This window comes from Henckelia pumila, unplaced genomic scaffold, assembly GCF_033568475.1.
Source record: "Henckelia pumila isolate YLH828 unplaced genomic scaffold, ASM3356847v2 CTG_416, whole genome shotgun sequence".
In the NCBI taxonomy this organism is placed as follows: Eukaryota; Viridiplantae; Streptophyta; class Magnoliopsida; order Lamiales; family Gesneriaceae; genus Henckelia; species Henckelia pumila.
This window is the reverse complement of record NW_027331821.1, coordinates 33,254-105,342: the sequence shown is the minus strand read 5'-3', so window position 1 is coordinate 105,342 and position 72,089 is coordinate 33,254. Positions and strand designations below refer to the sequence as shown.

Below are 72,089 nucleotides of genomic sequence, written 5' to 3'. Positions count from 1 at the left end.
CAATGAGTAGGATGTCATCAACATAAAGTACTAAGAATGTCACAGCATCCTTAACTACTTTCTTATACACGCATGGTTCCTCCGGGTTTTTGATGAAACCAAAATCCTTTATTGTTTCAACAAATTTCTGGTTCCAAATTCTTGATGTTTGTTTTAGACCATAAATTGATCTCTGAAGCTTGCATACCTTATGCTCGCTTCCCATGGATGTGAATCCCTCAGGCTGCATCATGTAGATTTCTTTCTTAATGTTACCATTAAGAAATGCAGTCTTCACATCTATTTGCCATATCTCATAGTCATACCAAGCAGCTATGGCAATAAGGATTCTTATGGACTTGAACATTGCGACTGGTAAAAAGGTTTCATCATAGTCAACTCCTTGTCTTTGAGTATAACCTTTTGCCACCAATCGAGCCTTGTAGGTCAATACCTTACCATCAGGCCCAAGCTTTCTTTTGTAGATCCATTTACACCCTAATGGAACAATTCCATCGGGAGGATCTACTAAAGACCACACTTGGTTTGTATGCATCGAATCTATTTCCGAATGCATAGCTTCAAGCCATAAATTCGAATCCGCATCAGAAATTGCTTCCTTGAAGTTTCTTGGATCACATCCAATGTCGGGATCACTTTGATCCCCTTCAAGAAGAAGACCATATCTAATAGGAGGTCTAGAAGTCCTCTCGGATCTTCTAGGTATAAGCGTGTCATCTATAGATGCTTGAGGTATGGGATCGTTATTTTGTATTTCGGGTTCTTCTCGAATTTCTTCGAGTTCCATCATCTTGCCTTTCTTATCCAATAAGAACTCCTTCTCCAAGAAGGTGGCATTCCTTGAAACAAACACTTTTGTTTCAGTAGGATGATAGAAATAATATCCGATTGAATTCTTCGGATATCCCACAAAATAACATAAGGTGGATCGACTATCCAACTTATCTCCCACTATCTGCTTCACGTAAGCAGGACATCCCCAAATCCTCAAGTACGAATACTTAGGAGTCTTGCCATTCCATAACTCGTATGGAGTTTTATCTACTGCTTTTGTGTGAACATTGTTCAACAACAATACCGTCGTTTCAAGCGCATAGCCCCAAAACGAAGGTGGGAGCTCAGTGAAGCTCATCATAGATCGAACCATGTCCAACAAGGTTCGATTGCGACGCTCCGATACACCATTCAGCTGAGGTGTCATAGGAGGAGTCCACTGAGAGAGAATCCCATTCTCTTTTAGATAGCTCAAGAACTCGGTACTTAAGTATTCTCCACCTCGATCCGATCGAAGTGCTTTAATACTTCTACCTTGTTTGTTTTCTACTTCAGCCTTGAATTCTTTGAACTTTTCAAATGATTCAGACTTATATTTCATTAAATATAAATACCCATACCTTGAATAATCATCAGTAAAGGTAATGAAGTAGGTGTGACCAAATTTAGTACCAATACTAAATGGTCCGCAAACATCCGTATGGATCAAATCCAATAGATTTTGACTACGCTCAGGCTTCCCCTTGAAAGGAGATTTAGTCATTTTTCCTTTTAGGCAGGACTCACAAGTAGGTAGAGAGTTAATATCAGACATATCAAACATGCCCTCTCCCACTAGCTTGTTCATCCTACTTGAGGAAATATGACCTAGTCTAGCATGCCAAATGTTTGCCAGGTTTTGACTATCGATTTTCCTTTTGTTCGTTGTTACCGGTTTATCAACATAATTCATTGGAACGTGTTTTAATTTTAAGTTATATAGATCGTTTTCAAGTTGTCCATTCCTAATCAAACATTTATTCTTGTAAATATTGCAAATCCCATTCACAAAATTACAAGAAAAACCATCTCTATCAAGCATAGAAATAGAAATAATATTTTTAACTAAGTCTGGCACGAATAAAACATCTCTCAAAAATAACTTAAAATCGTTCTGCAAAATTAAATAAACGTCTCCTATAGCTTTGGCTTCAACTCTGGAACCATTCCCGAGCCTCAGCTGGGTCTCACCCATCCTAAGCTTGCGACTTCTTGTCATCACCTGCAAATCATTGCAAATGTGAGATCCACATCCGGTATCCAATACCCAAGAAGTAGTATTAAGTGAAACATTTATTTCAATGTAGAACATACCCTTTGCAGTTCGCAACTGCTCGAGGTATTCCTTGCAGTTACGTTTCCAATGACCGGGTTTCTTGCAGTAATGGCAAGCATCATCATTCTTGTTCCCATTGGAAGCCTTAGTCTTGTTCTTCTTCTTTCGTACTGTTTTCTTTGGTGGGGCAGAACGCTTCTTACCCTTTCCACTTGGCCCATTCTTAGAGTTAGAAGATGAGCCAACTAAGAGTATTGGTTTATCCTTCTTCAATGTAGCTTCAAAATTCACAAGCATATTGACCATCTCTTCAAGGGTGGCCTCTATCTTGTTAATGTTGAAGTTCACTACAAATGCGTCAAACGACGAAGGAAGTGAAAGAAGCAACAAGTCCACATTGAGTTCATGCTCTAACGTCAGTTCGAGTTTTAGCAACTTTTCAATGAGCTCAATCATGTGTACCCCATGCTCACGGACCGAAGTCCCATCTCGCATGCGGCATGTCATGAGCTCTTTGACAGTCGCAAATCTCTCAGATCTTGACTGAGCTCCAAAAAGCTCCTTGAGTGCGTTGTGAATGTCAGTAGCATTCACCGCATCCTCAAATCGCCTCTGAAGTTCATCAGACATTGATGCTAGCATGTAACTCTTTGCCTTGATATCATGGTCCCACCATTTATCAAGCTTATTCAACTCTTCCGGACTCACATCAGCCGGGGCTTCCTTCGGAGGACGCTTCTCTAACACGTAGAAAGCCTTCTCCGAAATTAGAACAATTTTTAACTTACGGAACCATTCCGTATAGTTAGCGCCAGTCAACTTGTTTTGATCGAGAATTGAGAGTAGTGGATTACGCGGATTCATAATTATGATATACTGAAAAGAAACAGACAAATATCAGTGATTGCTTAAAAATTTACTAAGACATAAAATATGGCGAAATTTTATTTTATGAATCTCACTCCCACTATTTTAACGATTTCACTACCCTCTAGTGAAAACGGGAAACTATTTTCCTTAGTAGGAACATGGAGTCCAATTGACAAACTATAGTCCCGAATAATATCAGCCAACCATAATTTTCAAAAGGTAGAGCCCAATTGCTTCCAAAGCAACCCCCATGTATTCACCTCATGTCCAATAAGGGCCCAATAATATGACGCCGATTATTGTGACATGTCAAGATAACCCATCAATATTAAGTTATGATGGACGGTCGCCATGTGGATCCCCAATAATATGAGCCAATCCCATGGGAGTTCCATCCAACTTACAACATGTGTCAATCCAATGTACAGCTTTCCGACGGATGGGCCCCCCCAATAATATGAGCCGGACCGTATCCGCGGGTAGCATCACATACATTGATCGTTGATGGAAGGTAGGAATATTTAAACAATATTTAAATTCCCTTTTATTCTTGATATCAATTTTAAATCATATTTAAAATGAGGGATTTTAATTTTGAAAATTTGTCTCATCATTTAATTTATGTATGCTTGCGGGATTCATACAATTTAGTTCTAAACATGCATACATCAATAATATCATATATTATTTAGGATGATCGATTCCATTACTAATCGACCCGTGGTTGCCAATCACGAGTCTAAGTCCAATCCTAGGTAATATGCAAGTATGCAATGCAATCCTATTACATTGAGCTTCCAATTTACATTTCTTCTGTCTTTATTGTCTGCTGGACCCACCTTGTCTTCAAATTGCTATCTCCCACTAAGTCTAATGTATTTACAATAAATAACGATGACAAATATGGGATACATATTTAAGGGGTGGGAACGGGCCATAAACCAGGCCCACTTTTATTACATATGACAATTCATATTGGGCCATAAACCAAGCTCATTAATAAATCCAAAAACAATAAAACAAATGTAAATTTCCTAACATACACCTACAAAATTGGTCATGGCAATCGATCATCCTTATCCAATAATATTTAATTCAAAATTAATTTATTGGATAACATGCAGTGGCAATAAATTTAAATAGATAAAATCATATTTTATATATAAAATCTTATTTTACATATAGAATCATATTTTATCTAGTATATCAATAAAATCATATTTTATTTAATATTTCCATAAGATCATATCTTATCATCAACTGTACAAAATAATTAATTTTATAAAATTTAATTTAACGGATAAAATTTATAAATTTTCCAAAAATTCAAATTTATCCAAAAATCAATTTTAAAAATTTCGGACTCAAACAATTCGATCCGATGCCTCGTGGACCAATCAAAAACAATTTTCGATCGGACCAAAAATAGAATTTTAAAAAATCAAAATTTTAATTATGAAAATATTTTAATTTTTATCGGGCCGCCCGGGACAATCCCGGGCCGGGCGGCCCGTCGCTGCCCTAGGGCAGCGACGATCGCTGCCCTGGGCAGCGCACAGGCGTCGCCTCGGGCAGCGCCGTGCGCCGCCCCTGTGGGCAGCGATGCTCGCTGCCCGATATGCCCAATCAAATTTTAATTTTAAATTTCTGTTTTGTTTCAAAAACCGAGGCCAAAAATTTTGTACAATCGATTAATTTAATCGTATGATCTGAGCGACAACCTGGCTCTGATACCACTGTTGCAAAACCGTGTTCAGATCAATCAGAATTGATACCCGGTGCAGCGGAAGTTTAAAAATTTTATATGGAACGATTCCATATCATGGGTATCAAAACTTTTCGATTAAATTGTGTGTGTAAAAATTAAATAACAATTAAATTTTTACCTTGAATCTTGAAACGAGATTATGGACACCAACAGATAACTCTGCTCTTGTTGTATATCCCAGGAACTGATGGACGAACAATTCTTCAATCAGGTCCACGAACAGAATTCGAATCCCTCTGATAGATTGCACTAGAAAATCTATCAGAAGTTTGTACGAAGGGAATTAACGAATTTGATCCGTTAAACCAGACTGCAAAAATCGAAATTTGCAGACTGGATTTGAGAGAAAACAGTGAGAGGGGGCGGCAGCCACTACTGGCTCTCAACCCTCGTGTTCGAAATTCTGAGTGTGTTGTGTGTAATTTCTGTACTGTAATAACTTATTTATACTATGGGCTGCTAACAGCTTAGGGCCCATTAGTCATAAGTTCAAGTCTGACAAGCAAAGCCCGCATGTTCAGAAATTAATATAAAATTCATCATGACTCCGATTGATAAACTGATTTCACCAATGTGCACAGAAACCATTTCTGCACCTTTTAAAGTCAAGATAAATTTTCTGAATCCGAATTCAGTGATTTCCAAAAATGTCCATCCCTATGTCATTTTAGGAAATCCTACTCCTCTTCTCTCAAATAAGAAGTCCCACTTCCTTTTTCATTAAATTTAACTCTTTAAATTTAACTATCTCAACGGGGATTAGAAATCCATTACTTGTGTGACCCTCAATGGTTCAGGGATACACCTAGCCGTGGGCTCACAACTCCTTGTGACTCGGAACAACAATTTCCGACTTACCCATCGAATCATGGTAAGAGAGTCTAGCAACATCGCCCCATGATTCCCTAGGTATCACTGATAGTGCCTACAAGAACCAGTAGATTTTGGTTAGCGTACAGTACGGTCCCTTCATCCAAATATCCCGATCGAATCAACAACCATTGGTACATCGAGAGTTGTTCGAGATTCGATAACTATGCTTTTCATCTTGAAGATCAAATAGTGACATCGCATGTGTTACTAGGAAAACCCATTTTCCTAAAACACATCATGTACTCTGGCCAGAGATTTGTCACACTAATATCTCCTCAAATCGCATAGGATATCCATGGTCGCAAGCACGCGGTGAATCCTTGACAACAAAGCATCGACTCCTATATGTGTCGTAACTGCACCCAATCCCGACACCTGATGACCCCATGAGAGTCGGTAAACGAGTCAAAGTACAGTACTAGCATATAGAGTCTCTATGATGTTTCAAGTAATAAGGACTAATGGTGTACAACCAAAATCGCAGACTTTATCCACTCGATAAGTGATAACCACTTGAAAAGTCCGGATAGGGTAGTTCGATCATTCATCATATGAATATCCATTTGCATGCTTCGAACATCTCCATGTTCCATACCAATGAAACGTGGTACTCGGCATCGCAAATGCTAGTCTCAATCTCGAGCGATCCTTATCCTTATCCGCGGACGGCTCAATTGACTAGGAACAGTTTAGAATATACAGTGACTATAAGATGTGTTTCATGATAGCTATCCCCATGTGCTACCTCATCTTACATACACTATAATATATTCAAGGTCTTTATCAAAACAACAATAGTATATCACAATATAACAATATGAAGAAAGATAAAGTCAATACCATGATTAAAGTGTAAATTACATTAAACAAAGATTGTTTTACAAAGAGTCAACAAAGCCCTTAGCCACAAGTTGGCTAACTGGGCACCCACTCTTTCAATATTTTGGGGCGATCTTGGGGGCATATAAGAGGGTTTTTTTTAGCATAGAACGAGGATCTTTTTGCTCCAAGGATGATTCGGAAGATGACAAGTATGACTCCGCCGTTCGTCATGGTGGTGTAGATACGATCGTACAACTGGTTATACAGCGCGGAGGATGAACTAACAAATTATGACTCAAACTTATTGTGGATTTCAAGGATTTTGGCTGCTGAAAAGAGTTGGAGTGAATAGTTATGAGTACGCTATATTTATAGAAATAAATGCTCTTATTATACCAAGTTTAAACTTCAAACTTGTGAAATTTACATTCTATTTATAGATCGTTTGTTGTTTAATGATTATTTTCACTTTACAGTAGCCCGACAAAAACAAAAATAATTACGACAATAATAAGAAACAAATTACATATTTAAAATTTCTTTAGTTTAAATGTATTTTTAATTATAATATGTTATTTCTTTTTATTCGTGGGATATTTTGATATCGATTATAGCAGTGACAGAAAAATTTAAATATAATCGTAGTTTAAATATAATGGTAGTTTAATCAAGCGTGTATAGTTGTATTAGTTATTTTTTCATCTGAAATTTTTTAGTAATCAAGTGTTAGCTATAATAATTAAATTCAACTATTAGTTATAATAAGAAAATTACCTACGTAGTAATATTTATCTTTTATGTAATAAGTTTTATTTGGAGAAAAATGAAATATAACAAAATAATGCATAAAAAATAAAACATCGTGTTAAAATGCAACAAAATTAAAAGGAAAAATATTATAACAAGGTTTTATAATAATGCACATCATATACATATAATATACGTTTTCTTAACAACAAAATATCATTTTTTTTTTATAAAAAAATTTTACTCTGTAAAAGATTGGTTTATGTAAGATTTTTAGCATAGCCTTACTTTGAAAGAGTTGAAATAAAGTTGTTTATTATAAATTTTTTTTAATAACATGTATCAGTTAGAATTTTCTTTATTTTGAGTTGGTGTTTATTATAAATCATTATAAATAAATTGAAATTAAATTTTTTATATCAGTATTCAGTAATATTCTATCACATCTTAGTGTGTTGCTATAAGTCCAATGATAGTTGTGTTTTTGTTGCATTTGTTAGTATCATTATAGTGTCGTTTAGCATGCATTTATATGTTTTATTTTAGCATTTTGTTCATTTTTCATTTTCAGTGTTTGCATGATGGGATTCTTGTTTTTATGGTTAGGTCACTTATTTTGCGGACTAAGAAGGAACCCCGGATGAATGAAGATTTGAAGCAAAGGAAAGGCCGGGAATTTTCTGGGAAGCATCTCTCGCTCGATCTGCAGAATTATGCGGATCGAGCGAGCGCATACGTTATGAAGGCAGTAGGATGATGAATTTGGTCTCGCTCGATCCGCAGGAGTTTACCGATCGAGCGAGACCCGTTTTTTGGAAGACAGTAGCACTTGATTTTTGGTCTCGCTCGATCCGCATAATGTTGCAGATCGAGCGAGAGCCTTGTTTCGGGAAAAAAAATATTTTTGGAAACTTTGTTAATTTAGTTCCTAGCCTTTATTAGACTTTTATTCCGTTTTTATTGATGATTATCAGACGTTTTTGGAGAGATTGGAGGCTAGGTTTTCTTCTTCTCTGGGGAATTCTAGTTTTCTTCTTTTTCTTTGAATTTTATGAATTTTGCTATGAATCGTTGTAGCTAAACTCTTTTACTTGGTTGAGGGAGAAGAAAGCTTGTTATATTTCATTCATGATATTTGATTCGTAGTGTTCAATCTTTATTAAGTATCAATTTTTGACCCGTTTTAATTTAAGTTTTTATGCGAGATTTTAGGATTGGCCGTCTTAGGATTTTGTATTGCAAGCGATAGCTAAATTAGAGTTCAAATCCGTAATTGTTTGAATAAACTAATTTGCGAAGCAACTACGTATGATAATTTCTGTTGTTGAACTTATTATTTCGTAGGGTCAATTATTGGATAGGCTAAATGCAATAGATGGTATTGTGCTGTCTAGCTTCGTCAGTTTTACTAGTTTGAATGTTACCGTGAATTTAAATCTAGATTGCTGTTATCGGTTTGGTTCATTGGTAAGGGTTAGTTAAGAATGCTGTTTTCTAATTAACTAAAAATATGGTGAAACAAGAATTGAATTTTCAATGACGAATATTTAATAAGATTGATTATTTTTAGATAGTCGATGAATGAATGAATGAACAACAACGGTGTAGTCGACCGATACCAAGTCTCGTCTCTTATTGAATTTTTCCAGTATTTTATTTAACTTTGCATGCTAGTGAATTTTAATTGCTTAAAGTTTTTAGTAGTTAATCCAAACTCAAAAACCCCCCTTATTTTATTTATTTAGAATACTTTAAATTTACCTTTTCTCGTGGGAACGATCCCTACTCACACTACTGCATTAATTGTTTATCTGATTGAGTCGGGTAATTTGGGTGTACACGATAAGCGCGACCAAATTTTGGCGCCGCTGCCGGGGAAGCAGTGTTAATTTATTGTGTTCTTTTTATTTTTGTTTTTATTTGTTTAAACTCACTCTCTTGTTCTTTCTTTGTTTCTAGTTTTTCTTGTTCATGCTTTCAGGTGATCTTGCTGAAGAAGGTTTTCTATACGATCCGAAGATCAAAAGAACTCTGCATAGGCGAAGGCGAGAAATCCGAAGGCAACAACAAGAAGCCGCTGCTCGAGCTGCTTTTCCTGAGAACGAAGAAATGGATGCGAATGCGAACCAGAGTCTTAGACAATTGGGCACTCCTGATGCCAATCAACAACCCTTATGCATTACTTTCCCTACTTTGGAAAATAATGCTACTTTTGAACTTAAATCTAGTTTAATTCACTTATTGCCTGCTTTTCATGGTCTTGCAGGTGAGGATCCCAATAAACACTTGATGGAGTTTCACGTGGTCGGCACGAGTATGAAACCCCATGGAGTAACAGAGGAACAGATTCAGCTGAGATCCTTTCCTTTCTCTTTGAAGAGTGCTGCTAAGGATTGGTTATACTACTTACCATCTGGCTCTATCACTACTTGGACAGAGATGAAAAGAACCTTCCTGGAGAAATATTTTCCAGCCTCTAGAGCTGCAAATATCCGGAAGGAAATCTATGGGATCAAACAATATTCAGGAGAATCACTGCATGAATATTGGGAGCGGTTCAAGAAGCTTTGTGCTAGCTGTCCGCAACACCAGATAAGTGAGAACCAATTAATTCAATTATGCTATGAAGGTTTGTTGCCTCATGACAGGAGCATGCTGGATGCGGCTAGTGGAGGAGTGTTCATGGACAAAACACCGGTGCAAGCGAGGAACTTACTTGAGAATATGGCTGCCAATTCTCAACAATTTGGCACCATCAGGAACGAGCATCCACCAAGGAAAAACAACGAGGTAAATGTCTCTTCCCTTGAACAACAATTGATTGAATTGACGACTATTGTGCGTCAGATGGCTGTAGGGAATGGACAGACTGCGAAGGCATGTGGTATTTGCGCTGCAATAGGACACACCACTGATATGTGTCCTACACTTCAAGATGATTCAGTTGAACAGGTAAACGCTACTGGCGGATTTCCTGGACAACCACAGAGGAAGTATGATCCGTATTCCAACACATTCAATACTGGTTGGAAGGATCATCCAAATTTTAGATACGGGAATCAGCAGGCAAATCAACATGGACCTCAGGCTCTACCGCCAAATCAAGATTTTAGGCCACCTTTTCAACAACAACAGCAGGGACCTCAAATTCCTGCACCAGGTGAGTTTCTTGAAAATATAGTTAAGGAACTTGCAACTAAAACTGCATCTTTTCAACAGGATACCATGGTGAGTATTAAAAACTTGAGCACCCAGATGGGACAACTAGCCACTGCCATCAACAAGTTAGAAGCACAGTACTCAAACGCTCTGCCATCTCAAACTGTGGTGAACCCAAGGGAGAACGCAAGTGCAATAACTTTGAGGAATGGGAAGGAGTTGAAAATGAAGGAAAAAAGAAGTTGAGGTTGAGCCCAAAGAAAAGATGAAGGACGAAAAAGAGCAAAAGGTAAGTGAAAAGCAATCATCCAAGGATGATTCGCCAAGAGGTAAAATTCCCTCCTTTATCTGAATATAAGCATGTTGCCCCTTTCCCCTTAGCACTTAAGGATTCTAGAAAAGGTGAGGGGATTAAGGAGCTATATGAAACTTTTCGTAGATGTGAGGTTAACATTCCATTGCTAGATGCGATTAAGCAGGTACCTCGATACGCAAAGTTTTTAAAGGAGTTGTGCACAGCAAAGAGGAAGCAAACATTGAAGGGCTGTCAGAAGGTGGAACTTGGCGAGAATGTATCTGCTGTGATCCAACGGAAACTACCTGCAAAATGTAAGGATCCAAGTATGTTTTCTATCCCATGCACCATAGGGAACATTCGACTTGAGAAGGCCATGCTAGATCTAGGAGCATCCATTAATGTTATGTCTTATTCTATATATGCATCCTTGAAACTTGGCCCATTGAGCAAACTGGCATTGTTATTCAGTTAGCGGATAGGTCTAATGCATATCCTAGGGGAGTCGTAGAAGATGTGTTGGTGCAAGTGAATGAATTAGTGTTCCCCGCAGATTTTTATGTGCTAGACATGGAAAACGGTGATCATAATAGTCCTATTTTGTTAGGCATGCCGTTTTTAAAAACTTCCATGACAAAAATTAATGTTCACAGTGGCACACTTACTATGGAATTCGATGGCGAGGTTGTAAAATTTAATATTTATGAAGCCATGAAATTTCCTGACAGTGATGATTGTGTGTTTTCTATTGATATTGTGGATTTCTTGGCACAAAATTATTGTGAGCATGCAGGGAAAGATGATCTAGAGGTGGCTATTACAGCACCCATTATGCAGACGAAAGATGGAATTCAATGCAATCAAGAAGTTGAAGAGATTGAGAAACTTCTGAATAGTTTGCCTGAGCTACCTCAGTCAGGTAATGTCTCTTACTTAGCTTTGCCAGTTTCTAATACTAGGCGTCTTCCATCTGTTTTGCAGGCACCCGAGGTCAAATTGAAGACACTTCCAAACCATCTAAAGTATGTTTTTCTTGGTAAAGGGGAAACACTACCGGTTATCATTTCTAACAGTTTGGAAGTCGATCAAGAGGAGCAATTAATCAAGGTGTTGCAAGAGCACAAGACTGCTATTGGGTGGACCATAGGAGACATTAAAGGAATAAGCCCCTCCACATGCATGCATCGAATTTTGATGGAGGAAGGAGCGAATCCCTCACGTCAGCCGCAACGCAAACTGAATCCACCGATGATGGAAGTGGTAAAAGCGGAAATTCTGAAGTTACTTGAAGTTGGGGTGATCTACCCAATTTCTGACAGTCAGTGGGTCAGTCCGGTACAGGTGGTACCTAAGAAAACCAGAATCACCGTTGTGAAGAATAAGGATGACGGGATGGTTCCCACCCGCATTCAAAATGGGTGGAGGGTTTGTATTGACTATAGGAAGCTGAACGCCGCTGAAAGGACCACTTTCCTTTACCCTTTATTGATCAAATGATTGAAAGGTTAGCGTGTCATCCTTACTATTGTTTTCTTGATGGATATTCGGGTTATTTTCATATTGCTATCGCGCCAGAAGATCAGGAGAAGACGACGTTCACATGCCCGTTTGGCACTTTTGCTTATCGACGGATGCCTTTTGGACTTTGCAATGCACCGGCCACTTTCCAACGGTGTATGGTTAGTATCTTTTCAGATTTTATTGAGAATATCTTAGAAGTTTTTATGGATGACTTCACTGTCTATGGTGATTCCTTTGAAAACTGTCTATCTAACCTTGCACTTGTCCTTAAGAGGTGTGTCGAAACCAACCTCGTTTTGAATTTTGAAAAATGTCATTTTATGGTTGGGCAAGGTGTGGTCTTGGGTCATGTTGTGTCATCAAAAGGAATAGAGGTAGATAGAGCTAAAATTGATATCATTCAATCTCTACCTTACCCCACATGTGTGTGGGAAGTGCGTTCTTTTCTTGGCCATGCAGGTTTTTACAGGAGGTACATTCAAGATTTCGCCAAGATCACATCCCCCATGTGCAAGCTATTGAAAAAGGATGTGTCATTTGAGTTTGATGAGTCTTGCAAATCATCCTTTGACAAATTGAAGAACTCCCTGACATCTGCACCAATAATCCAACCACCGGATTGGAGCAAGCCTTTTGAGATTATGTGTGACGCCAGTGACTATGTCGTTGGCGCTGTTTTAGGCCAGAAAGTTGGGATAACATCGCATGCTATCTACTACGCTTCGCGTATATCGAACGATGCCCAACAAAACTACTCCACAACTGAAAAGGAGCTTTTAGCAGTAGTTTTTGCTTTAGATAAATTTCGTTCATATTTACTTGGTGCTAATGTTATTGTTTATTCTGATCATGCAGCTCTTCGTTTCCTGATGGCGAAGAAAGAGGCAAAACCAAGGCTGATCCAATGGATACTACTGCTGAGTGAGTTCGATATAGAAATCAAAGACAAAAGAGGGGCCGAGAATCAAGTTGCTGATCATTTGAGTCGTCTAGTTCATATTGATGAGGAGCTGAATTTGCGTGACGAATTTCTTGATGAACAGCTGTTCTCGACAACCACCGAGTTACCATGGTACGCAAACATCGTGAATTATTTAGTTACTAATGGTTTCCCCTCTGAATTTTCTAAGGCGCAAAAGGACAAAGTGAGAAGTGATGCGAAGTATTATGTGTGGGATGATCCATACTTGTGGAAGCACTGCGCTGATCAAGTTATACGATGATGCGTTCCCGCGAGCGAGGTAATCCCTATCCTCACATTTTGTCATTCTTATGCATGTGGTGGCCACTTTGGACCGAGAAGGACATCGAGAAAGGTGCTGGACTGCGGATTCTTCTGGACCTCCTTATTTCGAGACGCCTACCTGTTCTGTAAGTCGTGCGCTCAATGTCAGAAGACATGTAACATCTCCCAACGAAAGGAGATGCCCCAACAACCTATTCTAGTTTGTGAAATATTTGATGTTTAGGGTATCGACTTCATGGGACCCTTTCCAAATTCACATGGTTATATTTATATATTACTTGTTGTGGATTATGTCTCGAAGTTGGTGGAAGCTAAGGCCACCCGGACTGAAGATTCTCAAGTTGTTGCAGAGTTTATCAAGCATAACATTTTCTCTAGGTTTGGTATTCCTAGAGCCCTTATCAGTGATAGAGGCACACACTTCTGCAACCGTACCGTGGCGAGCCTACTGAAGAAATACCATGTGACGCACAGGATTTCCACGGCATATCATCCACAATCCAACGGTCAAGCTGAGGTATCCAACAGGGAAATCAAATCTATTCTAGAGAAGACCGTGATTCCTTCGAGAAAGGATTGGATCTTGCGCTTGGATGATGCCTTGTGGGCATACAGAACCGCATTCAAGACACCGATTGGAATGTTTCCATATCGGTTGATTTTTGGGAAAGCATGCCATTTACCAGTGGAGTTGGAGCATCGACCTTATTGGGCTATAAAAACTTTTAACATGCAGATAGATGAGAGCGGCGAGCACAGGAAGCTACAGTTGCAAGAATTAGAAGAGATTCGGAATGATGCCTATGCCAGCTCAAAAATTTACAAGGACAAAACAAAGGCTTTCCATGACAAGATGATCTCTCGACGGTACTTCGAAGTCGGTCAGAAAGTTCTGCTCTATCATTCACGACTTCGGTTGTTTCCAGGTAAGTTACGTTCGCGTTGGAATGAACCTTTTGTTGTCACTAATGTCTTTCCTCATGGTGCAGTCGAAATTCAAAGTTTGGACACATCCAAAACATTTAAGGTGAATGGTCATCGGCTCAAGCACTACTATGAGGGAATCCAAGCGAACGTCGAAGCGGAAGAGCATGATATCGCTCTCGATGCCCCGCCAAATGTCGAATGAATCACGGCATGCAGTCGAGCTATAGACTGACTGCAAATTTAGCGCTGACTGGGAGGCAACCCAGTGTTCTTTCCTTTTTACTTATACTCGTTTTTTTTATTTTATTCTGCTTTATTTAGTCTTAATTTTATTTTTGTTGCTTCTTGTTTTTTCGGAATTTTGAAAATAAAAAAAAAATTTTACTTTTTGTTTCTCGCTCGATCTGCAAAATTATGCGGATCGAGCGAGCGTTTTTTCATCGGGGCAGTAGGGTGTGTTTTTTGGTCTCGCTCGATCTGAAACATTTTGCGGATCGAGCGAGCGCACTTTAAGTCGGGACAGTGTAGTTGTTTTTTTTGTCTCGCTCGATCCGCAACATCTTGCGGATCGAGGGAGAGCCTTTTTTTTGCCTTAATTATCGCAGTCCCTTCTTTTCTTTTCTTTCTGTCCTTTTTTCTTTTCTCCCTCTCTCGTTCTTCATCCCAACCCCCCAAATTCGTGCCTCCATATTTCCCTATAATTTACTTCTTGATTCAATTTCTCTTACAGGGATCTCTCGGAAGCACCGCTCTATATCATCGGAACAATCTTATCCGGTCACCTTCTCCGACATCTCTATCGTCGGAACTTTGCTCAATCGCCGGTCCCCGTTCGAATTATTTTCTCGTCGTGGGTTGTTTTTCGTCGGGTTTCTCTTCTCCGTTGGCATCTCCTACACTAGTTCATCATTGTTGATCTTATATTCTTCAAGGAGTACCGGATTCTTCTTCGCCCACAAGGTGTTCGACAAATTGCCCCTACCACTACTACTCTCATATTACTACTCTTCATGGGTCCTAAACCCGCACGACAAAAGGGCGAATCTTCTTCTCGGGCCGCTGAGCGAGCCGCTGATCGTGAGTTTGTGGGCCACTTTGTTAGTAAAGCAGCTCGTAATAGATACTTCGACGCCAAGGTGAATCGTTCACCCACTCCTGAACGTGGCTTTGAGAACAATTTGGCCTACCCCGAGTTTGTCCATACTATTTATACCCGTAGGTGGACGAAATTCCGTGAGGACCCTGCACCAGCTGTAGTGCCACTTGTACGGGAATTCTATGCCAATGCAGCCGAGCGCACAGATAGCAAGGCCTTTTTTCGGGGGAAACTGGTCTTTTTTCTCCCCCATGAGCTGAATGCCTTATTACAAATACCGGAGGTAGACGACTCGCTCTACCAAAGCCTGCAAAACGGTCCGCTTTTGACCGAATTACTTGACCAGCTGGCGTTTCCCGGTGCTGCATGGGTTGGTCCTGCTTCTATACTGAAGCTTCAAGGAGCGGTTCTTGCGCTATATTCCTGCTACATGGTATGTCTTTGTGATTCGGCGTCTGATGCCGATCTTGCATTCTAGCAAAGTCAGTCTCGAACGCGCCACCATTCTGTATGCGCTGGAAGTTGGAGCCCCAATTAATGTGGGACAGATTCTTCATAGTGAGATCCAAAAGTCCATCCATAATACCACCGTGGGTCTCTACTTCCCCACGATCATCTCCTGCTTATGCTTGAACGCCGGCGTTGCTGTTCGGAATGATGAAGAGTGGTTGTCGCCTCAGCGACCACTCGACTCCGCTTTTATCGAAGCAAAGAGGGCACTCTGTGTGACACCCGGAGCCAAAAAGTCCTAGGGCGGTACATGGTCCGCAATATGGGTGGTTAATACCTGAAAGATGGAAACCCCACCAAAGAATGGGCGATGGGTGACATGAATGAACCGATCCCGTGCCGGAATGAGAGGGGATTCTGAGACTGTGTAAGTATGGGACTACATAGTTGAGGAGGGCATAAAAGATTTCATATGTACTACTCATATCAAGAAGGTGCATCTTCTTTTCGGAAGCTCATCACATAAGAACTCCAAAGTTAAGCGTGCTTGACTTGGGGCAATTATAGGATGGGTGACCCCCTGGGAAGTTTTCCAGGGTGCGTGTGAGTGAGGACAAAAGCACGCTGAAAAGACCCGTCTTGATACAGTGGGTCGTTACAAATGGTATCAGAGCCGACCTCTCTTAGTACGGTATGGTTCGGGGACGAACCAAGCGGAAGCTGGTGGGCATGTGACACCCGGAGCCAAAAAGTCCTAGGGCGGTACATGGTCCGCAATATGGGTGGTTAATACCTGAAAAGATGGAAACCCCACCGAAGAATGGGCGATGGGTGACATGAATGAACCGATCCCGTGCCGGAATGAGAGGGGATTCTGAGACTGTGTAAGTATGGGACTACATAGTTGAGGAGGGCATAAAAGATTTCATATGTACTACTCATATCAAGAAGGTGCATCTTCTTTTCGGAAGCTCATCACATAAGAACTCCAAAGTTAAGCGTGCTTGACTTGGGGCAATTATAGGATGGGTGACCCCCTGGAAAGTTTTCCAGGGTGCGTGTGAGTGAGGACAAAAGCACGCTGAAAAGACCCGTCTTGATACAGTGGGTCGTTACACTCTGTGTTAAGCACTTTGGGAGGGAAGGCCACTTCCAGCCACCGCCAGAACCGCACAGACCAATACCTCCTCCTCGACGCTCTCAAGCTGACGCCATCCGCGAGCTTACGGCTTTTGCCCAACATCAGAATGACTACAATACGGTGGCGGCGCATAATGCGTAGGCTGTGGATGCTTTGTTGCGTAATCAGACGATCCATCATGGTCTTGATCCAAATGCCGTGCCAGCCTCTATGCCTTACCCGCCACCCTTCCCATTTCAATACGCTGCCCCTGTCCTTCCTCCGGAGGCTGAAGAGGAAGATGCCGCAGACCGATAGACCAGGGGAGTCCCGTTTTGTGTTTTTGCATTTCATTCTGTTTAGTTATTTTGGTTGTGTTCTTTTGTTTTTGCATTGAGGACAATGTATTGTTTAAGTGTGGGGGGGTTGCATTACATGCATTTTGTTTATTTTGTTTCGTTGTTACATTCTGTTTTGTTGTTATGAATCGTATTGTTGTTATGTTCGTTTGTATTGTTCAATTACATGAGTTAAGGATGATTTCTAGTCTTTTTAGCCTATGACGAGTTAGTTAAAAATTAAATGGATTTTTTTTGGAAAAAATTTAACTCTTGATTGGATTTGAGAAACCATAGGTTGTTTGTTGAATAATCTTAAGCGCGCATGTTTAACCAATGAAGTGTAGCGATGTATTAGATATCGTGGATGTCTGTTGGACCATTGCACGACAATAGGTGTCTGTGAAACTTGATAGTTTCTTGAACCTTGATGATTTTTTTTGATGTGACACCTACGATCTTGGGCGTACCTAGAAAATAAAAAAATAAAAAAATTATATAATAAATATACAACTCCATCCGGGCCTTGACAGGATTTAAATCCTAAAAGAGCAAGATCAAGGCTAAGTATGCGGATAAAATGGGGTTGATGCTCCATCCGGGCTATAGATGAGGGGATTGAAATTCTAATCCTGTCTTTGTTGTAGCTAAGTTTGCGGGTAATTATTGGGGCTAAAGCAATACCGGGTGCAAAATTCGGAGGTGCGTAATTATTCTCAAGAAATTTGTGTTGTGTTGAAGGATTGTTGGGGGGAGAGTTCTTGATGGTGTAGCTTACACTGAATTGTTAATAGGTCGGCGAACAGTCTTGAAACTTTGTCTTTTGAAGTTGCATGTAACTGGGGTAACATGGCACACACACACGTTCGCATTCGACTGAAGGTGTATAATTGATAATTGAGAGTTGCTTTGAGTTTTATTTTTTAGGTTAAAGTGGTTTTCTCTGAGGCTATGCTTTGCATGATTCATCCTTGCTTATGTTTTTGTTCTGTTTCATTTTGTTTTGCATAACTTGCTCGAGGGCGAGCAAGGTTCAAGTGTGGGGGTATTTGATAGTTGTGTTTTTGTTGCATTTGTTAGTATCATTATAGTGTCGTTTAGCATGCATTTATATTTTTTATTTTAGCATTTTGTTCATTTTGAATTTTCAGTGTTTGCATGATGGGATTCTTGTTTTTATGGTTAGGTCACTTATTTTGCGGACTAAGAAGGAACCCCGGAGGAATGAAGATTTGAAGCAAAGGAAAGGCCGGGAATTTTCATGGAAGCATCTCTCGCTCGATCTGCAGAATTATGCGGATCGAGCGAGCGCATACATTATGAAGGCAGTAGGATGATGAATTTGGTCTCGCTCGATCCGCAGGAGTTTACCGATCGAGCGAGACCCATTTTCCGGAAGACAGTAGCACTTGATTTTTGGTCTCGCTCGATCCGCATAATGTTGCAGATCAAGCGAGAGCCTTGTTTCGGGAAAAAAATATATTTTTGGAAACTTTGTTAATTTAGTTCCTAGCCTTTATTAGACTTTTATTCCGTTTTTATTGATGATTATCAGACATTTTTGGAGAGATTAGAGGCTAGGTTTTCTTCTTCTCTGGGGAATTCTAGTTTTCTTCTTTTTCTTTGAATTTTATGAATTTTGCTATAAATCGTTGTAGCTAAACTCTTATACTTGGTTGAGGGAGACGACACCTTGTTATATTTCATTCATGAGATTTGATTCGTAGTGTTCAATCTTTATTAAGTATCAATTTTTGACCTGTTTTATTTTAAGTTTGTATGCGAGATTTTAGTATTGGCCATCTTAGGATTTTGTATTGCAAGAGATAGCTAAATTAGAGTTCAAATCCGTAATTGTTTGAATAAACTAATTTGCGAAGCAACTACGTATGATAATTTCTGCTGTTGAACTTATTATTTCGTAGGGTCAATTATTGGATATGCTAAATGCAATCGCTGGTATTATGTTGTCTAGCTTTGTCAGTTTTACTAGTTTGAATGCTACCGTGAATTTAAATCTAGATTGTTGTTATCGGGTTGGTTCATTGGTAAGGGTTAGTTAAGAATGCTCTTTTCTAATTAACTAAAAATATGGTGAAACAGGAATTGAATTTTCAATGACGAATATTTAATAAGATTGATTATTTTTAGATAGTCGATGAATGAATGAATGAATGAATAACAATGGTGTAGTCGACCGATACCAAGTCTCGTCTCCTATTGAATTTTTCCAGTATTTTATTTAACTTTGCATTCTAGTGAATTTTAATTGCTTAAAGTTTTTAGTAGTTAATCCAAACTCAAAAACCCCCCTTATTTTATTTATTTAGAACACTTTAAATTTACCTTTTCTCGTGGGAACGATCCCTACTCACACTACTGCATTAATTGTTTATCTGATTGAGTCGAGTAATTTGGGCGTACACGATAAGCACGACCATCCAAGTAACGCAAATTACAAAATATAATAATCATTCATGTTTAATGTACACAAATTATATCGTAATTAAAGATATATATACAATGAAGTAGGGTATATATTGACATATAACAAATTATTTATACAAAAAAAACAATAAATTAAATATTTCCTAGACGTAAATTGTTGGGGATTGTGTACGTGTGTAGAGGGGGTGAATACACACTCTTAAAAATATTTTTTTTTTCAGATGGTTGATTAAATAAATTTTAGTCTACTTAATCAGTTATCCTCGGCTTCCTAGATAAATAAGAGCTACTAAATGATAGTGCGAAAAAGGTTCTCGCTAAAGTAGGTAATAGTAATGGAAATATGAAGTAAAACAGTAAAATAAAGATGCACATAGTTGTTTATGGATGCTCGGAGTATAAACTTGTATGTCACCTCTTCTTCCTCAAGAGAAATATATACTAGAAGACTTTTGTTGATACAACGTCTTGTAATACACTCAATCCAAGTTAGGACTTATCTTTGCCCAAAATGGAACTCCTAGATTTCACACCGATAAGATTCTAAGTTCTTATCATACTTCTTCGAACAATATGTATGACTAAGCTTTGCAAGCTTAGTTTCTCAACTTTGGACTATGATCAGTGCTCTTCAGTCATCAACTAGGATTTGACTAACCGTTGAAAAGATCTTTTGAAGATCGGATAGGCTTCTGATTAGCGAAGGGTTGAGTGAACAATAGTGTGTCGAGAAGGTTTTTGTGTGCTCAAGATATTTGATAATGCGTTGGTTGTGTTTGTCTCTCTTTTCTTGATTTGACACAAAAATATACCATCATGAATTTGTTTTACTTGCAATCCCAAGAAATAAGTTAACTCACCAACCATGCTCATTTCAAATGTAGAAGACATGCACTTCACAAAATAATCAACAAGTTTGTCATTTGAAGCACAAAAGATTATATTATCTACATAAATTTGGCAAATTAAGATATTACCTTGAGAATTTTGCACAAGTAATGTCTTATCAACTTCACCTTTTTTGAAGTCAATATTGAGACAGTACTCGGTTAATCTTTTATACCATGCACGGGGTGCTTGCTTCAATCCATACAATATCTTTTTCAACTTATACACATAATCAAGATGATTTGGATCCTCAAACCCATTAGGTTGTTTCACATAAACTTTTTCATTTAGTATTCCATTCAAAAAGGCACTTTTTACATCCATTTGAAAAAGTTTCATTCCCATATTACATGAAATAACAAGCAAAAGTCAGAATGACTCAATGCGGGCTATAGGAGCAAAAGTTTCATCAAAATCCACCCCTCAACCTGTGTATACCCTTGAGCTACCAACCTAGCTTTATTTCTAATGATTTTTCCCGACTCATCAGTTTTAATTTTGAAAATCCACTTAGTTCTTATGACATTACCATGATCAGGACACGGTACCAAGTACCAAACATCATTCCTAACAAATTGTTCTAACTCTTCATGCATATCATTGACCAAAAATTCATCCTTTAAAGCTTTTTCGACCTTTTTGGGTTCAATGTTTGACACGAAACAAGAAAATTTTACATGAGAATACGTAGAACTCATGCACATTAGACCTGCCATATTTTGATAATCCACTTTCTCTTTCCTTCGAGTTTGAAAGTTTCCATGTACATCTCCAATGACTTGTGAGGTTGAATGGTTATTCTGAATTTTTCTTGAAATATTCTTTCCAACTTCATTCACCTCACTGTCCTCATCAGTATTCTCAACACTAGTGTAATGCCCCGATTTTATCTTAATCGACTTTATTTAAGATAATCGGAGATTACAGAGTTCAAGAGCCGACTTGATTTCGATCAGGGTCCTTTTTGCAAACTTTGGATTTTTCAGGGACTAAATTGCAAATAATGGATTTATTAGATATTTATAGAGGCTTTGACTATTCTTTTCATTTCATCTCCTTCCCTTAGCCGATCCATCCATTAGATATGCCTCCAAAATTTCTTCGAGCTTCCAGATTTCCTCCCGAGCTCGATCCGTCCGTTGGAAATTAATTCTAAAGGCAGATTAGCGATCACGGCTGCGAGAGCTTCGTTCTATCGTAAGTTTTTCTACGATCAGGTTCTTTCTAGTTTTTGGATGTTGTTAGAATCGTTCGAGATTCGAGTATGTTGATCTTGGCAGAGTTCTGATCGTTTATTATCTGTCGGTTTTGAAATAGAGCGACGTTCGGAATTGTTATGAATTTTTGAAGGGATTTTCGAAAGTTGGCTTTTATGATTTTTTAGAATTGGTTTGTTTTGATGAATTGTTGGTTGAATTGAGTCTATTGGATTGATATTTTGATGTCTGCGTTTCCGGTTTGATCAGATTATAGCATTATGCCGTCGGTTTGAGTTTTGGATTGTCTATCGGTTCGAATTGTTTGAGACAAGCCTTCGATTGAGTTGTATGTTAATATCGAGCCTTATTACTTCTTGTACATATTGATTTGAGGCCAGTGGAGTTGCGAGATTGCAGCTTTGTGAAACTTGGAGATTGGAGCCGGTATAGTATCGATTTCTTATTATCGATTGAGGTTGTTTGATTGAATCTTGTTTGAGGAATCGCTGTTGTTTCCAGGTTGGAGCATCAACGTTGTTGAAAAGAGGTATAAGATGACTTAGATTGGAATGGAACGTGTGACTCAAATCCGACTTGATTCGAGTGTTCCAAAGAATCACATACTTGCATGTTATTTGCTTTTACTTGAATTTAGTTGATTGAGTTATGTTTGCATTGCATTCATCTTGAGCCAAGAATCCTTGATTTGAGCAGCGGGCAGGACGGCCCTTTGATGATAGACGTTTTGGGTATTATATTATGAGTGGCCTGGGTGTAGCCGTTTCACCTAGTGCTAGCATACTCCTTATAGTCGCACCAAAGTCTAGAGGATGGATATACGTAGCACCACCTCGATCGGGAGAGTCGGTGAATTGTTTATGTTATCTCTTCCTCGAAATCCCAAAAGCAAATGCAGCAACTATTTTGATTATCCGACTTGATAATCCCAGATTTTAAAGACATGCATTGCATTTATGCATATGAATTGGGTTTTAGACATGCTTGTGGAATTGCATGGTTGTTAATTGATTATTGGAAGTTGATGCATTTCGTTTGGAATGCTTGCCTGATATTTCATGTTTGTCTCTTTTACTGGGAATATTATTCTCACCGAATTATCCGGCTGTTGTCTTTGTTTGTATGTGTACTTGGCAACAGGTGGGGCAGGACCGAGTCAGAGATCGCATGGCTAGGTGGACGAGTTGATAGAGTGAGGCCTTGTTGTTGTAGAAGTCGAATTTATTATCGAACTTAGATCGTATTTGAACTTGTATTGAATAAGCTAGATTGAAACATGTTCTATTAGTTTGAGATTGTATAACTCTAGAATTACATTTGTATATTGATTACATGTTGTTGGATTCGGATTTGAGCATGTTAGATTGAGTTGAATTGTTGTTGGAAGTTGGAAAGCATGCCCTGTTTCTGATTGTTTTTCTGATTCCAGGGTGCGCTCGATCCTGGATTTTTGTAGGATCGATGCAGCACAATTTTTTTCTCGGCAGAGAGTTGAGAGAAATGGTGCGCTCGATCCTGAATTTTTGCCGGATCGAGCGCAGCACTATTCATCCAAAAAAAAATTTCTTTCTTACTTTTATTTTGGCTTTTGTTTAATGATGTTTAATTATTGATTATTCGATATTAGCCGATTAGAATCGAGGTCTCACATTAAGTGGTATCAAAGCGATCAGATTCTTGGACTGAATTTAGAAGTGAGCGGGGTAGATCGAGTCCGCATGAATTGAATTATCGCATGTGTTTGAGTTATTTAATTTATTTATTAAATACCATGCGAGCATGCTTTGTTGATTGAGAATTAATTGAATTACATGATGATGTGATTAAATTCTAAAGCATGATTTACTTGAGATATGAATTGCTTGGATTTTTGGTTCGAATTCGAATTTTCTCGAGATGGTTGAATTATTCGAGAAAGAGGTTTTGGACACCGAATGTTGGAAGATCGAGGTAATTGTGTTCTAACTCGCTTGAGTATGAGATATATGTTCTTGATGTATATTGAACAGGAATCGAACTGCATAGAATCCAGACAGGATAGAGTTATACTGCATCTGATCAGATGGATATCTATTCGGCATTGATTGAAGAGTTATTGATGAGATTTCAGTCATTTTAATCATCGACTCTGAAAAGTAATGAGAATACCGCGAGATGTGAAAGCTGGTTAGTAGAGATCGATCAGACATGTGATTCTCTGGACTACACTTATGACTGATGGATTTTGGGTGAGTTCCCTTATTTCTTTTGAGGAATCTAGATGATGAATTCCCTTCTTGTTGAGCTTTTGGGTTATTTAGTCGCAACTCTGAATTTTGATTGGGAATAAGATTGAAATAGGAAGTTTAGTACTTAGGCTTTTGGATTTGGATTTTTATTATCCGTTGAATTGTTCCTCTGGTAAGAATTTTGATTCAAGGATTTCTTTAATACTATTCTTTAGATGAACCGTTTATTTCAAAATTGTGCAGAGGAATTCTCTTTGTTTGTAGTTGATGTTATAATCTAGCCCGAATTGGCTGATAAACCAGTAGTTGAAGAGTTTGCTGATGTATCCCAGATGAGAATTTTTGGATTTCCTCCGAGTTATGAGGTTAGTTTCAGCAACGACTTGAGATCGGGACTATTCTTATCGTTTAATTCTTATCTTTTTGGAATGAGAATTGTACTGATCATTCACAGCTTTTGAGGATCGTGGAGCAGCTTTTGTGCCGAGCAGTTGTATGCTATTCTTCGATGCCTGAATTCTGTTTGGATTGAGTTGTCTTCCTCGATTTTGTGATCTAGATCGACGTCCTTATATGATATTGGAAGATTTATGAATTCTATCCCTGATTCTTCGAGGGATTATTATCGTGGGTGAAGCCGATTATTTCGCAGAGTTTGTTCTTCTGTTTGGACTTCATCTTATGATAATAGTTCTTATTGATTGCAGAAGATATTGATCAGCGTTTTACGAATTTTTACTCCCTTCTAGACTGATGATCTTCAGTGACATGAAATTCTTCTTATTGAGATTGTGGTATGCTATTGTTCACAAAAATCATTTATTTTCTTGAGCATCGAGACAGCTGAAGACTCTCGAGACTCAATATTTGAATCTGGACTTAGGGCTCGCATCGATCTTATTGATCAGAAGATCTGTTATCTATTGTCTTATGAGGAATTTTTGTGATCTGTTCTAATCTTAGGAATTGGAGTATTTGTTTTCGCAGACGGAACTGATTTGGAGATAGAGAAGAGGATTATATAATATGAGATTCTGACTGCGAATCTTTCCTGAGGAATTGTATGCAACAGCTGATGCTCTGAGCCGAAAGATCTGTTCTTATTTTATCTACTATCGGTATTTTATTTGATCGGTGATTGTTACACTTCTGATTAGAGTTTGAAAATATAGGAGGCCTATCAGGAATTTTTGCTTTTGAGCCGAATCAGAATGAGATAGAGATTACGTTCGAGGAATTCGTCGCGAGACTTCTATGATCTGTTTAAGTTGAGTTGCTATCCGTGTATGATTGACGATTATTATTCTGATATTGTTTTCCCTACGGATTGGTTCTCATACATGATCATATGTTAGATTTCTGTCAGGAATTTTTTTTTTTTGTCATATTTTATGATTTGCAGAAGTCTGTTAGTTTAGACAGAGATCTTTGATGCACTCGTGCTTTAGGAAAGGAGTTCGATGAGGTTTTGTGGTCTGATTTCAACATTATTTAGTTCGATACCCTCAGAACGACGGACAGCCAGAGCAGATGAGTTGAACATTTGAAGTTATGCCATGAGTTGTAGTGCTCGACTTAGTACTCCGAATTCTTGTGGAGACTTCGTACAACGACAGCTTTTTGGTGAATTCTTGAATGCACTTTTCAAGAGTTGTACGAAAAGAGAAGAAGATTCCCGTTGATTGGATGTGATTTTCTGTGTCACCTATTTTGGAACCAAAGATGAATCGAATTGTGACTAAACAGAGGAAGATTATTCTGATGAGAATGAGTCGACTTTGGATTGACGGACTTGAAGAAATAATTGAGAGGCAAAGTTCGTGTTGGAACCGTGTTTGATTTCGAGGACGAAATCTTTTTTAGAGGGGGAGAATTGTAATGCCCCGATTTTATCTTAATCGACTTTATTTGAGATAATCGGAGATTACAGAGTTCAAGAGCTGACTTGATTTTGATCAGGGTCCTTTTTGCAAATTTTGGATTTTTCAGGGACTAAATTGCAAATAATGGATTTATTAGATATTTATAGAGGCTTTGACTATTCTTTTCATTTCATCTCCTTCCCTTAGCCGATCCATCCATTAGATATGCCTCCAACGTTTCTTCGAGCTTCCATATTTCCTCCCGAGCTCGATCCGTCCGTTGGAAATTAATTCTAAAGGCAGATTAGCGATCACGGCTGCGAGAGCTTCGTTCTATCGTAAGTTTTTCTACGATCAGGTTCTTTCTAGTTTTTGGATGTTGTTAGAATCGTTCGAGATTCGAGTATGTTGATCTTGGCAGAGTTCTGATCGTTTATTATCTGTCGGTTTTGAAATAGAGCGACGTTCGGAATTGTTATGAATTTTTGAAGGGATTTTCGAAAGTTGGGTTTTATGATTTGTTAGAATTGGTTTGTTTTGATGAATTGTTGGTTGAATTGAGTCTATTGGATTGATATTATGATGTCTGCGTTTTCGGTTTGATCAAATTATAGTCGTTATGCCATCGGTTTGAGTTTTGGATTGTTTATCGGTTCGAATTGTTTGAGCCAAGCCTTTGATTGAGTTGTATGTTAATATCGAGCCTTATTACTTCTTGTACATATTGATTTGAGGCCAGTGGAGTTGCGAGATTGCAGCTTTGTGCAACTTGGAGATTGGAGCCGGTATAGTATCGATTTCTTATTATCGATTGAGGTTGTTTGATTGAATCTTGTTTGAGGAATCGATGTTGTTTCCAGGTTGGAGCATCGACGTTGTTGAAAAGAAGTATAAGATGACTTAGATTGGAATGGAACGTGTGACTCGAATCCGACTTGATTCGAGTGTTCCAAAGAATCACATACTTGCATGTTATTTGCTTTTACTTGAATTTAGTTGATTGAGTTATGTTTGCATTGCATTCATCTTGAGCCAAGAATCCTTGATTTGAGCAGTGGGCAGGACAACCCTTTGATGATAGACGTTTTGGGTATTATATTGTGAGTGGCCTAGGTGTAGCCGTTTCACCTAGTGCTAGCATACTCCTTATAGTCGCACCAAATTCTAGAGGATGGATATACGTAGCACCACCTCGATCGGGAGAGTCGGTGAATTGTTTACGTTATCTCTTCCTCGGGATCCCAAAAGCAAAAGCAGCAAATCTTTTGATTATCCGACTTGATAATCCCAGATTTAAAAGACATGCATTGCATTTATGCATATGAATTGAGTTTTAGACATGCTTGTGGAATTGCATGGTTGTTAATTGATTATTGGAAGTTGATGCATTTCGTTTGGAATGCTTACCTGATATTGCATGTTTGTCTCTTTTACTGGGAATATTATTCTCACCGGATTATTCGGTTGTTGTCTTTGTTTGTATGTGTACTTGGCAAGAGGTGGGGCCGGACCGAGTCAGAGATCGCATGGCTAGGTGGACGAGTTGATAGAGTGAGGCCTTGCTGTTGTAGAAGTCGAATTTATTATCGAACTTAGATCGTATTTGAACTTTATTGAATAAGCTAGATTGAAACATGTTCTATTAGTTTGAGATAGTATAACTCTAGAATTACATTTGTATGTTGATTACATGTTATTGGATTCAGATTTGAGCATGTTAGATTGAGTTGAATTGTTGTTGGAAGTTGGAAAGCATGCCCTGTTTCTGATTGTTTTTCTGATTCCAGGGTGCGCTAGATCCTGGATTTTTGAAGGATCGAGCGCAGCATAATTTTTTTCTCGGCCGATAGTTGAGAGAAATGGTGCGCTCGATCCTGGCTTTTTGCCGGATCGAGCGTAGCACTATTCATCCGAAAAAAAAAATTTCTTTCTTCCTTTTCTTTTGGCTTTTGTTTAATGATGTTTAATTATTGATTATTCGATATTAGCCGATTAGAATCGAGGTCTCACAACTAGGCTTTTCAACTTTAGTTTCTGGAATTTCTGCATAAGGTGTTGTCGGTGTTGTAACACCTTGGAAAACTTCTAAATTTCCAAAATTATCAAGCAGATCATCAACTTCATCCTCAGCTGTTTTCTTCTTTAGATCTGCAAAGTCATCAAATACTACATTAATAGACTCAAAAATAGTCCTTGTTCTCAAGTTATACATCTTATAGGCTCGGCTATTTGATTAATATCCCAAAAACATACACTTGTCACTCTTTGCATCAAACTTAGTGATCGGCTAAATCAGTTTGATAAAAATATACTGGCAAGCGCACCAGGTCAAGTAATAGTAAAGTGGACTGAGAGTCCAAGTATCGATCCCACAGGAACTGCAGTCAATTCTCAAGAATTAATTATTTATCTTAATCTAGACAAAATAATAAAAAGCAATTTGATTCAAATAAAGTAAGAAAATAAAATAAAAACTGCTTAAGAAATAATAATAAAAATAACTGAAGATAAAAATAATTAAAACAAAGACAACCAAGACACACGTAGGTACCGAACAAATCTTGTAACATGTAGTCGATTCAGGACTCAGATTTTATCTTAATTCACGGGAATTCACCTAATTTGTTCAAAGGACTATTTCTAGAACAATCAAACATATTCAAATATTGATGAACTAATCTTTCATAATTTTAATCAAATTTGAATGCATTAAATATTTGTGAAAAATCAGTTTACACCTAAACCGCACACTGAAACCGAATTCTATTTCTAGTCGGTTTTACAATATGTTAATTATCAGAGTGATCAAAATCAATTCCTCATCTGTCGACTTGGAATCAATTAGCATGCAAGCAAATAGTTGATCAGACTATTCACAAGGCAAATATAAATCTGACAATCAATAAAATAAAATCAACTCTGAAAAATCCCAAACAAACATCCAAGTTTTATACATAAATTTATTCGGCACAATCACGCCGTCTTGGTTGAAAATAAACTACTCAATAATTATAAACAATAATTCAAAAATAAAAATAAAAAGAAGAAAAGAAAATAAAAATCTTCTCTCCAAAGCCTTGTAGCCGCCTTCTCTGTGTTGTGCATGTTCCGGAACTTCCGAACCCCCAAAAATATGTTAAATCTTGTATATATATGGTCCGGAACGCCTATCAGTTAATTTCCTTCACAAAATAGGACTTTTTTGAACATGAAACTCGCGCGCGCGCGAGCTTGATTCTCGCGCGCGCGCAGTACAAATTTTCTGCGCCGAGCGACGATTTTCAAAAATTCAAATCTAGAGATCTAGCCGTCGGATTGAGCTGAAATTTGGACAGCCGCTTCAAAATATCTTGAACTTTAATCTGAAAGGTGAAGATCGGATTTAGATATCTCTAATATTAAAGTTGATTTTTTGAACAAAGCTGCTCCGTAATTCACTCTTCAACAATTCATTTTCCTACAAAATTAACCCGGGGAGTGAAATACATACACATGCACTAAAACACATAAAAAAACATAAAAATAATATGAATGCACACAAATTAGACATAAACCTATCACAAAATAATGCATACAAAATGCACTCATCAACACCCCCATACTTAAACATTGCTCGCACTCGAGCAAGACATACCAAAAAAATATGCAAACAAAAACATAAGTGAGAATGATTCATGAGAAACATAGCCTCCGATAAGTTTCAACTTTAACAACTAAAAACCACAAAAACTTCTGATTGTTCACAATACACTGTCAGTTAACGTAAACGTGTGTGTGTGCCATGTCATTCCAGCTTCATGCAACTTCAAAAGACTCTGTCCTAAGAATGCTTAGCGACCTATGACAATTCAATGCAAGTATCACAATCTAGCACTCCATCATCTCAACAATCCCAAAAAAAAAAATGCACTTTCTTCAGATTAATTACGTACCTCCGGATTTTGCATCCGGTATTTTTAATAAGCCTCAATAATTACCCGCAAACTTAGCTATAACTAAGATAGGATTCGAATTTCAATCCTCTCGTCTATAGCCCGGATGGAGCATCAATCTCATTTAACCCGCAAACTTAGATATCGAACAAAGATTAGGATTTCAATCATTGTCCAAGCCCAGATGAAATTGTTACTTTAAAATTTTAAATTTATTAACCCCATGGAATCCGCATACTTAGTCAAGAACAAGAGATTAGGATTTCGATCTCTGCTCGTAACCCGGATGGAGTTAACATAATTTTCAACAAAAGTTTTTCAAATTTTTTTTTATAGGTACGCCCAAGATCATACATGCAATGTCTAACAATCATCAAGAATCCAAAGACACTATCATGATCAACAAGCATCTATTGTCGTGCAATGATCAAGCAAACACGAACTTCATCAATTACATCGCTACACTACACTAGTCTAACATGTGTGCTTAAAAAGATTCACGATTCAACAACAGTTTCTCATGATCAATCAAAAGCAACATTTTCTAAAAAAAATAAAAATTCACAACTCTATCATCATCGGCCAACCTTCATCATTCTACTTATTCACACAACATAAACACAAAACATAATGATATGTATGAATACGAACTATATGCAATGAACTAAACCAAATGAATGCAAAACACAATGATGAAGGAAACAAAACTAAATAACATCCCCCTATACTTATCCAAAGCATTGCCCTCAATGCTTCATAACAATGAACAATATGAAAAACAATCACACAAAAACAGAATGAAACTAAAAACTAAAACTCCCCTGGTTAATTCGTTGGCATCTCCATCATTTTCTTCCTCTTCACACTCTAGCAGCGACATCTTTTAAGGTGACAGTATCAGACTGTGGGAATCGACATTCACGGCAAACTGGCATGGGAAAGAACAAAAATCAAATAGAAATAAACAAAAACCAAAAATTAAACTAAAAGATGAAGGGAAAGAATATTGGGTTGCCTCCCAGTCAGCGCTAAATTTATAGTCTACAACCCGACTATGCAGAAGCAGCCATCAAAGAGCGGCTGCCGCCCATAGTAAGAATCATACGACTCTACGTATGGGTCTTGATTGTATACGCCCTCAAGCTTGACGTGATATATGCATGGGAAGCTCGTCGGTCCAACAGCACTCGACATGAACTTTTTCTTTTTTAAGGAGACTCCGAATCTAGGCTGAAGCTCATAGAGAATGAAATATGTTGGAGGTGGCATCAATGTCAAGAAAGAATCTTTTAACGATGTACATGGAACGACCATTGACGAGGTAAAATCTGTAGCCTTGTATGTTTCCTTCTCCACTGTCGTGTGTGGCTCTTCTTCACATGAAGATTCCTCAAAAATTATTTCTTCTTGCTCTGACTCAGTTACTTCACTCTCTTGGCAGATCTCAGAAATTGGTTCTATAAAACGCTCAATCTGTTCATCCAAAAGACTCAAAGATTTGATGCAGCTTTCAAACAATTTATTTGTCTCTATCTGTTGTCGCACAAGATTATCCAACTGAGCCACATGATCCTCAAAATACCCTACACACTCTTCTTTACGCTCCGGTGGTTGGTTCGAAAAAATTTTAAAGTTGATATCTGGAGGATATTGGTGACTTCAACCCTGCAGTGAAGGATCACAATGCCAATGGTAGTCGAAATCTGTCATATCCTTTAACAAGTGCGTCGCACTGTTTTCATCTCTGCTGAACAAGTGACTGCCAGTGGCCAAAGCTCCATAATCTACCCAACTTCTTGTTGGCGCATCCAAACCACCATAAAAAATCTGCACTAGAGTGTAATTCAAAAAATTATGGCATCGAAAGTTGTTCGCCAAATCATTGAATCTCCCCCAAGCAGCATAGAAAGGCTCCAAGTATTGTTGATCAAACCTTGTGAACACCTGTCGATGATTCATCTCCAAGTACCTCACAAGTAAAAGAGAAAAAAATTAAAAAAAATTTTAAAAAGCAAAGGAACGAAAATATATAAAAAAAAATGTCTAGTCTCAAGCAATAATCTATCCTAATATTAACTAAGCAGTCCCCGGCAACAGCGCCAAAAAATTGACTGGCTAAATTGGTTTGATAAAAAAATACTGGCAAGCGCACCAGGTCAAGTAATAGTAAAGTGGACTGAGAGTCCAAATATCGATCCCACAGGAACTGCAGTCAATTCTTAAGAATTAATTATTTACCTTAATCTAGACAAAATCATAAAAAGCAATTTGATTTAAATAAAATAAGAAAATAAAATAAAAACTGCTTAAGAAATAAGAATAAAAATAACTGAAAATAAAAATAATTAAAACAAAGACAACCAAGACACACGTAGGTACCGAACAAATCTTGTAACATGTAGTCGATTCAGGACTCAGATTTTATCTTAATTCACGGGAATTCTCCTAATTTGTTCAAAGGACTATTTCTAGAACAATCAAACCTATTCAAATATTTATGAACTAATCTTTCGTAATTCTAATCAAATTTGAATGCATTAAATATTTGTGAAAAATCAGTTTCTACCTAAACCGCAAACTGAAACCGAATTCTATTTCTAGTCGGTTTTACAATATGTTAATTATTAGAGTGATCAAAATCAATTCCTCCTCTGTCGACTTGGAATCAATTAACATACAAGCAAACAATTGATCAGACTATTCACTAGACAAATACAAATCTGACAATCAATAAATAAAATCAACTCTGAAAAATCCCAAACAAACATCCAAGTTTTCTACATAAATTTATTCGGCCCAATCACAATGTCTTGGTTGAAAATAAACTACTCAATAATTAAAAACAATAATTCAAAAATAAAAATAAAAAGAAGACAAGAAAATAAAAATCTTCTCTCCCAAGCCTTATAGCCGCCTCCTCTGTGTTGTGCACGTTCTGGAACTTCCGAACCCCCAAAAATATGTTAAATCTTGTATATATATGGTCCGGAACGCCTACCAGTTAATTTCCTTCACAAAATAGAACTTTCCGGAACAAAACTGACCCCGAAACATGCGCGCGCGCGCGCAGCAATAAAAAACAGAGGTCTGAACATGCAACTCGCGCGCGCGCAGTACAAATTTTCTGCGCCGAGCGACGATTTTCAAAAATTCAAATCTAGAGATCTAGCCGTCGGATCGAGCTGAAATTTGGACATAAGCTTCAAAACATCTTGAATTTAATCTGAACGGTGAAGATCGGATTTGGATCTCTCTAAAACTAAATTTGATTTTTTGAACAAAGCTGCTCCGTAATTCACTCTTCAACAATTCATTTTCCTACAAAATTAACCCGGGGAGTGAAATACATACACATGCAATAAAACACATAAAAATACATAAAAATAATATGAATGCACACAAATTAGACATAAACCTATCACGAAATAATGCACACAAAATGCACTTATCACTTAGCTAGATGATCCCTATCATTTAACACGTGATATACACATCCAAAAACATGAAAATATTTAAGGTTTGGACTCTTTTCCACGAGAGTTTCATAGGATGTCATAGTAGTACCATTCCTCAAATAAACTCTATTTGAAATACGACATGCAGTATTCAAGGATTCAGCCCAAAAACGTTTTGAAATATTTTTCGAACTCAACACACTCTTGTCATTTCTTGAAAAGTCCTATTTTTCCTTTCATCAATTCCATTTTTTGTGAAGTTTTAGGAGCAGAAAATTCATGAGAAATACCTTTTTTATCACACAAACTAGCAAAAAAAGAGTTTTCGAACTCCTTACCATGATCAGTACGAATCCGGATTACCTTCAGATTGTGGAGATTCGAAATATTAGTGAGAAGTTTCTTGAATACCTCAAATGTGTCTGATTTTTCTCTCAAAAAATTACCCAAGTATATCGTGAAAAATCATCCACACACAAAAGAATATTTCTTACCACCAAAGCTTTCAACATCCATTGGACCCATCAAGTCCATATGTACAAGCTCAAGGCAGCGTGTTGTCACAGATGTTGGCAACACCTCGTGTGACACACTAGTCTGCTTCCCTTTTTGACATGATTCACATACAAATAGAACACTTGATTTCAAATTTGGCATACATCTAACAACATCTAACTTACTCAAGTTCTTTAGTGTCTTGAAATTTTCATGTCCCAATTTTTGATGTTATAGGTCAAGTTCATTCACTTTCATGTGTCTACAAGCCATCTCTTCTCCGAGTTGATAGAAATTGTCAGATGACCTAGTACCTGTCATGACACAAAAATTTGTATTATCAAATACTTTGCACATTTTCTTATCAAATTGCACATGTAAATTATCATCACAAAGTTGGCTAATGCTTATTAGATTGGTGGTTAATCCTTCAACATGAATCACATTATGAAGCTTAGGCAAACCGGCAACATTCAATGTTCCTTTTCCAACAATATTTCTCTTTGAACCACCTCCATGGGTTACTTTACCACTTTTCTATTCAACATAATCAGTGAAGAACTTCTTGAAACATGTCAGTATCTTTCAAGTCTTTGAGATGAACTCTACAGCACAAGAGAAGGATACATGGAAATCAATAGCACTTCAAGCTTCAAAGCCCTCATACGAGGAATATGTTCAATTCCATCAAGAAGTTCATCAGTCTTATTTAGAGGATGATTAGATCTCTCTCATGACAAAAAAATTCAATGATTATCTGAAAAAGATGAAAGAGACCAGAAAGACGGATCAAAAGCTCAAGGCTCCAATGTTCTCTAACAAGCCTTTGAGAATTACTGGACCAGAACAGTTACCAAGGAAGCTTACTGATTACCCTAAGCCTCGAATGATGTTGGAAGGAAAGAAGAAGTCAGTTCCAAAGAAGTTAGACATGGTACAATGTCATGCTTGTCAAGATTTGGACATTATGCAAATGAGTGTGCTAACACGCTTAGGAAAGGTATGAATACGTCTTTAAGTGATGAAAAGTCTGATGAAGAAGAACAGAAAGATGAAGAAAGCCACACTGCCTTATCTGCCCTACTAGAAAGCAAGAATAAGTTTCAAGTCAATCCTTTAGGTGTTGCCACACCTGGTCATAACACCTTCCAAAGGTCAGTCTGTTTAAATTCTTCCATTACTGATAATGTGTGTGATAATGATTCATGTGATGAGATTATATCCATGGAAGAAGCTCAGATGATGTTTGAAGAGTTACATGCTGATTGGATTGAAAGAAATAAGATGAATACCATTCTTTCAAAAGAAAATTATGATCTACAGGCTGATATGTCAAGGCTTGAAGTTATGCTGAGTAAGAAAGACATGGAATTAATTCAGGTGAAGGAAGAACTCGAAAAAGAAAAAGCTACATTGGACAAGTTTAATTCAAGCAATAAACGCTTGATTCTCTACTCATGATGGGAAGAGATGGTACGACTAGTTTAGGTTTTGAAAACAACACATTTGAGGTTGGTGAAAGTTCAAAAGGCCATGTGTTTGTCAAGGAAAGCAGCTGTACTGAAAGCTCAACTAAAAAGACCTCACAAATTGTTCCTCCGAAACCGAAGCCAAAACCTACTGTTCCTAAAAAAACCTAGAAGGAAAGGTAAGTACATTTGTCACTACTGTCATAGACCTGATCATATCAAACCATACTGTTTCAAGTTACAGGATGTCTATAGACAGAGATCTGCACCAAAGGTGTTTCCAACACCCTTCCACAACACCTACAGAAACAGATCTGTTGTAAGAAAAGTTTGGGTACCAAAAGCTGATATTCACTGTTATATGATTTATACTGCTTTGAGAACTAATGTTTCAGGTGCTTGGTACTTTGATAGCGGTAGCTCACGTCATATGATCAATTCAGTCATCTTCATCTTTGAGGTGTCTTTTATCTCCTCAAGTGCCCAAATCTTCCCATTGAATCTCTTTGGCAAAGACCGAAGAACTTTGTTCACCATATTCTCACTAGCAATAGGTCATTCAAGAGCATGCGCCTCTATAGCTATCTCTTTAAGTTTCTTAACATAATCAGCAATAGTCTCATCCTCATCCATCCTGATATTCTCAAATTTTGGGTTTAACAATCTCATTCTTGTTCTTCTCACACTATCAGTTCCTTCACAGTGTTCTTGAAGAGCATCCCACACATCCTTGGCAACTGTGCAGTCAGCTATGATTCCAAACATTCTCATATCTACAGATGAAAAGATTGCATTGATTGCTTTAGCATTGTAGCTTGAACTTTGCGTTTCCTCAGCGGTCCATGTTTCTTCTTGCTTAAGAATGTATTCTCCATCTTGATCTAGCGTCTTTGGAGGATTCCAACCAGTCAGAATACTTTGCCATGCACGAACATCAGTCGTTTTGATAGTGTATCGCATCCTTGTCTTCTACAATGCATAATTCGTGCCATCAAGAACCGGAGGTTTTAAAAACGAGTTTGCAATAGACGATGAGTCCATCTTATTCCCTGTAATAAAATAAACAAACCAGGATCAGTTCTTAGTGTATCAAGAACATGACTCTGATACCACTTGTAAGGAAATAAGGGTTGCACATAAACAATTTGAGGTGTTGTCACAAGGTGTTGACAACACCTACAATAACACCTTGAATAAATTGCAGCGGAATATAAATTTAAGCGTGAATAAAATAAATAAACAACCAAATAAACAAACTCAAATATTTTAAGCAAGAGTATAAAATACTCTTGCAGCGCCTCAGGGCAAAACTTTCTCTAGAAAATAATCAAAGAGTTTTACAAACCCTAAAACTAGTGATTATTGTAAAATCAATTTTCTCCAACACATGAGAAAATAAATCAAAGAAAAGCATCTTCTAAAATTCTATACGAAAATAAAATAAATAAACAAAACACGGAGATGAATCTTTGAGGTCGAAACTTGAATAGAACACTTCAATGTTTGATCTTCGATCTTCACGTGTTCTTCAAGGTTACACAACCAACACAGCTTCAATAATTCTTTCAAATTTCTTAATCTTGTATAAACGTGTATCTCTCTAGGTTCTCTCTTTTCATTGTGCACGTCTATCTCAATATATAGGCAAGAATCCTTCTTTTCTTGGTTTTGTTGTATGCATAGGATTCTCTATATTTGATTATATCAAATCTACAAAAATAAAGAAAGATGCACGTTAGATATGATATGATAAAAACTATAATAAGCTTATCAATATTTCAAATCAACTTTCCAAAGGAAATAAATAACTTATATAAAAGTTACTTCATGTTCAAGAAAGACAAAAAATATTAATTAAAATCTTTTCAAAAACTTTAGATTTATAAGGAATAAAATATTCCTTTCGAGTTCAAATTTCAAAGCTATTTACAGATGACGTGTTGTTTAATGGTAATTTTCACTTTTTTTGGTTAAATGTGTGAAAAATATTTGGAGGGGTTTCGGTTTTTTGTTGCTATTGGAACTAATGATTCATTCGTGTTTTTTTTTCCTTTTAAAGGGTTGAAGTTTAATTGTTTTAAGTTTTTAGATGGAAAACTTTACTTCTTCGTGTTTTATTCATATATGTCATTTTTAAACTGTTGATTGAAGTAATAATAGCATGATGAAGAATATTATTTTTTTAGTTCGGGATTGAAAGAAAATATTTGATGCTCAAGTATATTCGCAATTGTTCGTACTTGACTAGTTCATAATGTGGCTTCAGCCTGACGCCACCAATTTGTTTTCTTTTATTTCTCTGGGTTCTTGCTACTTTCTTTCTTTCAGTGAACTACTACGTGTGTTCGTGTATTGGATTGATTTTCTTCAGCACACTTCATGCTATGTGGGGTTAACACGTGTTTGATACATGAAGATGTGCGCACATGATAACTTTGTAATTAGATAGAATACACGTACACATTCATGTGTTGCTTAAACACACGTACACACACACGTACATGATATCTGGGGAAGCATTCAGTTGTCTTTTCCATTTTTTTATGAAATCCATTCGGTTATTTATTTTAGCACGGTCAAACACTTGGATGAAATTTTACTTTAGATGTGTGATTAGATGAGTATTTCTTGGACTTGAGCTGATTTTTTTATAGGACTTCTTGGCTAACTGTGTGAAAAATATTTAGAGGGATGTGGAATTTTTGTTGATGTTCCAACTAATGAGTTTCATTGCTTCGGTGTGTGTGTGTGTTCTTTTTAAATCTTTTGAATTTGAATTTGAATTTGAATTTGAATTGCTTAAGTTTTTATTTGGAAACCGTTGCTCGTACGCATTTTATTCATAATTGCCTTTTTTTAAACCATTGATTGGAATACATGATGATGAATAAATGAGCTCTTTATTTTAGTAGTACAGCGTGAAGAATGAACTAACAAATTATGACTCAAAATTATTTTGGGTTTCAAGTATTTTGGTTGCTGAAAAGAGTTGGAGTGAATAGTTATGAGCAAGCTAAATTTGTAGGAATAAATGCTCTTTATTGTACCAAGTTCAAACTTCAAACTTGTGAAATTTACATTCAATTTATAGACGGTTTGTTTAATGGTTATTTTCACTTTACAAGCCAGACTATAACAAAAATAATTACGACAATAATAATAAACAAATTACATATTTAAAATTTCTTTAGTTTAAATGTATTTTTAATTATAATATGCTATTTTTTTTCATTCATAGGATATTTTGATATCTATTATAGCAGTGACGAAAAGGTTTTAATATAATCGTAGTTTAATCAAGCGTGTATAGTTTGTATTAGTTATGTTTTCATCTGAAATTTTTAGTAATCAAGTTTTAGTTATAATAAGAAAATTACCTACGTAGTAATATTTATCTTTTATGTAATAAGTTTTATTTGGAGAAAAATGAAATATAACAAAATAATGCATAAAAAATAAAACATCTTGTTAAAATGCAACAAAGTTAAAAGGAAAAATATTATAAAAAGGTTTCTATAATAATGCACATCATATACATATAATATACGTTTTCTTAACAACAAAAACATGTTAATTGAACTGAATTCATCCCAACCTACCCAAAAAAAAAAACCCATATATCCCAAAAAAGTTTGGATTCAGAATCAAATTCACCGAGAATTGATTTTTTTTGTAAAATATAATCAAGAGATCATAAGAACGAATGACAAGTGTTTACTTAAAGAACATAAAGAATGGATGCAGATACCACAGATTGCACAGAATCATTCAAAATATTTATTATCGTTCAAAAAGTCAAACAAAAGAACCTCATAGCAGTCTTTGCTCATGGCTTCTATCGCCACAGATCTAATCATCCATCGTCCAAGGCTCAGATTCAGGAGAGTCCCGAGCAGCTTAAAGTACCAAAACTCACTGAGTTTGTTTGAACCTAGCTCATGAAAAGAAAGAAAACAATGAGCGGACACACAGAGTACAGGATGAGATAAGTTTGAAACACTGTTTGGTAGAAAAAACACTTACCCCAACAGTTAGAAAAGCCGCCCAAGCACAAACATAAATGAAAACAGAACGACCAATTTAATCTGAGGAAAAAAACAAAGTAAATTACCTCGTGACATAACCCATAACCAAACCAGTGTAGGCCTGAGAAAATGAAATCCAAAAAGCATGCAGTATGGAAGAATACAGTGACAGAAAAATGGGAAAAAGAAGGGAAAACAGTCGAACAATAATTACTCGCAGAAAACAAAATAGAAAAACACACCAAAGAGAACGAAAAAGGTGCTAATTACTATAGTAATATTAAAATGACACTGAAGCTAGGGCACACTAATTGTTAGCAATTATTACTAAGACAATCAAGAAGCAACAGGTAAATCCAACCTGAAATAATAAATGAATATCCATTAATTAGACATAAAAGTCCTAAAAGAAAGAGAATTGATGAGTTGCAAAACATGTCCTGAGCAATAGGTGCATCACCAGAATGAAGTTACAAAAATCATCACTAAAAACAATGATTTGAGCAGGACAACTACTATCAATTGATAGTCAAGAATCCTCGTGAAAAACTCTATCCATACCTTCCAAAGAGCTAGCTATGCACTTCCTTTTCCTACGACTATAAACTTTTACCCGCTCTCTCTGCATCAATAATGAGATTGTGACGAACATTGTATACAAAAATAAATAAAATAAACACAGAACAATCTAATTTACAAAAAAGGAACTATACATACCTCAACTTTGCCATATTTTACATGTTGCATATGTGGATATATAAGAGGTAACCAGAAACATGTAAACTTCTCATCAAATGGCACTAAAACAAATCCTTTAAACCCAAATTTTTTCCCATGGGTGTTTTGAATTATTAAATGTACAACCGCTTCTCCATCTTTACATGTTATCACACTTCCAACCACTAGAACAGCGTGGTTTATAAGGTCAAAACCAACTTCTTCGTCTGATAGTACATATATAGCCTGTAATGAACCACTAAATTAATAATTTATCGAATTTCATAAATTTAACTTGAATAACGATGAATTAAGTATATCAAAAAATATTGCATATTCTTTTATCATTTTCAAATATTTATATCCTAGTTATCTAACAAAATATTAATACTCAACCCATAACCTAAGAAAAAGATGATGTTTCATCTCCGAGAAAACCACACAAATCCTCAATTTAGTAAACATACCTTTTTATATTTCTCAAAGCATTCAGAGACTCGTAGTTGAGCAATAATCGGAAACTTTTTCAGACATTCGAGAACCTCAGTCTTTTTTAAAATCTTGAAACCATTGATATGGTACCTAGGTGCCTGTGTAAGAAAAATGAAAAATGAAAAATAAAAAGATAATACAAATAACTATATTTTTGTACTAAAGATGCAGGAAAATATTACCTCTTTGTCGAAATGAGCGACATGATTCATGTGTCGTGGCTCAACGAATACGGTCGTAGCCAGTAAACCACGATCCATAGCATATATGAGAGTATCATCTATACGACCACCATCGTTGCCCTTGGCAAGTTTCACAGCATCGTCCAGATTGTTTAATTCTTTGTATAAATTGTCATAACACTCGTTAAAGTCGAAATAGTACAACCCGTTCCATTCTTGGGTTAGTTTCTTATCAAACATTCTATATAATACCTCAATGCATGCTATCGGAGCTATAAAAGAACACGAAGGGACATTTTCTTGATTCCTAATCGGAGATAAGTGTCCATCTAACATTTTGAGTTCAACTACACTTGTCTTTTGCTTACGAATTATATGAGAATGGAGACGTTCAGAAATTGTCCTGTCAATGGGGGAAAAAAAAAAGTAAATATAAATGTAAATAACTAATTTAATATATAATTCCCTAAAGTTGGAAAAACTTTATCAATTAAATATTTTTTATTTAACTCGAACATTAAAATTCCTTCTAAGTTCTAACTGGATATTATTAAAATTAATTTTGAATACAATAATGATATAGATATTTGATATATGATAATTTTTACCCTTGATTAAAGTTAGTGATTGATTTTAGTGATGTAATGTAGCATATTCCAATAATTTTAAAAATTGGTATGGCGAAAATAGAGTCATTAGTAGATCAAGAAAGTCCATTTACAAAGTTTATACAAGGAGGCCAAATGAACAGAGACGGAGAGTTGGATAGTAAAATAAACAGGGATGGGAAAGTGGGAGGAGGTTACAACTTATCTTTCATCTTTCAGCGGGTGAGGATAGATGCTGATGTTTTCTTCCTTGTCAGATTGTTTACTGTCACTGACTCACTGTCAGCTTTGTTATCCTTTGTATATACTAATACTCGTATGCAGTCCGCTTTTTTTAACCAAAAACCAAAAATAGAAGTAGAGAACGATTTTGAAAATGTTTTTTGGTATACAAATAAATAAATTTTATAAAAGTGGCAATTTCATAAATTAGTAGTTATCATTGGACAAAAATAAAATGGTGTTTTGGTAATTAAATTAAAAATATATTAAAGGGCAAAGATAAGGGATTAGCTGAAACGCCCTCTACTTTTAAATGCGGAATTTTTTTTTTATTTTTAAATAATACTATTATACATACATGCCCATACATATATGTATATAAAATAAAATGCTAAATATTAAATAATCTAAAGAAAATATTAAATAAATAAATTCTTAAAAATATTTCATGCATCATTTAAAATCATAAATAATGGTACTGAAAAATATAATATGCGGAATAATACTAAAATAAAACATGTTTTCAATATTCAATCATCATAAACTAAAACTGCGACGGTCACGGGGTCCACTGCTCCGTGATCTCATACGTCCTCACCACCGGTAGGAGCTACATCAAATTCATCATGCTCACCTGCACCATATAAGCGTAGTGAGCCTAGGGGCTCAACATGTCTAATCCTTTATAACAAGGTTAAAAATAATGCATCACATAAATACTAATACATATACTTGTACATGAGCATGCATGGAAATATTTTCATAACATAAATGCTGAATCATAAATCTTACATATATCATAACTTCCTTCATCATATATAACATAATTGAGCAATACATTTAAAAACCTGTAGATGGTCCTATCCATAAGTGTGACGCTCATGTGTCGACTGATCAGTCTCATAAACCAACGTACGATGGCGGTGATAAATCACCTCCTAGAGTAGTAAACTACCGAATCATATGGTGGATAACCACCCCTATGGTAGTAAAACTACCGAATCATATGGTGAAAAACCACCCCTATGTCACACATACTTCAATTTCCACAAAATATTTTATTGCTCATCATTTACATAATAATATTCATAATAAATTTCATGGATGCATGCACTGAAAATTTGTCCGTAATATATATTTAATTTATTTTTCATAATAAATATACTCATACTAAAAATATGAATTTCATGCATAAAATAATTAAATATATATTCCGGACTTATTTATTTTTCATGGGTTGGTCCAGACTGCTGATCACTCATCTAGGCCCATTAATCTTACATTTAAGCCCAAATATTTCATTCAACTTAAATGGGCCTAAAGAAAATATCTAAGCCCATTAACTTAAACAAGCCCAATAAAACTCTAGCCTGACCCAAAAATTCCCTGACTGGCCCAAAAATTTCTATGGGCCCACGAGCCCATAAATTTATTGGGTTAACTTAAAAATAATTTAAAAACCCAAATAAAATTATTTGGAGGCCCAAATAATTTTCTAATTAATTTTAAAAGCCCAAAATCAATTAATCTCTTAATTAATTAAAAATTTAAAATACCCGAGCCCGGTCCACCTAACCCAGACCCGGACCACCTGACCCGACCCTAGACCTACCAGACCCGACCCGGACCCCCAAGACCCGGCCCAGACCCAGCCCCGACTCACATCCCGATTCCCCTTCCCTTACTCTCTCCGCTGCGCGAGCAGCAGACTTTGCAGCCTGTTTCTGGACATCTCCGGCCACCCAATGGCCGGAGATCCACCATCACTGGCTAGCACACTTCGAGACCTTTCCAAAAAGCTAAGAATCAGCCCAATCCATCGACTATGGAGTGAGAACGAAGCTCTGCAACCCAGCCCTTCTGCACTAGCGCGCAGACGCGAGCAGCTGCGGAAAAACAGTTCGTTCTCGAAGCTCCGACCACGAAAGACCATGAAACCTCTTGCAAAAACTTAGAAAACTTCAAGACATTTCCATAAAGCCAAAAACCAGCCAAAACGAAATCCTAACGAAGGAGAACGAACCGCTGCAAGTTCGCCTATCTTGGGCTCGCGCGCAGACCTGAGCAGCGCCGGGACTTTCGATCGTGCCGCTTGCTCAGACTATCAATCACTGTGAAATAAATTCCTAGACTTAGTAAACACGTAGGGGTTTCTAACACAACAAACCTCACATCAAACCGTGGCCCGAGTGAAGAGAACGAACTCTTTTTCCCGGAACTCTAAATCTGCGCAATCTGTGCACCAGATCTTGAATGCCACGGTTATATCCCATTCCAGCCCCATAACCCGACCATGGCTGGATTCCTAGGACCCTAGCCCACCACTGACTCGAGCCCTAGCCTCTGGACCGAACCATGCAAGGCACAAAAACGAGTTATGATCATGAATTCACCAAAACATGCAACAATTCATTCATACTTGCAATAAATTCGAACCATGGCTATTAAATTCTGAAACAAAAAATCTCATTCATGCATAATAGCTTATATGGTGTTAAAGAAAGGAGTTAAACATGCCTTTTCAATTTATAGACGAAGGTTGATGCGTTTACGTGGCTTCGGGACGACGAACGGACCAAAAACCTTTAAAGAATGAAGCTTGAATAATCGGCTATGGGGTTTTTTTTTCCCAGAATGAAGATGGAGGAGGGAAGGAGGGTGGAAGAAGAGGGAGTTGTCGGCTAAAAGAATTTGTGGTAGGGTAGGTTTAGGTTTTTTTTTTAAAATTTTGATAATTAGAATTAAAATAGGATATTAATAATTTAGAAATAAAATCATATCTAACTAAATATTTAAAATCCTTACTAAATAATAATAATCTGATAACACAACCAAAAATCCCGAAATATAAAATTAGGAAATTTTTAAATATTAATAAAAGTCATTAAAATGACTTATTTTGGCTAAAAATAAATCCTTAAATAAATATATAATTAAATACTAAAATTTTCTTGACAAAATATCTTAAAATATTATTTTTAAGGCTCATAAACTCATAAAATATTTTTGGCTAAATATTTTGGTATCTCGTCCGTCCACGGTTCCGTCTATGCGATCAAAACAATTAATTTCCATAAATCACGAAAATCACTAATTTTGGGTTAAATGTTAAAATAACTTAAATCATGCATATAAATCACATAATAACACATAAATTCATTTAACCCTTATTTTAAAATTAATTTCTCCTAATTATGCATGCGGATTTACGTTTTAGAAATTCTAGGTGTTACAATTCTCCCCCCCTTAAATTGAATTTCGTCCTCGAAATTAAAGTGTTTACTCGAATAACTCCGGGTAGCGAGTCCTCATGTCTGCCTCGGTCTCCCAAGTGGCTTCCTCCTCGGAATGATTCTGCCACTGGACTTTGACCATCGGTATGACCCGCGTCCTCAATCTCCGCTCCTCTCAGGTTAAGATACGAACAGGCCTCTCCTCAAATGCTAGATCTGGTGCTAACTGCAAAGGCTCGTGATCCAACACATGCGTCGGATTAGAGATGTATCTCCGAAGCATGGATACATGGAAAACGTTGTGCACTGCTGCAAGCCCTGGCGGTAGTGCTAAACGGTATGTCAAAGTGCCAACTCTCTCCAAGATCTCAAATGGCCCAATATATCTTGGATTCAACTTGCCTCTGCGACCAAATCTCATCACCCCTTTCATAGGTGATACTTTCAGAAACACATGATCACCTACTACAAACCCAAGATCTCGTCGTCGAGTATCAGCATAACTCTTCTGACGACTCTGAGCTGTTCTCATACGATCCCGTATCTGTGTCACAACATCGGCAGTCTGCTGTACAATCTCGGGACCAAATAAAATCCTCTCGCCAACCTCATCCCAATGCACTGGCGATCTACATCTTCTCCCGTAGAGAGCTGCATAAGGAGCCATACCTATAGACGACTGAAAACTGTTGTTATAGGTAAACTCCACTAATGGCAGTCTAGTCTCCCAAGAGCCCTGAAAATCAATGACACAAGCTCTCAGTAGATCCTCAAGAATCTGGATCACCCTCTCCGACTGACCATCTGTCTGGGGATGGAACGCTGTACTGAATAATAGCCGAGTCCCCAAAGCTGTGTGCAAACTCTTCCAGAATGCAGACGTAAATCTCGGATCTCTGTCCGATACAATCGACACTGGTATGCCATGCAGTCTAACAATCTCCTTAATGTAAAGCTCTGCATACTGCGTCAATGAGTAAGTAGTCTTCACCGGCAAGAAATGAGCTGACTTGGTGAGTCTATCCACGATCACCCAAATAGCTATACATCCTCTAGTACTCCTCGGAAGGCCAACTACAAAGTCCATCGTGATGTTCTCCCACTTCCACTCCGGAATGGGTAGAGGCTTAAGTAACCCTGCAGGACGCTGATGCTCTGCCTTGGCCTGCTGACAAGTCAAGCACTCTGATACAAATCGGCCAATATCTCTCTTCATGCCGGGCCACCAATACAATGACTGCAAATCTCTATACATCTTCGTACTTCCGGGGTGAATGGAATACGGAGATGAGCCTCTGTCAAGATCTCAATCCTCAACTGATGATAGCCAGATCGCAAATCGATCTTGGAGAAAACCGAAGCTCCCTGCAACTGATCGAACAAATCCTTAATCCTCGGAAGTGGATACTTGTCCTTCACAGTGACCCTGTTGAGCTCTCGGTAATCGATACAAAGTCTCATGCTACCATCATTTTTCTTCACAAACAACATTGGAGCTCTCCAAGGAGAAAAGCTAGGACGAATAAAGCCCTTCTCCAACAACTCTTGAATCTGCTCCTTCAACTCTTTCATCTCAGTAGGAGCAAGTCGATACGGTGCCTTAGAGATAGGCACAGTACCTGGTAACAGATCAATACTGAACTCCACCTCTCTAGCTGGTGGGACTCCCGAAACGTCCTTCGAAAAGACATCTGAAAAGTCACAAGCCACCTCTATATCTGACAATGATCTGCTAGGTGGTTCTGATGAAGTGACTACACTGGCGAGAAACCCCTGGCAACCATGTCTCAATAACTTCCTCGCACGTGTAAAAGAGATAACAGGCGAGGTCTCACTGCTCGGAGATGCATAGAACACAAAATGGTCGCCTACCACTGGTTTCACTGCCACTGTCCTCTGCCAAAAATCAATCACTGCTCCGTTGACTGACAACCAATCCATACCCAAAATCAGATCGAATCCAGTCAACGGTAAAACCACAAAATCTGCTCTGATAGTATGTCGCTGTAACTCCATCTCCAAATCTCTACAGACGCTAGTGGTAGTAAGAATCTGACCAGACGGCATAGTGACATCGTAACCTGTAACAGCAACCTCAGGCTTGATGCCTACCCGCCTGATATACCCTAGGGAAATAAACGAATGCGTGGCTCCTGAATCTAGCAACACAAACGTGGAATTTCCTCCCACTAGAATTCTCCCTTTACGCAGAAAATCCCAATAATCGCATACTAAACTTACTTTTCTCCCAATACAAGTTACAAAATTATTTCTCTTAATAAAACACGAATAAAATGAGCATCCTACTCTAACCAAACAAATAGATAATTCATGCAATTTAAAATCATGAAGTAAATTCCAAAAAAAAAAATTTCTTAAAAGAAGAAGTTTAGGAAATACCGGTGATTAAGGAGGTATCTGGGTCTGGCTCCTCAGCCTGCATGACGAACACCCGCCCAGTGGTGTTCTTCCTCTTCGGGCAGTTATATGAAACATGCCCTGGCTCCTTGCAAACATAGCATACATTGGACCCCACTAGACACTTCCCGGTGTGCGGCTTCTGACACTATGGGCAGATCGGAACTCCTCCAGTATTAGGGGCCCCGCCCCTCTGCTGCTGCTGTAGCTGACGCCCCTGAGGCCTCTGCTGCTGTCCCTGCTGATTCGGGCCCTTAGACGGCCCAGTATACGGCTTCTTCGCAGGAGGCTTCGAAGTCGCCCTCTGATACCCTGGCTGAAACTGCCTCTTACTCTGCTGCTCTCGCTGCATCTCTCGCCTCCCTTCCTCAGAACGTAATGCTCTGCTAACTGCCGCCTCATAAGTAGTGACATCCAACATGCGAACGTCATGTTTGATGTCAGCCCGCAAACCATCCACAAATTGCCTCAACTTATCCGACGCACTGTCAGCAATAAGAGGCACAAAACGACACCCTCTCTCGAATTGGGTGATGTAATCCACCACAGACTTGTCTCCCTGGCGGAGACTCATAAACTCCCGGATCATGCGACTGCGCACATCCTCAGTGAAATAATTGGCATAGAACATGCGTCTGAACTCTATCCAAGTCAATGTAGGTAGATTCACACCTCGAACCGCACCTTCCCACCAAGAGGCTGCATCACCTCTCATCATATACACTGCACACTTCACCCTGTCAACATCAGTGATCCCCATGTAGTCAAATATGGACTCCAGTGATCGAATCCACCCCTCAGCAATGAGTGGATCAGTGGTGCCGACAAACTCCTTAGGTCCCTTCTTCTGGAACCGCTCGGCAACATCCTCATCATGGGTGAGCCTAGGACGTGCCGCCTGCTTCTCCAACAGAGCAGTAATCTCAGCCATCATATTCGCATTGGCCTGCTCCAATGCTGCAAGAGGATTCTGCGGAGGTGGAGGTGGAGGTGGAGGTGGAGGTCCCCCTCGCCTATTCATCTGTCTCGGAGGCATTCTGCACCACCACATATTTCTTTACGTAAATCGCAATGCATAACTTAAGGGTTCTAAAACTTTTCTAACATGAAAATCTTAAATCATTACATATGCTCCTTATAAATCATAAGAAAACAATTTAAAACTTACAAACCGATAGTAGGATTTCTGAGCTTCACATAGCAGTAGGACACCCTCCAAGGACCGCGCTCTGATACCAAATGAAACGCCCTCTACTTCTAAATGCGGAATTTTTATTTATTTATTTTTTTAAATAATACTATTATACATACATGTCCATACATATATGTATATAAAATAAAATGCTAAATATTAAATAATCTAAAGAAAATATTAAATAAATAAATTCTTAAAAATATTTCATGCATCATTAAAAATCATAAATAATGGTACTGAAAAATATAATATGCGGAATAATACTAAAATAAAACATGTTTTCAATATTCAATCATCATAAACTAAAACTGCGACGGTCACGGGGTCCACTGCTCCGTGATCTCATACGTCCTCACCACCGGTAGGAGCTACATCAAATTCATCATGCTCACCTGCACCATATAAGCGTAGTGAGCCTAGGGGCTCAACATGTCTAATCCTTTATAACAAGGTTAAAAATAATGCATCACATAAATACTAATACATACCTGTACATGAGCATGCATGGAAATATTTTCATAACATAAATGCTGAATCATAAATCTTACATATATCATAACTTCCTTCATCATATATAACATAATTGAGCAATACATTTAAAAACCTGTAGATGGTCCTATCCATAAGTGTGACGCTCATGTGTCGACTGATCAGTCTCATAAACCAACGTACGATGGCGGTGATAAATCACCTCCTTTGGTAGTAAACTACCGAATCATATGGTGGATAACCACCCCTATGGTAGTAAAACTACCGAATCATATGGTGAAAAACCACCCCTATGTCACACATACTTCAATTTCCACAAAATATTTTATTGCTCATCATTTACATAATAATATTCATAATAAATTTCATGGATGCATGCACTGAAAATTTGTCCGTAATATATATTTAATTTATTTTTCATAATAAATATACTCATACTAAAAATATGAATTTCATGCATAAAATAATTAAATATATATTCCGAACTTATTTATTTTTCATAGGTTGGTCCAGACTGCTGATCACTCATCTAGGCCCATTAATCTTACATTTAAGCCCAAATATTTCATTCAACTTAAATGGGCCTAAAGAAAATATCTAAGCCCATTAACTTAAACAAGCCCAATAAAACTCTAGCCTGACCCAAAAATTCCCTGACTGGCCCAAAAATTCCTATGGGCCCACGAGCCCATAAAATTATTGGGTTAACTTAAAAATAATTTTAAAACCCAAATAAAATTATTTGGAGGCCCAAATAATTTTCTAATTAATTTTAAAAGCCCAAAATCAATTAATCTCTTAATTAATTAAAAATTTAAAATACCCGAGCCCGGTCCACCTAACCCAGACCCGGACCACCTGACCCGACCCTAGACCTACCAGACCCGACCCGGACCCCCAAGACCCGGCCCAGACCCAGCCCCGACTCACATCCCGATTCCCCTTCCCTTACTCTCTCCGCTGCGCGAGCAGCAGGCTTTGCAGCCTGTTTCTGGACATCTCCGGCCACCCAATGGCCGGAGATCCACCATCACTGGCTAGCACACTTCGAGACCTTTCCAAAAAGCTAAGAATCAGCCCAATCCATCGACTATGGAGTGAGAACGAAGCTCTGCAACCCAGCCCTTCTGCACTAGCGCGCAGACGCGAGCAGCTGCGGAAAAACAGTTCGTTCTCGAAGCTCCGACCACGAACGACCATGAAACCTCTTGAAAAAACTTATAAAACTTCAAGACGTTTCCATAAAGCCAAAAACCAGCCAAAACAGAATCCTAACGAAGGAGAACGAACCGCTGCAAGTTCGCCTATCTTGGGCTCGCGCGCAGACCTGAGCAGCGCCGGGACTTTCGATCGTGCCGCTTGCTCCGACCATCAATCACTGTGAAATAAATTCCTAGACTTAGTAAACACGTAGGGGTTTCTAACACAACAAACCTCACATCAAACCGTGGCCCGAGTGAAGAGAACGAACTCTTTTTCCCGGAACTCTAAATCTGCGCAATCTGTGCACCAGATCTTGAATGCCACGGTTATATCCCATTCCAGCCCCATAACCCGACCATGGCTGGATTCCTAGGACCCTAGCCCACCACTGACTCGAGCCCTAGCCTCTGGACCGAACCATGCAAGGCACAAAAACGAGTTATGATCATGAATTCACCAAAACATGCAACAATTCATTCATACTTGCAATAAATTCGAACCATGGCTATTAAATTCTGAAACAAAAAATCTCATTCATGCATAATAGCTTATATGGTGTTGAAGAAAGGAGTTAAACATGCCTTTTCAATTTATAGACGAAGGTTGATGCGTTTACGTGGCTCCGGGACGACGAACGGACCAAAAACCTTTAAAGAATGAAGCTTGAATAATCGGCTATGGGGTTTTTTTTTCCCAGAATGAAGATGGAGGCGTGAAGGAGGGTGGAAGAAGAGGGAGTTGTCGGCTAAAAGAATTTGTGGTAGGGTAGGTTTAGGTTTTCTTTTTAAAATTTTGATAATTAGAATTAAAATAGGATATTAATAATTTAGAAATAAAATCATATCTAACTAAATATTTAAAATCCTTACTAAATAATAATAATCTGATAACACAACCAAAAATCCCGAAATATAAAATTAGGAAATTTTTAAATATTAATAAAAGTCATTAAAATGACTTATTTTGGCTAAAAATAAATTCTTAAATAAATATATAATTAAATACTAAAATTTTCTTGACAAAATATCTTAAAATATTATTTTTAAGGCTCATAAACTTATAAAATATTTTTGGCTAAATATTTTGGTATCTCGTCCGTCCACGGTTCCGTCTATGCGATCAAAACAATTAATTTCCATAAATCACGAAAATCACTAATTTTGGGTTAAATGTTAAAATAACTTAAATCATGCATATAAATCATATAATAACACATAAATTCATTTAACCCTTATTTTAAAATTAATTTCTCCTAATTATGCATGCGGATTTACGTTTTAGAAATTCTAGGTGTTACATTATCTATATCAACGTACTAGCTCCTCAACCTTAATAAAATAGAATAGATAGAATAGATAAAATTGCAGATTCTGTTCAGAATTATATTTAGGCATTGGTTGAAGGGCAACAATATTAACCTGTTGATAATTTATTTTATCCAACCTCAAGTTTACTTGGTCATATTATTTATCCATCTACTAATTATTTATCTTACACCAATGAAATTATTAATTATTTATTTTACCCTTAATAAATAACATTATTCATATTTTATTAATTATATCCTATTTAAAATTTAATCAATCAAATGAAATAAACTATTATTTATCAATCAAACCAAATATTATATTCACTATAAATTTTTATTTCTTTTTTTATTATATTAGATATCTATATTTACGTTATTATCCAATCTTTAACTTCAAACAGTGCCTAGGTGTATCAGAAATCATTAAGGTGTATAGTGTAAATACCACTATCATCTCTCAAAAAGCCTCACAAAGAAAAACATAACACTACATCGAAATACCCAAAATACATTATAAAAATAAAATACTAATATTAAATAACATTCAAATAATTAATACAATACCTAAATGATATCAGCTTTATACATATTTTAGATTACAAGATACACTAATGGGGGATGAAAATATCTTTATGAGCATATGAAAAGTTTACTTTGATTAAACTATTAATAAATAAACACTTGTTATTCATAAATATAGAATGGGAAAGATAAAGTAAATTTCTAGACTTCAATGACTTACATGGAGTTTAAAATTTTACAAGTATTCAATCTACACTTTATATACTCTATAAAAGTTTAGATGTATTCCAACAAATTTTGTTGATTTTTAAAAAGTCATGTGTATTCAAACTTAACTTTTAAAAACATTACAAAAATCTATAGGTATACAAAGAGAGGTGTATTGACTCTAGATTTTTAATATTTTTGTGGAGATTAAAAGTCTAGAGTTGTGTTTGAATGAAAGGATTCAAAATCCATGGATTTAAATGTGTTTATATTGTTTAAAAACTTTATAATATTTGAGTAGTTTGAAATCCATTTTGATAAATATAATTATAGTGTAAATAAATCAGTATTCTAAATGGCGGTCGAGGGTAGCCAGCCGCCCCTTGGCATCAGGCGGCCTCTTCAAGCGGCCCCAAGCTGTACGGCGGGCGAGGCAGGCCCTTGGGCCGGTGAGCCGGCTAAGGCGGTCAACAAATTTTTTATTTTAGTCAAAGGTCAAGAGTCAATTAATTTTAAAAACCTAGTAAAAAATCAATTAATTTGAAAAATCTAGTCAAAGTCTACCATTTTTAAAACCCTGGTTATTTTGAATTTTGAAAACACTACCCATTTCCTTTTTGTTTTTCACTTTTGGTCAAGCCTCCCCACCATCCACCAGTAGACCCACACACCTCAAACTGCCGGCCATCGCCTGTCTCCCGCCGTCGGCCGCCGCCAACAAGCATTTAGGTCAACTTTTGTATATTTAACCTACTTTTACATAATTTTTCAGAATTTTTTTATTTCAAAATTCATATTTTTTATTACATTGCATGACTATATATGATTATCTATAAAAAAAAATGCTAAAAAAAATTCAACCGGCCTAGGCGGCATTCATATTTTTTATTACATTGAATGATTATATATGATTATCTATAAAAAAAAAATGCTAAAAAAATTCAACCGGCTTAGGCGCCGCCTAGGCGGCCGAGGCGGTAGTCGGTAGGCGGTCACGGACAACCCCGCCACCGCCTTCCGCCATTTACAACACTGAAATAAATAGAAGATCGATTTGAGATTCTTCTTCTAAACTTATTTATTAATGAAAATAAATTCTAAATTTTGAATTTCAAATGATTCAATCCAAATGAAACCTAGAAATATTCAATCTAAACTTTTATGTACTCTTATAAGTGTTTATTGGTATTAAAAGGGAAGTAACGTGGTTTACTTGGCACCATTCAGGGGACACTCGACATTGGTATAGGTATAAATAAACCAACGGGTGCTGGAGGAGGAGAGAGCTCACAACCATAGGATATCAAGACTTGAGAGATGCTTAGTAATCGATACAACAGAAAAATGATTGGCTCTAGAATATATGTATATGTATACATAAATATAGAGGAATTTTCAGCTGTCCAACAATGTTTTCCTACTTCGTCCGCGACAACTAAAACCCGGTCGTGGGTTTTAGTGGTTTTTGTTTTTTTTGCATCACTAAAACCCACTACCGGGTTTTAGTGGTCGCGGACGAACGAAAACCCACTACCGGGTTTTAGTGGTCGCGCACAAAGTGGGAAACATGGTTGGGCAGCTGAAAATTCCTCTATATATATATATATTTATGTATAAGTCATACGTGAGAACAGAGTCTATGCAATTCTTCTGCAGTGTGAACTCGAGTTAATGGCTTGTAATTTCATCCCTTTTCACTATGAGATTTGGGTTAAAACTCTGGTGTATCAGATCGTGTATTCATCTTGGTTATAGTAAAGTAATCTCATGATCAAGTGGATGTAGATTGTTTATGTCCGAACCACTGTAATTGCTTACTTTCGGTTATTCTCTTCTTAAGTGTCTTTGAAGGTAGAGATTCCGGTGATTAAGAACCAAGAAACATTGATTATTCACAACCTGGCATCAGAGCCAGGTTCGAGAAACAAGATGGGGTCTGTGAGATATGAGATCAAAATATTCACACGCAAGAACAATTTCGGGCTATGGAGATTGAAAATGAGGGTATTACTAGTTCAACATGGTTTGGAAGATACGCTGGTTGGACAAGAGAAGATTGTCCTCTTCAATCAAGGATCAAGGGAGGAAGTTATGAAAATTGACGAGAGGAGAATTTGATTTTGATCAATCTAATAATCAACACGAGGTAAAATTGATTAGAAATATTATTCGATTTTATTGTGCGGTTTTAGGTAAAAACCGAATTCTCATAATTCCTAATGCATTCAAGTTTGATAAGAATTATGAAAATTAATCCGTCGATATTTGAATAGGTTTAATTGTTCTAGAAATAGACCTTTAAACAAGTTATGAGAATTCACCGTAATTTAAGATTTAAATCTGAGTCCTGAGTTAACTACATTTACATGATTTGTTCGGTACCTGCGTATGTCTTGGTTGGCTTATTTTAATTAGAGTTATTATTGAGTTCTAGTTTCTAGTTAATTTATTATTATTTTAAATTCTTATTTCATTCAATCCATACTCCTTTCTATTATTATTTATTTTGTCTAAATTAAGTAAAATAATCAAATCTTCAGAATTGACAACATTCCCTGTGGGATAGATACTTGGACTCATTGTCCATTCACTATTACTTGACCTAGTGCACTTGCTAGTAAATATCGAATTTAGCGGTCACTAAGCAAAATGATCTTGAGGTCACAAGGTGGAGATTTGAAGTGATGTGGTTCACTTGTGCACAATTCAGGGGACGCACTTGAAGATGGTAAGTATAAATAAGCCAATGGGTACATGAGGAGGAGAGAGCTCACAGCCACAAGATATCAAGACTCGAGAAACGCTTAGTAACTGCTACAATTGAAATATGACTGGTTTTAGAATATATATATATAGAGTAATTTTCAGCTGTCCAACCATTCCTGCCCAACTCGTCACCGACCACTAAAACTCACTACCGGGTTTTAGTTGTTTTTTTTAAAAAAAAATCGTATCACTAAAACCCACTACCGGGTTTTAGTTGTCGGGGACGAGTTAGACATCATTGGTTGGGCAGCTGAAAATTTCTATATATATATATATATATATATAGAAAATATAAATGTATAATGCATATGTGAGTGCAATTCTTCTGTAGTAGGAACTCTTGAGTTAGTGGCTTGCAATTTTCATCCTTTTCACTGATTTGGGTTAAAACTCTGGTGTATCAGATTGTGTATTCATCTTCGTTATAGTGAAGTGATCTCATGATCAAGTGGATGTAGGACAATATTATTTGAGTCCAAACCACTATAATTGCTGCGTCATTTTATATTCTTGCATCCAGTTATTTTTCTTCTTGAGTGATCGTTGAAGATAGATATGTTGGTGACTAAGAACCAAGAAACATTGATTAATCACAACACAAAGTAAATTTCTGTAGAGATTAAACGTAACAACCAAAATCGCTCAGAAAAGTCGCATTCCTATTTTAAATGAATTATGTGAAATATTTGATATATTAAATATACGATTTTATTTCTAAGGAAAATTTTAAAGATTTTCAAGTGAGGAGTTCGAAACTTGGTCATGGGAAGAAGACCGGAATTGTGCGACGTATTTTAGAAATCCTAGGGTTATTTTTTATGAATACTATGGGATTTTATTGTAGGGGCAGCGTGGTTCATGTGAGACCCAAGCCCTTTGGCCCAATCCACCACCCCGGCCTAAGTCCATCTCCAAATGTTCTAGACTCTTGCAATCAAACCTCTACACAATGTTTGTAGAAGATCCGTAAGTGGAAGTGTATTTTCATGGTATTTTCATAGTGTTGTTTCATAATATTTAAATGTTAAACCATGTTCTACGGCATGAGATTGTTTCCCACAATTTGTAATTACATTGCATGATATATATAATTTTCATAGTATTTTCATGACTATTTATAATTACATTGCATGATATATCTAATTAGCTATAAAATATTGCTAAAAAAATCAACCGCCTAGGCAACTGAGGCGGTAGGCGGTCATTGACCCCCGCCACCGCCTCCCGCCATTTACAACATTGCTCATATATTATACTAATATATAATAAAACCATGTAACTAGTTTGAGAAAATAGAGGTGTTAGGCAATTCAAAAATTACATCATGACTCCATATAATTAGTATAGGGTGTTCTTGTGTTATATATAGTAAAAGATATGTAATTAACTTGTGTTTATTCATAAATAAGCTTCATACAATACAATACAATTTATACAAGGTGCAAATAATAATAATAAATATAAAAATGCAACTAACATAATTAATAAAGATTTATTACCACATTAATACTAAAAAGTAATTAATCAAGAATTTATCTTTTACTATATTATTAAAGTTCGGCACCATATAATAACTGATCAATGTCTTGATCTATTTTTCGATATACCAAAATGCCCTTCTATTCATGTTCTTTTTGTTCTTCCCATGTTTCTTACTTCTTCTCACCCACGTCTTCCAAACTATGTTCTCTTTGCCAAAACTATAAAATAACCAAATCATTCAATTCTGAAAATCCAAAACCCAAAACCAAAAGAATGGAAAGGTTCGGATGGTCGAGGAATCATTGCAAGGGACAAAACTAATTGCTGACAAGGTTGTTTTAATATTGATTTTCTTTCATTATAATGTTATTGATGCCATTAAAGAGACTAATAATTAGTATTGAAAAAATAATTATTCTCTTTGCTACAAATCACCAATTTCAATGTTTTTTTCTCTTTATTACTGGTGAAATATTTTTAACATGTTTCCGTTCTTTCTAGAATAAATTGCTTCTGGTGTAATGAGGGCTACAATCAAAGGCATAGGATGACGCAGGTTTTTGTACATACTTTATTTTTTCCTTATTCTTTTCCTAATTTCTCCTAGAACTTTATTTGTCAAGTATTGTAGGGAAAGGTTGATGCCAACATGGGCACATGTTTGAGAGTCTAAAACGAAATTGAAAGTTAAAAATTTTTAATTAATTATTTTCTTTGAAGAATTTTTTGAACATGGTTGTGCTTATTTAGTTATTTGTGGTTATTTTTGTTCCAACTTTTATGTGATACTTTGTGCTTAAGGTCCTAACTTTTTTTTGAGAATTCTTCTCAGTACCTGTCAATGTTTCTTCAGGGTGCTTTGAATTTTGTGGATTCCTTGCGTGCTTGAATTAAACCAATATAAGTGTTTGAAATTTATCAAGACTCAAACCAATAGGATCCAGAACATTCACTTCATATCTTAAAATGCTATCCTTATCGCGATTAGATTTATTTTTGCACTGTAGGAACAGTCAAATGCTTCCATGAGTGAAAAAAACAACATATGCAATTTTTTACAAGATTCTCTTTATGTCATGTTTTTTGTGTATAAATATGGCTTGTTGATTGCACTTATGAACTCATTTGTTTTTTGTTTGTGTAGATGATATTTATATGCAAGAGAAAGGAAGCAACTTTGATTCAAAAGTATGCATTTTTAAAACTTCAAGAGAGGAGACAAAAGGTTTGGGCGGCAATTACAATGATTAAGAGTATAGGGATCTGTCCGGTGGTTTTCAACATACACGATTTAAGTGATAAGTTATGACTTAACCACCGGACATGAGAATACAATAAAAAGTTGCGGCTAGGTGTATGTACAAGTGTACTAAATATTAGGGTTTCTTTAAATTTTTTTACTTTGATCCCCTCGCCCACCCCTGCACATCTTCTATCGCCTACAGAACCACCTATGGCAAAGGGGTGCAGTCGATGGCCGCCTCCCACTAGGTTTTCGGGCAGGGCAGGTCCCGGGGTCCAGGTTCTACTTAGAGGTTGGTACCGAATTTGACCAAACCCGTCCCGTTGTCATCCTTAGTAATTGTAAAATACTTCCGATCACTACAATTGAATCACTTCTCTAACATGTAAATGACTAGAACCAATAAAATAACTTGCTTACTTATAAAATGAGTAAAGAGCACCATTATTTTCAAATAAATGAAGTTGAGTATTATTTAAACAACTATATATTACCTGCGCACCATTTCCTAGCAAGAAAATGAAGAAGTGAAGTGCGAAAAGCAGATCAAATTTCCTGTTCAACAAAGAGAGAGTAAGACATAGTCAAATAATGTCAAATTATGATATTATTTAAGGAGTGATTCTCATAGTTTAACGGCATTTGTTTAAAACTAGTTAGTCGTTTTATAGATAAATAATCCACTTTCTACAAATATTCATTTATTATGTGTATCAAACTAATATTTTCCTATGTTTTTTGTTGTAGTTTCTAGCATCAATAGTTCATAGTTCATACAAATATACTATTTCCCCTGCCATTTGGGTGGGTTCAGAACATTTTAACTAATCATGTCGTCACTACCCTACGATAACTTAGTATTTCATCTTGTGTTAGTTAAACACTAAATTCCAAAGGTCACAAATTTAACTCGATTCAAGAAATCGAAGCGACAATCAGATCATAACCTAGCTCAAAATCATTATCATGATGGATCATAGAAGAACCCAACATCATGGCAATGTTGTTCAATGCGAATACAATAATTGCACACTTTACAAAAAAAAGGCTAGAGTTAGAATTTCGGCAAGTGGAAACAACTCACTCATATTGATGCTAAACAACAGTTAAGACTCTAAAAACAAGGGACACGATCCATCAAAGTCATAACAAATTTGGTGACCACCCATCCATGAATAACCACATCATGCCCAAACGAACAAGACATGCACCTCAATAACCATGGAACTACGGTCTCAAGGGTTTCGGGTATTCAAAATAATTCGAGACAATTGATATGAGCATAAGAAAAAAAATTTAATGACCAAATACAACATGTCAACACTACTAATTCACAACACCCAACTAATAGCAACATAAATTTTTGAAAAGTATCATCAACAAAAATCAGAACCATGATTAATTTCCAAAAACACAATAATTAATTAATTTCCCAAAAGTCCACAATTTCATAGCTTTACATGAAGTTCTCATCCACATCAAGTAATTTATTTAAATATTTGATCGCGTTAAAGTGACAAGTTCAACTCTTAATTATTTCCATTCCTCGCAATATTCATTTTTTAGTCCAAAATTCAAATTAAAAAAATCATAAATATCATAGCCAAATATTACCGCAACTTAATATATAGCAACATAAACCCCATAATTATCGAAACATCATAATTCAACAAAAATACTATTAAAGGTGCTCTAAATAAGGCTTGCCAAATTTACCTTGATATCGAGAACCTTGATACCTACACAAAAAAATTCATCAATAATCAACTTATAGCACAATATTCGTACCAAAATCGAATGGAAAATATTTCTCACCGAGAAGGGCTGGAATCGAGCTACGATACACCGAAAATCAACTAAAATTGAGCAATCTCAGAATTAGGTGGTCGCACTGACCCACGACGAAAAATAGCCAGAGATTGGGGAAAAAGGTCGGGCTCGCTGGGTAAGGGTCTTGAAGCAACCCACAACCTGAACAACAAGAAATAAACGGTGAAATCGCCAAAATTCGCGAGTAAAGTACTAAAGTCGCAAAAAGCAATGGTTCGGGCTCAATACTCTCAATGCAGACCACTGACAGGTCGATCGATCATGGTCTAGAGTCGGTCACCCGCCTCCGGCAATTAGTTGACAGTTTCTGGCGGAAATCAACTACATTTTGAATTGAATTAGGGCTTGGGAAATTGGGGGTTTTTTTTTTTTTGATACAACAATGGAGGGAGAATCTCCTAACTACTACCTAACATGTGGGATTTGAACCCGAGACCATTTGGCTCTTGGCACCTCACTCTCGCCACTAGGCTAAGAGATCCTTGGCCGGAAATTGGGATCTTGGTTTGTGTTTTGTGGTATACCTCTCCCATATTTTACCTCACTCTCGCCACTAGGCTAAGAGATCCTTGGCCAGAAATTGGGATCTTGGTTGTGTTTTGTGGTATACCTCTCCCATATTTTAAAGGCTGATATACAAAATATGCTTTTTTTGTTTGAAAACTATGGAAATTATGCATTATCAAGAAATTGTGCTTTTACAGCTATTATTAAAAAATATATTTTCAAATCTTATTAAGGATGTTTGACACAAATCACATAAACATACCAATCAATTATCTAACCCTCTCTTTCTGAATAATAGTAATAGATAATAGGAGTTATTTTCATCAAATACCTCTGTAAAATATTGAAAATGCAAACTTCTTCTCTGTGAAATTTTAATAGGCATCTTCTGTTAGTTTTGTGCCTTACGTGTCACAATATAATTAGATATTTAATTAAGGATTTTAATATCTAATTTATGGTTTAAATTAATAATATTTGTTTGATAAGGTTGGTCAGTTTTTAAAAGTGGTTTTCTCTACCACAATACACGTTGATAGAACGTGTAAGTTATTTGATTTTAAACTATCAGAAACGGTCCTCTCTCTCCCTGTAAAAAAGAACAACGCAGAATTCATATCTATCAATTAAGTAAACATTCTGTCATTTTAAGAGAAGGAAAGAGAGAGAAATCGTTTCATTATTCTTCTACAAAAAGAAATTCATGGCTAATCAAGGTTAGTTTTTTTATTCATTTCTATATGTACATGAGTGTGACTATCATGAAGTTCTAAGATCCATGTCTCAATCATTAAGTTAATTATGAAGAATCGTTTTGATTACATCCTTTTATAAAATTAGCACACTCGCCCCTTCAGATGACTGATTATTTTTTAAAAAAATATTATTATTTTATCTCGTTATCATTATTTTATCAAATCACTTCGTATTTTCTAACTTTTCCATTAAACATGATTCATAAATAAGGATTTAAATATCTAAAAGGACCAAAATATTGAACCAAAATAATAATTCATGAATATTTCTTTTTCGATTTAGAATTATATAACCATGTTATTTTTTATTATTTATTACAAATTGTGCAATACATCTTCTCGAAAAATTTAAATTTTGATTCAATAATATATAATTTTAAATCTAAAAAATAATATGTTTGAACTTATCAGTTTAATTCAATATTTTGGTACTTGAAATTATTTAAATCAATGTTTAAGAATGCATGTTTAATAAAGAAGTTGAAAAGACGAAGTGAGGTTAATAAAATAATGATAGCAAGATAAAGTAATAAGAATTTTTTTAAAAATGCAAACTTCTCCCCTTTGAAATTTTAATAGGCATTTTCAACCCTAACCTTTTATAAAATTAGCATACTCACCTTTTCAGATGAGTAATTGTTGTGCACACGCCCCTCATGCGACTAGGCAAACATTTTGATATATTTTTTTGCACCAAATACCCCTGTAAAATATTAAAAATACATATTTGACCCCTTTAGAATATAATTTTTAAATCTATATCCTTGTTTATGAATGCAGGTTTAATGGAGAAGTTGGAAATATGAAGTGAGTTTAATAAAATATGATAGCAAGATAAAGTAATAATATTTTTTTCGAAAACAATTATTTAATGATAATACATTTAAAATAAAAATTAAAAATTAATAAAACAAAAAATGTTTGCTAAATATTTATAATTGGATCTTAATAAAAATGGTGTATTATGGGTTGAATGAATTTTTTAAAAATTATATTATAAAGGGGTCAAATATGTATTTTTAATATTTCACAGGGTATTTGGTTCAAAAAAAATATCAAAATGTTTCTTCAGTGGCATGAAGGGAGTGTGCGCAACAATCACTCATCTGAAGGGACGAGTGTGCTAATTTTATAAAAAGTTAGGGTTGAAGATGTCTATTAAAATTTCAAATGAGAGAAATGTGCATTTTCAATATTTCACAGGGGTGTTTGGTGCAAATAACTCTATATAATAGATAGTCCTATGTTGTTTAACGATGATACTAGAGTGTGTATATATATATATATATATATATATATATATATTTAAGAGTTATATATACAAGAGGATTAAAATTATGGATAATAAACTTAAATCAAGTCCCTGAGGAAATTAATTAAACTATAAAATCTTTAATTAAAGCATCACTGATACAGCTCATGAACATTATGAATGTGGCCATTTTATCCGGACTGTCGATGCTGAGACGTCTAGATAGGGGCATTTAATAATAATAATAATAATAATAATAATAATAATAATAATAATAATAATAATAATAATAATATGTAGAACTTGGATTGATCCTATTATAAATTTTATTATTACTATGTATCCTAATTATATCATAAGAGGATCATATATGGACAAATCTTAAAACGGATGCAATTATAAACTTACAAATGAATTAATGATAAATGAGGATAAGAAGTAAGCGAAGAGGTAAACAAAAATTTCTAGCTTCAGTTACAAATTTTTATGGAGGATTAATTCATTTGTAATGATTATATCAGTGGACTACTATTTTAGTCTAGAAAAATATTTAACAATGAAGAGTGCAATTTCATATTCATATTTTTGAGTGAAGTAATAAGGAAATTAATAAGTCGGATAAATTAATTCAAGAGTTTAATTATTTATCTAATTTATTGGGCATCTAATTATTGGTCCACGATCGCCAGTATGTCTTCCTAATCAATGACAGGCTAGAGATGCAATTTAGTAATCCGATGAGAAGATGAAAATTTTTTCCATAAACTCAAGGTCTTGTAAATAAGTAATTACATACTAGGGTTCGGTGGCATGCATACATATCAAAAATTTTTTGTGTTTGATAATTTTTTGTTAAAAAATATATATTATTTATAGATCAAATACAATTTTATTAAGATAATATAAACTTTGAGATATATAGTAAAAACAAGTTGGGGAAAAATCGGGAAAAGATTAAAAGCAGCACGAAAATTACTAATAAACTCACTCACCAGCAAAGCTAATAACAAATATTATGAAGGGTAAAACTATAAACAGTAAAATGGACATATAGACGATCTATTAATTAAATTGTTATTATGAGAAAATTTTGTATTTTGATTATTAAGGTAATATCCTAAAAGATTTTACTAATATAATACCAAATTTTTAAAAGAAGATCTTTCTAGGATTTGAGAAATCCAAATAAAGGGGACAAAAGTTATTGTTTTTTTAAAAATAAGGAAAAAGATTGAAAAATTCTCCTATATATTTTGAAAAATACCAATTGGTCATCGAGAGAAATAGGGTGGAAAAATTTTAAGAAACTAGTCATCCTGGCACACGCGATGCGTGTGTAAAACATGAAAATGAAGAAAATTTAATATTTAAAAGTATTTATATCTTTAATTCAGAAATAATACAAAACAGAAATAAAAATAAATTCAAAAATATATATTGTAAATGTGGATAGGAAATTCGGAGGATGGAGTTTGTTGGAAGTAGTGAGAAGTGGGAAGGAAGTTGAGAGAGAGAGTGTGTGATGAGAGGGTATAAATGGAATAAATTGGTGAAAATTCACCATGACACCAAAATCAGTTGGTATAGGGTGCTTTATAACTTTTAATAATATTTTGGTTAAGAATCCTCAAGGTCATAGGAAACCAAATTTTTCGAACTTAAAATGAATGATATTTTCAACGATCCCGCTATCAAAGTCAATTATTATTATTATTATTATTATTATTATTATATTGTAATGGAAGTTGCAGTGCCCGATTTAAATACATCTTACCATCTTCCACGAAGTTTATAAACACCTATCAGTTTTATACTAAGGAATCGAATTGAATAAGCCAAGCTTCTGGAGTGAAGAAGAGGTTCACCTGAATCGCACGATGACCTGCACATTTGACATATCAAACTGGACTTGGTCGGAAACTAGACTAGGGTTCCATTTTGAGCTAATCCACGGCCTGGAAGAGCCCTCTCCTACGACGAAATGGACAGAAAACAAGAGGAAGAAAATCGCGTGGAAAAAGCAACTTCCAGCGAATTCATTACATCCCATTCATATTGAGTACTCCACCACCTTCCAACTAGAATTTCTATAACTACATGCATGATCGATTGGGTTTCATTGCTAGATTCACTTCATATATATATATTCCCTGATGACTTTGTGATGATGTCTTGTAGCTATCGTCGTCATTTCTAGCCGTCGGTTGTCGATAGCAACGCCTGTTTTGTGCTTGTGTTTAGCTAGCTAGGTTTCCGGTCCAGCCAGTTATCAGTTGTTTCACTACCATATATACGGTATACCACAGTGCTTGTGGTGTCTTTTCGTTTATGTTTGTGCAATTGATTTGTACGTTTGTTATGGTTTGGAGTAATGGTTTTATTCAAGTCGAGTCCAGTTATCGTGGTTTTCGTATCATATCTAAAATCGTTGGTATTATATAAATAGAATAATACTATATTTTTAATGTTTTGTAACGAATTTCATATATGAAAAATATACATGTACAACCAAGGAATTCAAACAAATTTTTTTTTGATACGGAGATTGAATTCTAACTTGTATATGATAGGAGGGGCTAAGTCCCAAATTTTCCGATAATTAAACTTTAATTAGTTTTACTTGCATGCCTGGTAACTTTCCTTCTTTTTCTTAAACTTCAAATTCAAAAAAAAATTTAAAATCAATTCAAATAGTTTCAAACCATGACCATATGGGTTCCAGTTCCACTTTTAATTGGACCGATCTAGTTTAGATTTCCTCCAATATTTCGAATTGATTAATGAATCAAAGTACTTCCTACACGGTTACACCCCATCCGTTACATCATCATTCATCACATACATGAAATTATTTCACATGATTTTTTGATTAAACTTATTAAAACATATTAATTATAAGTTTTAAGAAAAGTTTATAAGTTGTCCGCTTTTATTTTAAAAATAATTTTTTAAAGGATTTGAATGAACTTATTTTAAATAATAGTTTGAACTTCGCGATTTGGACTGAAACAGAGATCCTCCAACGCTGGGTGAACTTCTCCCGTGGACGTCACACCTTCTCCGGCGACGTACGGGAGGCGACGGCGGAGATTCGGTCTGAAACGAGGGAAATCGGAATGGACTTAGGGTTTGGGAGGAAATTGGGGATTATTTTGTGTTTTAAAAGCGGTGTTTGCAATCTAAAAAATATTATTATAATTTTTTTAAAAAAATCAATAATCAGCTAATAAAAACTGATTTTTGTGAAAATTTAAAATCACTTTTTTAAGAGGTCACAAACACACTAGTATGACAAATGTGTAAATATATATTTATGTGAATTTCATGAGTTACTATAAGTGCAAATTGCTCAAAAATTCCCAATGCAAACATGTTTTGCTCTGTACTTCCTATCCACTTTTTTGTACCACAAATTTTGTTAATTTGTACCACATCTTGTATGGTTTTGTACTACATCTTGTATTGTTTTGTACCACATTTTATGACTAGGGACCCCAAAGCAAAATATGTTTGCATTTGAGGATTTTTGAGCAAATGCCCTTATTATAACATAAAACAGTTTACAAAAATTAACGTCTTTGACAAAAAAGTATACAAAGACAAATAAACTATAGTTAATATTTAACTGACAACAGTTTTTTCATGAAACCATTGTTTTTTTTTAAAACATTTTTCTTGTAATGTTTGTGTGAGGAAGAACGAACTTACATAGACAAGGTATTATATGCTTCTATTATTGTTTGTCTTATGTATGAAATGGTATTTCTAGATCAGACACAACACATATAGTCGGAGTTGTATGCATGTTTATGAGTAATCTAGGAAAATAATATTGGGAGAGGTAATATATTCTTGGGTATTTGATATGTACAGAAAATTGTGTTTTATGCTTCTGAAAATCGGATTTTAACTTACATGGATATGTCGATACTAACATGGCTGGTGATGTAGATAGTAGAAAGAGTACTACTGAATTTGTTCACACTCGCGTACTGCGATTGGTTGAGTTTCAAATTATACTAAAAAAAAAATAGTCCGCTTTTCACTAAACTGAAACTGAGTATGTTGCAATGACAGAGGCTAATAAAGAGATGATTGGAGGGTGTTTGACTGTGAAACATCTACTACTAATAAATGCGGAAAAACTTATTCTTTTTTTTTTAAAAAATAATACTATACATATACACTCATACATATATGTATAAACATAAAAGAAATAATATTACTACATAAAAATAACTTAAATACTGGCTGAAAATATCATTATGCATGAAATAAAAATACTAAGTTTGATAATGCAAAATTCCCATAAATAAAAATATTTTGAACTTGTTTAAAAACTCAACATAATAAAATAAATGTTTCTTAAACATCAACTAAAATCTGCGACGGTCACGGGGTCCACTGCCAGCTCGCTCATACGTCCTCGCCACCGGTAGGAGAAACATTATAATTATCTGACTCACCTGCACCATATAAGCGTAGTGAGCCTAGGGGCTCAACATGTCTAATCCTTTATAACAAGGTTAAAAATAATGCATCACATAATTATACTAATACATATCATATACATGAATGAGCATGCTTAAAAATCATGAATCACGACTGAAAATCTTGCTTAAACTTGAACTTAAATACAATCATATAATACATACATAACATTGTTGAGCATAACATTTTTCTAACATCGCATGGTCATATCCGTAGTGTAACCTTAAACTTAAAAGGTTCGACTGATCAGTCTCTTAAAACCAACGTACGCGGCGGTGACGAATCACCTCTTACTGGTAGTAAACTACCCTTATATTGACAGTAAACTGTCCTTAACATGTGGGGACTTGTCCCCCTTAAATTGTCACACTACTTCAACTTCCAACATAAAAATTATTTTCTAGCTCAACCTTAAACATTAAATCATGCCATAAAAATATTCATGAATGCATGCACTGAAACTATGTCCGCAATATATATTTAATTAATTTTTCATAATATAATATACTTATACTTAAAATAAACTTTATGCATAAAAATAATTAAATATATATTCCGGACTTATTTATTTTTCATGGGTTGGTCCAGACTGCTAGTCACTCACTCTAAGCCCATTAAACTTAAATAAAAGTCCAATAATCATATCTTAGCCCAAATAACTTACTTAAACTTAATTGGGCCTAAATAAAAATATTTAAGCCCATTAACTTAATTAAACCCAATAAAACTCTAGACTGGCCCAAAAATCCACTGACTGGCCCAAAAATTCTCATGACTGGCCCAAAAATTCTCATGGGCTTCCAAGCCCATAAAAATCATTGGGCTAACTTAAATAAATTATTTAAGGCCCAAATAAAATTATTTGGAAGCCCAAATAATTTTCTAACAAATTTTAAAGCCCAAAAATCAATTAAACTCTTAATCAACTAAAAATTAAAATACCCGAGCCCGACCCACCTAACCCGGACCCTACTGACCCGACCCTAGACCTACCAGACCCGACCCAGGCCCCAACCCGACACGGGAACCACCCCTAACCCAAAACTCGTAACCCCCCTTCTCAGCTGCTCTCGGCCGTGAGCAGCAGGCCTTCTTGGCTTGCTGCCGGGCCAGCTCCGGCCGCCCCTGGCCGGAGCGCCGCCGCCCAGACGTAGCCCACGTCTGGGCGGTCCTAACCTAACCCCTGAACCCAAGCCATGCAACCCTGGAAAGAGCAGACCGAGCCCCTTCCCTGCAACCCTAGCCTGCGCCGATCTGCACCCCAATCTCCAAAACCCGATCGGCCTGGCCATTTAAAGAACCTTAACCCAGCTATGGTTCCGTCCATATACACCTAACAAACCCCTTGACCACAAGCCAGCAGCCTTGAACCGTCCCATGCCATGAAACGACCATGAAGATGCAAAGATGCCACCAAAACATAAACCAAACTATGAATATTGATTACTTCTTGCATAAAAAAAAATCGTGAGTCTCACCATTAAACAATAAAAAAAATCTGTCAATAATGCATACATAGCTTATATGGTGTTCAAACGAAGGAAATATACATGCCTTATGATTAAATATGAAGATTATCGTGTGTACGACACCCGGACGACGAACCAACGACCAACTCTCAATTTTTCCTTGAAGAACTCGGCTATGAGGGCTTGGTTTTCTGATAAAACTTGAGGATGGGGTAGAAGGAGATGGTGTCGGCTGATGGAGATTTGTGTAGGGTAGAAATAGATTTTTAGGTTTGAATTTTTGGTAGATAATAAGTTAATAATAGATATTACTCAATATAAATAAATTATACCTTAACTTAATCTTTAAAACTCTTAAAATAATAATAAAAATCTGAAATCAAAATATAAATCCCGAAATAATATAATAGGGAATTTTTAAAATTTAATAAAAGTCATTAAAATGACTTATTTTGGCTAAAATTCAACCCTTAAATAAATATATAATTAAATACTAAAATTTTCTTGACAAAATACCTTAAAATATTATTTTAAGGCTCATAAAACTTATAAAATATTTTTGGCTAAACATTTTGGTATCTCGTCCGTCCACGGTCCCGTCTACGCGATCAAAACAATTAAATTTCCATAAATCATGAAAAATCACTAATTATGGGTTAAATGCTAAAAAAAAATAACTTAAAACATGCACAAATAATTTCACATAATTATTTAACCCATAATCTAAAATTCTAAATAAATAAAATCCCTAATTATGCATGCGAATTTACGTATTAAAAATACTGGGTGTTACAGACTGAGCTTATAAGCTCTCAAAAACAACTTATAAGATGTTAAAATAAGTTGTCTGACAGTTTATAAACTATTTTTAATTTAAAAAAGTAAGAGTGACCTTATTTTTTAAAGATTCCATCTCTATAAAATATCCTTGAATATTTTCAGAAACGGAAAATTGGGGATAAATCCCCATTATAAACTCCAGAATGTTATTCTGCACTCCCTATTACACTGAATACTTATTTTTCACTCCCTATTCACATATTTAATATTTTTACCTTTATTTTATTATTTCTCCAAATTATCAACCGTGTTCATTCTTTTCTTTATGCTTTATTTCTCTCAAAACTCATGCAATTCCTCATCTCATATTTGAGAACCCACGAATTCATCTGAAGAGCCATAACCACAAGCACTACAAAGTAAGGAGGACATGGAGATAAGTGGAGCAGCAGCAAGGAATCCCGACATCTGTTTCTGCTACCGGAAAGTGCTGCCATCACAGCGATTGTGGCTTGGAGTGCACCAATGTCGGCCTCAACACACTCTACAAGCTCGCAACACGCCGCGGCATGAGCCGCCACGTCTTTGTGGTCTACCAATACAACGTCGCAGCTCTAGTTCTCCTCCTTTCGCTCTTCTTCTCGCATCGGTCAGCTAGCAATTTCTCTCTTAATTTGACGTTTCTCATGTAAAATTCATTAATCCCATGAATTAACTTTTTTATCGATGAAATCACACAGATCACGAGACCTAGCTACCGCCGATGAATTTCTCCATGCTGCTCAAAATCGTTCTCCACATAATCATCGGGTGCGCGCGCAAAATTATTCACGGATTGATAGGTGAAATCATCTTAGTTTAATTGTTGATTTATATTTTTGTAAAGGGATACTTATTTTTGATTGATTTTAAAATCATATTGTTTGTTAGTGGTTATACTTTAAAATGAGTAAGAACTTTCGATTGTGGAAAAAGTAATTTATTATTGCTTTATTTTGACATCTTCTCCCGATCTATTTTCTCTAATTTCTTCAATCTCAATTCGTGAAAAAATAAATCCATAACCACAGAAGCCACCGACGTAGACAACCACCGGTAAATTCAACAATACCTTCCCGCGAAAACCCACGGATGGAGAAGGAAATAGGAAGAAATCTAGCTTTAGGGTTTTTTTTAAAAAAAGAAACAAATATTACATGTATCATGCGAGAGAACGAGGTAGGGCTGCATAATTTGTTATTGGGGTATTAATGGGATCCCTTGGAACCATGTTTGTGCTGCGATTGAATCAAAGTGTTTGTCAATATATAAATTTTGTGACTCTTTCTAAAAAGTTGAAAATTATCGGAGAGCTTATTTGGAAGTTGTCGATCCAATCCCTACATTTGACATCGATACAAATTTACCACATTCTAATGGTGATATGATTAGACCGTCGGATGTCTGATCGCAACCATGACGTAGAATGACATTATTATTATGATATAATGTGATAATCATTATTGATTGTACAAAATTTGACAAACAATCAATTTGAAACCATATTTATCTGTTAATGTATCACGAGTCAATACAATTGGTACTAAGTTTCTGATCCCAAGTAAAATCAATTTTATACTACATTTGTCTACTAATGTACTATAAGTAAATTCAGTTGGTACTGAGTTTTTTAAATTCACACCACCATGATAAAAATGTATGGAAGATGTACCAAATTTAACATAAGATTAACCACAATAAGACCGTATTGTACTTCATTTGTCGGCTAATGTACTACCGATTAATATTACTGATACTGTGTTTCTGCCCATGCATCAACACCACCATGGTAAACATATATAGAAGATGTACCGAATTCAACAAAACATCATCCCGCAAATAGTCTTGATTATACTAACCTTTCCATCTATTGTACTACTTCTCAATCAAAACGGTACTGCATTTCTCACCACACACCAATACCACCATGGTAATATATGGAAGACGTACCAAATTTAACAGTACATCATACCAAAAATAAAATCTATTATACCTCATATTCCAATCTATTGTACTACCTATTAATATAATCGGTACTGCATTTATGATCACGCACCAACACTACCATGGTAAACATGTATGGAAGATGTACTAAGTTTAACAAAACATCATACCTCAAATAGTGTTTATTATACTTTGTTTTCCATTTATTGTACTACGAATCAATAAAACCGGTACTGCATTTCTGACACGCACCAACACCACCATGGTAAATATGCATGGAAGCTGTACCAAATTTAACAACACATCATACCATAAATAGTATTTATTATACCAGATGTTTCATCTATTGTACTATTGGAAAATATAACCGATACCGCGTTTTTTATCACACACCAACACCACTATGATAAACATGTATGAAAGATTTACCAAATTTAATAGGACAACATACCGAAAATAATATCCATTATACCAAATATTCCATCCATGGTACTACTTATTAATATACCTAATACTGCATTTATGACTACACACCAACACCACCATTGATGTTACAAAATTGGGACAATAGATGCATACATAAGGTTGTTTTAACTATAGATGTTACAAACATATACAATGAATACATATACATGTGTTTATTAATCACCAAATATGCTATCAAATTAAACAATAGAATGCATAAACATGTGATAATCAGTACCGATTCTACAAAATTAGACATTTGATGTGTAAGCACATGTTTATAACCACTGATTTACAAAATTAGGACATTGGATGCATACATAAGGTTTTTTGAACCATAGATGTTACAAACATATACAATAGATACATATACATTTATTTGTTAATTACCATATATGCTACCAAATTAGATATTATAATGCATAAACCTATTATAATGTAGCACACGGTATTTTTGATACGTAAATTCGAATGCATAATTAGAAATTTTAATTATTTGAATTTTAGAAATATGGGTTAAATATTATTTGTGTTATTATGTGTATTATGTGCATGATTTAAAGTTATTTTAGTATTTAACCCATAATTATTGAATTTAGAAATTTTTGAGTAAATGATTTATTTTATCGCGTAGACGGGACTGTGGACGGACGAGTTAAAGATATTTCATCCCAATTATTTTTAGGAGATTTTAGTAGCCATAAATTATTATTTTTGAAGTTTTTATTCTGAAAAATTATGGTATTTTATTTATGTATTTTAGAAAGCCCGTTTTTAGCCAAAATAAGTCATTTTAATGACTTTTATCAAATTTTAAAAATACCTTAAATTTTAATTTCGGAATTTTATATTTTAAGATCAGATTAGGTGGGTATTAGTTTTAAAACTTATTTTATAATATATCAATTAATTAGTTAATTATCCTAAGT

The 72,089-nt window shown here is 35.9% G+C and overlaps 1 protein-coding gene across 4 annotated transcripts; it reads right to left on the bottom strand.

Annotated features, from left to right (window-relative positions):
• Positions 1 to 36,050: 36,050 nt before the first annotated feature.
• LOC140871135 (uncharacterized) lies at positions 36,051 to 60,060 on the bottom strand. 4 transcript variants are annotated; one of them, XR_012147613.1, is made up of 10 exons: positions 59,687 to 60,060; positions 59,444 to 59,599; positions 59,345 to 59,367; positions 58,123 to 58,183; positions 40,732 to 41,134; positions 40,525 to 40,647; positions 40,058 to 40,303; positions 39,902 to 39,962; positions 39,125 to 39,400; positions 36,051 to 36,364 (listed from the first exon to the last, which is right to left on the bottom strand). XR_012147613.1 is itself a non-coding variant. In XM_073273578.1 (9 exons), exons 4-9 carry the CDS (start codon positions 58,131 to 58,133, stop codon positions 39,396 to 39,398), a joined length of 849 nt encoding a protein of 282 aa, XP_073129679.1. In that variant the 5' UTR covers positions 58,134 to 58,183; positions 59,345 to 59,367; positions 59,444 to 59,599; positions 59,687 to 60,060; the 3' UTR covers positions 38,980 to 39,395. The 4 variants fall into 4 exon arrangements, 1 of the variants encoding a protein (XP_073129679.1); XR_012147612.1 differs by lacking the exon at positions 36,051 to 36,364 and adding an exon at positions 36,905 to 37,025; XR_012147614.1 differs by lacking the exon at positions 36,051 to 36,364 and having other exon boundaries at positions 38,977 to 39,246; positions 39,339 to 39,400.
• Between the last annotated feature and the right edge of the window lie 12,029 nt (positions 60,061 to 72,089).

Bases quoted from the DNA above. Each gene is read 5' to 3' on its own strand.
- LOC140871135 (XM_073273578.1), bottom strand. The intron at 40,304-40,524 runs GTATGTTTACTA...GGTTCATTACAG, and splicing joins GCTTTGAGAAATATAAAAAG to GCTATATATGTACTATCAGA. The intron at 39,963-40,057 runs GTATGTATAGTT...TTATTGATGCAG, and splicing joins TAAAATATGGCAAAGTTGAG to AGAGAGCGGGTAAAAGTTTA.